The 72,089-nt window shown below is 33.2% G+C and overlaps 4 protein-coding genes across 5 annotated transcripts in view; 2 read left to right on the forward strand and 2 right to left on the reverse strand.

Moving 5' to 3' along the window:
- Window positions 1-400: 400 nt before the first annotated feature.
- LOC109095749 (scavenger receptor cysteine-rich domain-containing group B protein-like) lies at window positions 401-19,204 on the forward strand. The gene is given in 11 exon segments (XM_042757303.1): window positions 401-625; window positions 3,806-3,947; window positions 5,585-5,617; window positions 7,954-7,992; window positions 10,286-10,588; window positions 10,769-10,834; window positions 11,300-11,614; window positions 12,857-12,954; window positions 15,020-15,371; window positions 16,863-16,958; window positions 18,246-19,204. Coding segments are annotated over 10 exon segments (1,734 nt in total). The 5' UTR covers window positions 401-625; window positions 3,806-3,829; the 3' UTR covers window positions 18,560-19,204.
- Window positions 19,205-20,348: 1,144 nt separating this feature from the next.
- LOC122145141 (14-3-3 protein gamma-B) lies at window positions 20,349-38,178 on the forward strand. Its single transcript, XM_042757289.1, has 2 exons — window positions 20,349-20,561; window positions 35,637-38,178. Exons 1-2 carry the CDS (start codon window positions 20,475-20,477, stop codon window positions 36,291-36,293), a joined length of 744 nt encoding a protein of 247 aa, XP_042613223.1. The 5' UTR covers window positions 20,349-20,474; the 3' UTR covers window positions 36,294-38,178.
- Window positions 38,179-43,153: 4,975 nt separating this feature from the next.
- Window positions 43,154-48,557, reverse strand: LOC109079942 (heat shock protein beta-1-like). The gene is made up of 3 exons (XM_042757288.1): window positions 48,094-48,557; window positions 45,466-45,529; window positions 43,154-44,531 (listed from the first exon to the last, which is right to left on the reverse strand). The coding sequence occupies exons 1-3, from the start codon at window positions 48,491-48,493 to the stop codon at window positions 44,366-44,368; spliced, it is 630 nt and encodes a 209-aa protein (XP_042613222.1). The 5' UTR covers window positions 48,494-48,557; the 3' UTR covers window positions 43,154-44,365.
- Window positions 48,558-55,693: 7,136 nt separating this feature from the next.
- LOC109079939 (serine/arginine repetitive matrix protein 3-like) overlaps window positions 55,694-72,089 on the reverse strand; it is a 78,569-nt gene continuing 62,173 nt past the window's right edge. Inside the window, exons 11-15 of one of the 2 annotated variants that reach the window (XM_042757278.1) lie at window positions 70,662-70,663; window positions 63,613-63,879; window positions 61,984-62,226; window positions 60,650-60,772; window positions 55,694-56,252 (exon numbers count right to left, since the gene is read on the reverse strand). In XM_042757278.1, coding sequence (XP_042613212.1) covers window positions 56,045-56,252; window positions 60,650-60,772; window positions 61,984-62,226; window positions 63,613-63,879; window positions 70,662-70,663 — 843 coding nt within the window. In that variant the 3' untranslated portion in view covers window positions 55,694-56,044. The remainder of the gene's footprint in view (window positions 56,253-60,649; window positions 60,773-61,983; window positions 62,227-63,612; window positions 63,880-70,661; window positions 70,664-72,089) is intronic. The other variant, XM_042757277.1, reaches the window with a different exon arrangement.

A 72,089-nucleotide genomic window follows, 5' to 3' on the forward strand; every position in this document is an offset into this window, starting at 1 on the left:
CATGGAAGCTGTCCAATCTTTAGCACAATCAAAGTGATTGAAATGATATTGTGGCTGTAGCCGAACACTATTGATCCAGCAGAGGAGCAGGACGAGTCTGATGGCCAGAACTTTAAAGCCTGAAAATAAAGATTTAAAAGTTGGTTTTATATGCAAAATGTGAAAGCTAAGTGATGACAATGCAAAAGCACACACCTGCATATTCCTGTACAGCGCTTTGGATGAACCGCACCTTCCATGAGTGCAACCTGAAACCATGAGATGCTGGGATAGCTGTGAAGGGCCGGTCTTCTTTCCTCCTCCCTTTTCCTCTTCATTCACATAAACACGGCAGGGACGAGGTGTCAAGGAATTAACATACAATGCTATTGTCTTTTTTTTTTTTTTAACGTAGTACGTACTCGAGCAGCCAGGTACTTATAGACTCACAAGGTTAATGAGATGAAAGACCTCGTATCTCTTCTGCTAGATGCACTACTTTTTTCTCTTTTCCCAGCCAAAGTTTAACTCTGAGAGTTTGAGAATCGTCCTGTGAGCTGCAAGCCATCTGAATTCAAAGCACAGTGGATAGTTGCCTTTTTGTGCCTTTAGTTTTGCCTGTGAAGAAAACTGCTTTTCAACTAAGGTATGTTTATCATTCTCAATTATAAGGCGTAATTAAAAATCATAATAAAAAAAACTTGTATTACAAAAAAAAAAAAAAAAAAGAATTATTGCAATTATATATATTTAAATAGCATATTCTGGAATTATGTATTGTGAAAAATTATGGTGTTGTGAAAAAGAAAATTGTTGAAATGATTGCTTCTTAAAATACAACTTTTCAACATATGCTTTATGCAAAAAATAAAAATATATTTATATATTAAAAAAACGAATAGTTTGGAATTCTGATATTGTGAAAAAAGAAAATCATTGAAATGAACCCTAACCCTTGAAATAAAACAAAAGATGCTTCATGCTAAAATTATTTATAACTTTTATATACACAATTTTTTTTCCATAAAGAATCTTTGTAATAAGATATTACTATATATATATATATATATAATATATATATATATATATATATATATATATATAGATATATTATATATATATCTATTAATACAACTTGTCAATAATAAAATTATATCATATATATATATTATATATATATATATATATATATATTTAAATTATACATATCTTTTAAAAAATGAATCTGGAATTTTGCAATAGTTATTAGTTGTGGTTTATTATTTTCCAAAAGTAGGTTATTTTAAATATTTTTCAAGCTTAAGGTTCACATGTTTCTTTTTAAAGTCTTAACTGAAAAGAAATAACATCAGAAACAAGAAAACAATCAAAGTCAATCTTTTGACGGTGAACTTGGATCAAAATCGAGTTTGAAGGCAAAAGCGAAATGACAGTTCTCTCCCAGTTTATCTTTGTGTATTTTCGCGAGCGGCTGGGATCTGTCAGCGTGAGAAGGAGAGAGAGGGAGGGCAAACACAGGCGACACAAAAGCCAACATTATTCCCTCGTGGATCCATGCTGCATCCAGCCATGAATGGAGCATTGAAAAACATAATATTGGTGACTAGATTAATTTTCAGGCCTTCACAACTGCACCATTTTGCCTGCAGGCTCGCGTTAGAAAGTTCTCAGCGGCTAATCGTGTGCACAATCTGAGCGTCAGAGTTTTAGTTCTTCAAATGCAAGCAGATCAGAAACTGCATGCGAATGGGCAGTGGATTTGTTTCTCGGCCGAAGAGAAGTAGAGGTTTCAATTCAATTTGGCTTGCCTTATATGCTCGTTGCGAGGTTTCTGACTTTTTGAGGCACCTGAAGAAGAGAAAAAACACAAATAAGACCTTTTACAATATTCAGTTTATTTTGTTTTTGTTGTTTTTTTCGTAGTGAGAATTCTCATTTTTTTTTTTGTTTTTGTTTTAGTCGTTTTGTTGTTTGTTTTTTTTTTTTTTATTTTTTTTTATTGTTTTAAATAAATAATATATATTTTTTTTATTTAAGTTTAGTTTGATTAATTTTTTAAATATTTGATTTCAGTTAAAATTTATTAAATTTTTTATGGGTTTAGTTTTAGTAGTTACCTATAGTTTCAGTTTCAGGTAGTGGGTTTAGTTTAAGTTTCAGTTACCTATAATAACCCTGGGCTGAAGCTCATGTTAATCTGATGTTAGTTCTCACCAGTTTTATTTTAGTATCATTTAGATACTGTTACAGTTTTGGTTAATATTTAGAAATAGATTTTATTTTTATTTTTCTGCTAAAAGTTTTAGTAATTTTGCTGTGTATTTTTGTCATTTTTATTAGTTTTTGTTTTTTAGTTTTATTATTTTTGTTTTGTTTTTTTTTGTTTTTTATTTTTTTTTGTTTTTAATGAGAAATGTTGCCTTCGCAAGTAGCTTTTTTTTTAGTTTAGGTAAAGTTTAGTTTTAGTTAACTACAATAACACTGGGCTGAAGCTCATGTTTATCTGATGCTCACTATAGTGTTATTTTAGTATCATTAAGATGCTGTTATCATAGTTTCTGTTAAAATTTTTATTTCTTTGTTTTATACTTTCATGTTTATTTTAGTTTTAATGATTTTGTTGTGTTTTTGTCGTGTTTTTTTTTTTTTTTTTTTTTTTTTAAATGTCTATATATATATTTTTTTTAATTTTAGTTTTTGTTTTAGTTATTTTCATATATTAAGTTAAACTAAAATGGCAAATGCTGTCATGGAAACTAGCTAAAGTAACCCAGGTTCTCACAGACATAAGGCAAACAAGGCTAAACGCTTTCCATTCTGCCATTCTGCCTCCACGATCGACCCCCTTCCCCTCCCGAGAGGCGCCCCAGCGGTATCAGCGGCTGCCTGAGCGTTCAGGACGGTCCCAGTGACAGATTCACAGGAAGCAGCGTTTAGCCGCTGACGATGGCGACCACAGACAGCAGAAATGTCTTTTTGTGCACCCAAGGCCCGGAATGTTCACTATCTGCGCAGCGGAATATCATATTCTCTCCCCAGAGCCGAGATCCTGAGCCCAATCCCACCATTTACACGCATTCCAGCATAAGGTCAGAAGGGATTTGGGAAAAACAAAAAGAGAAAGAGATTATATGAAATGATCCAGGGATATATACAAAAGATATAGAATGTGTTGCGTTTATAAAACTGATAATAATAAACTGATCATTTTGAATCACCATGAATATGAATTAGTAAAGTTTTCATGTTGACTTTGAAGCCTGGTCTTTTTGCTTTCTGTGTACTAATAGAAGCTTGTGCTTTAAATGTGCTTATGTGCATGAATTTGAACGTTCTTGTCCGGATCCAGAAAAATGGCTCAAACTTGGACATGCAAATCAATCCGAAAACATCCAAAAATGACTTTCACATGCAAAAATACACACAATGCATGACTCTACACTAAAATGCATCACTCATTTATACATAATCACATTCTACTTTACCTCTGGAGCATAAAAACCTCTCTGGATAGCATATGACCAGCAGGCACATGGTCACACAAACGATCGGCCTGCTCTCGTATATCAATACGTGTCAGTTCAGAACTGCCTGCAGGCTGAGCATTTGTTGGTGCTGATGTTGTGAGTGCATGTGTGTTTTTACATAACGTACTATGAGAAGAAGCTGTCCAATCACTGACCAGCAGACTCAGTAGTAGCCTAGTTACTGTACAACTATAGTGAGAATAAGCAACAGTAGAAGACAGAAAAAGAACAAATTGCAAGCAGATAACCGGTTCTTGAGAGGATAAAGCACTCACTGAAGGTGTTTGTATGTGCTGCAGGCGTCCAGCTGCATCTATTCTGCCATGAACAGTCAGCATGTGTCAGACGGTGTGCGCAGATGCTGGAAATCTGCTGCCTGGATCCTCACCTGCCTGCTGGCATCGTTCTTCCTGATCGCATTCACCTGCTTCCTTCCAACCGGTGAGTCAGAGCTTTTTAGATATAAGATATACGCTAGCGGTCAAACGTTTGGAGTAATTAAGTCTCTTCTGCTCACTAAGGCTGCATTTATTTGATCAAAAATACGAACTATTATCAGAAATATAACTGTTTTCAATGTGAATATATTTTAAAATGTAATGTATTGCGGTGAAGTTGTAATTTTTAGCATCATTACTCCAGTCTTCGGTGTCACATGATAATTTATACTTTTATACATCAAGGAAACATTAAATAAAAGTGACAATAAAAACATTTATAATGTTACAAAAGATTTCTATTTCAAATAAATGCTGTTCTTTTGAACTTTCTGTTTATCAAAGTGTCCTAAAATATTTATCATAGTTTCCACAAAAATACTGAAGCTATTTTCAACTGAGATAATCAAAAGAACTGTTTTTAATAATTGAGCACCAATAATAATTGATAATAACTGAGCAGTAAATCAGCATATTAGAGTGATTATATTGTGTGATTTCTGATGGGTTGTGTGGAAATTAAGATTTGAATTACTGGGATTTGTTTCATTGTAATAATTTATTTTTTTGCTAATAGTTATTTGAAATGTTAATAATATTTCACAATATTACAGTTGTGACTGTATTTTTGATCAAATAAATGCAGCTGTGATGAGCAGAAGAGACTTCTTTCAAAAGCATTAAAAACAAATCATATTTATTCCAAACCTTTGACTGGTATTGTATAATATACATCGGAGGTTCAAATGAAACACTTGATTTATAATATAATATAATATAATATAATATAATATAATATAATAAATATAATATAATATAATATAATATAATATAATATAATATAATATAATATAATATAATATAATATAATATATGCAGGTTTTATGAACTCATACTGCATTAAGTATGCATTAAGTACTAAACTTTGAAGCATAACTCAGCCACTATCATTAATGGAACCTCACATCAAGTTTCTTGTTACTTTACAAAGTGTTCACAATATGCGATATATATATCCCATAAATCCCTAGAGTAAAGAGTGGACCAAACCACACCGAACAACCTAGAAACAAAATATAAAAATCAAATTACAAATACAGACCATTTAGAGGGCTCAATAGTCAAGGCTCCTTGTGGGAATTGAACCAGCAAGCTTTCAGTTACCGAGCTTAAGTGTTAACCACCACACTATAGAGTATTAAATCACAGTCTTGAAATGTCTGCTTTAAAGGAACAATAATCGAAATCAAAGTCAACAGCCTCCAGGCTTAATAGATCCTGGTGGAACAAAATAACAAGAGTAATTTATCAGGATGTAAAGCCTACAGCGGGAAATACCCTGTTCATCATAAAACTGTGAAAAGAGAGCTGAACTAAAGACTTAACGAGGACATGGACATCTGAGAAGATGTGTGTGTGTGTGTGTGTGTGTGTGTGTGTCAGAACATTATAGGTAGTTCCCTTTACTGTAGACGACTCGACCCAACTCCCAGCAGATCAATGACTTTCAAAGAATCTTACAAATGATCGGCAGTGACGCAAACGCCAACAAAGATGTGAGATCATGTGTGTACAGTATGTGTCATATTTAAGTTATTTGATGATGATGCTTATAACTGTGTTGATCTTTTCTTTGTGCAGAAGATATCAAACTCCAACAAAGATCAGTTTCCAGTAAGTATCATTTTAAACTAAACCTTTGCATTTCCTGCAACCTTTCATTAACAATTTCCTAGAACCCACACAAAACGCCATAGCAACCGCATAACAACATTCTAAAAACTATCATAGCAACCGCATAACAACATTCTAAAAACAATCATAGCAACCGCATAACAACATTCTAAAAACAGTCATAGCCACCGTGAAGCAACATTCTAAATAACTTGCTACATTGTGGCGTCAAGCCATTTGAAAATGTATAATGTAAAAACTTATGTTTTTAATTTTTATAATAAATTTATTTCAATTACAGTTCAGACTTTGTTTATGAGGCTGAATCGTGAGTTATACACTCAGAATTGTGAAATAAAAAGTCGCAATTACATTTTTTATTTTTTATTCCTCAGAAATGGGCTTCCATAGTGAATAATCACGTAAAAAAAAAAAAAAAGGTTTAACAACTTAAAGTTGTACATAAAACAAGACTGTTGACGTATATTTTACAAGAAAGCTTCAGAATGTAATGTTTAAATATGTTACATGCTCTTGTAATTAGTCATGAAATTTACTAGCAATTTCTAACTTAAATTGTTTCTACACCCAGTTTTTTTCCAAATGCATTTTTTAAACAACTACTTAGCTTATGTGTGTATTAACCCACACGTCTGAAGCGCTATAATGAGAGCGACTAACATTTCAGCGACATACACATTAAAGCAGAAGGCTGTGAATTGACCTAAATGGGATGTGATGCTTTCTTTGTCAGGCGCTGAAATCGAGCACCATTGATTCGTAGTTTCATACAAAAGCACTAGCATTAACAGACCCAGTGAAAGTGTGTCTGAGGAGAGAAGGGAAGGTCACCACAATGTTCTCAACAAACACAAACAAAATAATCTAGGCAACATGTCTAGCAAAACATGTCATTAAATGTTAATTTATAAATATATTAAATATATAAGAGTACATACACTTTAATGAAAGCAGCACTGGAGCTGACCATACTTACATTTGATTAGTCACAGAGAAATAGTGCACTCAAATGCAGGTCTTATTCATTTATTTCAATGTATTATCCACTTCATTTCTCAAAAGTTTTGGGTTCGGTAAGATTTTTAAAAATGTTTTCGAAAAAATAACCAAAAATAATAAATAAATAATGCTCACCAAGACTACACTTATTTTATTTTTTTTAATCAAAAATACAGTAGAAAAATATTATCTAACATTATAACAATTTAAAATAACAGTTTAAATAAATAAAAAAAAATCCCAACAATGTAACACTGTCACCTTTGATCAATTTAATGTGTCCTTGCTGATTGAAAGTATTCATTTCTTTCAAATAATAATAATAATAAATCGTACTAATCCCAAATTTTGAATGGTAGTGTATATACAGTATAATAAATTTATCTTAATAAATAAATAAATATCTATATATATAATATTTGTGTGTGTATATGTGTGTTTATTATACATTAAGTTGAAAGTATATAATAGATAATTTTTTTTAAATAATTATAAAATTTTGTGTGTGTGTGTTTGTTAAAATAATAAATATAATTTTGAAAAAAAAGTTATGATTGATGTGTGTGTGTGTATATTATATATTATATGCACACACCACACACACACACACACAACATACATACACAACACATAACATATGATTATGTGTATACAGTATATATATATATATATATATATATATATATATATATATATATATATAGATGTATATATATATATACACCCATATATATATATAGATATATATATATATATATTATATGTATATATATATATATATATATATATATATATAATATATACACAACACACATGGTACACAGTGAAACTACGAAAAACTAAGGAAAACAAAGAAAAACAAGGAAACTAAGAATTTTTTTTATAGATTGTGCACTATTTACATAATATTTCTAAAACATATCTAAAATAAAAGACTCATTAATGTGTCTCAGAGGTCTAGACTGGTAACAAGTAGAATTACTGCTAATTTGCTCACTATATTTGAGATTCGAGATTCACTGTCTGAATTTGCTCAGTCTGATCAGATTCACAGCACACATCTCAATATCTGATCTTGCATTATGAGAGGTGTGTAATATTGTTCCATACACCATACGTCTGTATCACAGCCTGAGCTGAATTCACAGTCTTTCTTTTTCACCAGTCTAAAATTACAGGAAAATAGATGTAGTAGATATAGAGGGCTGCAGCTATGGAGGGCCAAGAACCTCCTTTCAACAAATAATTTGACCACAATCGTTGTTTGCTCTCTCTCTGACTTTCTCTCTGTTTTTTTTTTTCTTTTTTTCTCACAGCCAACAACACAAATGCTCCAGTGACATCATGGTCTCAAGGTGAGCGTTTTAGCAATTCACTTTCTCACCCTTTCTTACATCTTTGTATAAGAACACACCCTTTTGAGAAAAGTTAAGTTTGCCGTCGCCCATTGGCAGGATCACGGCAGGAACGGATCATAACTGGCACTGATGCACAAGAAAAAAGACAGGTCACTTCCTCTTGCTCAGTTTACACAATCCCTTCTCCACCGCTATGCCATGTCCTCGCTCTCTTTTTGGAGTCATATGTCATATTTAGACTTATTATTGTGCGTTAAGTTGAAGGGGATTAGAGACATTCTTACAGGCTTCATTATATCATTATATTTGAGCCGTGCAACTCTGTAGTTCAACTTGTGTTATTCAGAAACCAGCAGTTTTCATATACACTAGACCAGGACCAAAAAGTCATAAAAGAATTTTCTTCAGACATAATTAACTTTTTTTTGAACATGCACCATATATTATACCATATATTGGATATTATACCATGGTAATACAATTTTATGAATGTATAATAGCATTGTCATGATATTATTTGAAATATCATGTAAATATAAATATGATATAAATATACTGGACTGCGATTTATTTTTATTTAAAGTAAATTATTTGATGTAAATTTGATGGACTTGTATTTATTTTTGTTTATGTTTAATTTCTTTATTGTGATTTGGTGGAACTTGTATTTTTCGTGGAGAATAAAATACATGAAAAAATAAAGATTTTGTATTAATCGAATCGCTCAGTTAAGTTGCAAAATAATTTCCTAAAGTCTTTAAAAAAAAGTTTTCCAAAACTTTGTTGTCTTTCCAAAGACACAGCTCAAAAACACATTAGTTATAATAGTTAACTTAAACTAAAACCATTACTCTGGTACTTTTTATGTACCATAAATAAAAATAAAAATTATAATAAAAACTATACAGACATGTTTTTTTTTTTTTAAATAAATAAAAATAACAAAAACACAACAACATTTGTAAAACTTTAAAATTAAAATGCAAACTGAAAATATAAATATAAATAAAATGCATACTAATTTATACTAAAATGTATACTACTAACTAAATATAAATAAAAACTAATTCAAAATATTAATTAAAATTATAATAGTATCTCAATTATACTAAAATTACATGTGCAAAACAACAAATGACTGAATAAATCTATGAAAGATATATATATATATATATAAAAAATGAAAAGATAATAGATATAAAATAAAATTTTAGATAGCTGCCAAGACAACATATTTTCATTTAGTTTAACTGGATGTAAACTAAAATAACTAAAACTAGAACTGAAATAAAAATTAATTAAAAAAATATAGAGACATGTTTAAAAACTACTAAAAATGACAAAACCAAACAAATACATTTCTAAACCTTTAACTAAAATGAAAAAGAAAATGCAAAATGTACAAATAAAAGCTAATTAAAAATATTTATAACTATAATATTATATCAATTATATCAAAACAACACTGAAACATACATGTACCCTGCATGTTCTAATTACCAGGGTTATTATAGTTAATTAAAACTAAAACGATACAAAATACTGAATGAAACTGAAATAAAAGTTTATGATTTTCATTTAGTTTAACTTGAAAACTAAAGTTAAAAAAGCTCAAACAAATTGAAAATGAAAATGGAAAATATTAAAATAAAAGCTAATTACAATTATTAAGAAAAACTATAAATAGGCATGTCGCAATAATCAATATTTCCACTTATCGCTCAATATATGTACATGACCTCAGTCATTTTTGATGCAATATATCGCCCATTATATTTACTTAAAAATGAATGTCACCATGTTTTTTACATTCCACTTGTGCTTGTGTCTTTTGCAGCTTCTCATACATAACGTACATAATTATAAAATGCTTCTAAAAAAAAGTTTCATCTGCAAATATGTCCTTTTTTAAGGATCTTTTTTGTACTGTAAGTACTTTGTGTTTTTCAGCAATAGTGTGCACCTACTTGTTACTTTGCACTTTCTGTTAGAAAATGTTTATTTGTTATCTATTCAAGCTTTTTAAGGTATCTAACATTCTGATACCTAATTTCCATGATCTAAATATTCTTAAAAATTGAAAGTTTGTTGTCATTTGGAAGTGTGTAGGCCTTCTCGCACTATCATTATGATTATATATTCAGAGGCATAAAATGTCTTTAAAATTACAATAATATTGATTATCGCAATTACTTCTAGGGCAATATATCGCACAACAAAAAGTTGTTATCATGACAGGCCTGACTATAATAGTGTCTCAGTAATACTAAAAGTAATTATGGGCCTCCAGTGCGGCTGGTGAACGGCAGGAGCCCGTGCGAGGGCCGTGTGGAGGTGCTCTATAACAGCACGTGGGGGACGGTGTGCGATGACGACTGGGACATGGTGGACTCCAATGTGGTGTGCCGGCAGCTGGACTGCGGTGTGGCCGTGACTGTGGGCAGCAGCTCCAAATTCGGCCAGGGCTCCGGTCCCATCCTGCTGGACAACGTGGACTGTAAAGGAGGAGAGCTGGACCTCGGTCAGTGTAGGAATCAGGGATGGGGTGTCCATAACTGCTACCACTATGAAGACGTGGCCGTCACCTGTAAAGGTACGTGGAGTGACCCGAGGAAAGCCGCTCAATATACTGAAACATTCAGGCCCTTTTTTCCTGCTTCTGCTTTTGTTTTGATAAGTCCGTTAAAACTGATTTCTTTGCATGGGTTCAAGAAATTATTCATATTAAGATTGATTTATGTGAGATCATGAACTGTTCGTTTCTCACATGCAGGCAATAATGCCATTGAACCTCGAGGCCTGGAGCCCACCCCACCATCCCGTCTGATCTCTGCTTTAAGTAAGTTGCAAAGTTTATTCGGCCCTTTTTTAAGCTTTACATGAGTATATATCCACTTGAAGTTCATTTTTGTGTTTTACATAAACATATTATGAAATGTTAGTATCATCAAACTAATTTTATTAAACAAGAGAAAACAGCACAGAATTCATCTGATACTTATGTTGCTTGTACTGTTGATTTCCCTCCAAAACTGCACAGTGTCTCATTATAATTAGTGTTATATTAATAACAATAAGATTTACTTTTTTATATATTCTTTTCATTTTAGTTAAAGTTCTAGTTTTGTTGTTTTTGTCATTTAAGTAAAGGTATTTGGTGTTAAAAAAAATAAAAAAAATTATTACATTTCTATTATATATTATAAATTTCTATATAAAAGGAATGTTAACAATGACTTTTAAAGAGCTGTCCACTCTAATATACAGTTGTTCCTAAAACCTATCTGACCGTCCTGTGCTGTAGGAGACGGAGCGGTGCGTTTGGCGGGGACCGGGGACCGCTGTCAGGGCCGGGTGGAGATCTACTATCAGGGCAGCTGGGGAACGGTGTGTGATGATGATTGGAGCATGGCAGACGCTGCAGTCGTGTGTCAACAAATCGGCTGCGGACAAGCTGTCGGCGCACCTTCAAATTCCTACTTCGGCTACGGCACGGGACGGATTCTGCTGGACAATGTGAATTGTAATGGGCAGGAGGGAAGCCTGGCCACCTGTTACAGCCTCGGCTGGGGAGTTCACAACTGCGGCCACCATGAGGACGCCGGCGTCATCTGCTCTGGTGGGCTTCTTTCTCCTCTCACTCATTTCACAAAGTAAACTATTTCCTGTGAATGTGCAACACTTCTGATTCTTCAGTCACTAGGTTAATAACTACAGGAAAAAAACAGTGCTTATAAATGTAATATTAATGAAAAATAATATGATTTTAAATACCAGTTTGCAATATCAAGCAGCATAACTGACTGTACAGCTAATATGACTGGAAGTGTATGAAGTATAATAAGATGGATCATCACATCGTGTATGAAGTATTATGATGTGGTTATTTACTTAGCGGGGTCCAACAGAAATGCTTTTATTTTGTCATTTTTTTTTTTTTTTTTGTTTTTTTTTTTTTTTTTTTGTATTTTTTTATGTTATTTATATTTTTTTTTTATTTAAGATTTATTTTTTTTTTTTTTTTTTATTTTAGTCCTTTTTTTCCATATATATTGCTATTTTTTTTAACCCCCCTCCCCAATTAATTTTTTTCATTCTTTTTTTTTTGCTGTTTTATTTAGTATTTTTTTTTGATATTTTTTATATTTTTTTTTTTTTTTGCAGATTTATTTTTTCAGTTTTTATATAGATAGATACAATAAAAATATAAGAAAAAAATATATATAAAAAGATGTATACTGTAGAATAAATATATAGTGGAAAATAATGTGCATGAAGTAAACTGTAGTCTTAAATATTAAGATACACAGGAATGTACAAGAGGCAAATGTGCAAACAGGTTGACACTTTCAGTATGTCAATGTGAGGTAGTGAATGATGAATTGCTTACTGATAAAGTGAATATGTAAGTGGAGACATGAAGATGTTAAGAGGGTGGTTTTGAGTTAGGGCCTGATGGCCTGGGGGAAGAAACTCCTCCTAAGTCTCTCAGTTTTTGACATCAGGCGCAATTTTATTTTGCACTTCCCCCATTAATTTTTCAGTTTTTTTTTTGAAGTTTTATTTAACTAGCGAAATGTCTTTCTTTGGCAGGTTTTCCATCATTTTTGCATTTTGCAACATATTTATTTATTTGCTATTTTATTTAGCATTTTTTCCATAATTATATGGTCAGCATAATCGTTTGAATTTTGTTGTTGTTGTTTATGTTTACATACATTTATTAATTTACTGTAAATTTATTAATGATTTATTTAACTGATTTTCAGTGTGATCTCAGACTTTCAGGCCTGACTGTATGTTAATATTCAATAATAGTGTATTCCTTTGATTGCAGATCTAACTCTCTCTCATATTTCAGGTGCCATTTCCACCATGGTCCCGGTTATCAACACAGAGACTAGAGGCAGAGAGTTCATCGTTCCTGAGAGCACAGCAGGTATAAACACTGCCTATACTGTACATAGGGCATGTAACTTCACCTGTTTTTTTTTCATTATTGCACGGTTAAACTGATAGCCAATCCATTGTTATTAACTGCTGTGCCTGGCCATCTGTCACACACTGCCTGCTACTAGGACCGTCCTGAATAATAAGCCCCTTAAAGCACCAGCAGATGGCGTCCTTTCAAAACATCACTGAGCACAAATATTTTGTGTGTTTTCTTCTTTTTTCATTTTTTTTTTCTCTGTTTTTTCTTCTATTATTGAATGGCAGGAAGGCAGTAGGCATTGTGACTTGTAATGGGGAGTTAGATGGAGCCTCAACAACCAAAGGTAGCAAAGACACAAACATCTCATAAAGCATCCAATAACAATCCATCTATCTATCTATCTATCTATCTATCTATCTATCTATCTATCTATCTATCTATCTATCTATCTATCTATCTTCTATCTATCATCTATCTATCGTTCCATGGTTCTATCTATCTATCTATCTATCTATCTAGCTATTTCTATCTATCTATCTATCTATCTATCTATCTATCTATCTATTATCTATCTATCTATCTATCTATCTATCTATCTATCGTTCCATTGTTCTATCTATCTATCTATCTATCTATCTATCTATCTATCTATCTATCTATCTATCTATCTATCTATCTATCGTTCCATTGTTCTATCTATCTATCTATCTATCTATCTATCTATCTATCTATCTATCTATCTATCTATCTATCTATCTATCTATCTATCTATCTATCGTTCCATTGTTCTATCTATCTATCTATCTATCTATCTATCTGTCTATCTATCTAGATAGATAGATAGCTAATCTAAAAATAAATAAACAAATAAATAAATAAATAAATATGTAATTAGATAGATAGATAGATAGATATGAAATGAACGTTTTGATAGACTGATAGATTGATAGATAGATAGATAGATAGATAGATAGATAGATAGATAGATAGATAGAACAATGTTAGAACGATTAATAGAGTAGATAGATAGATATAGATAGATATAGAATAGATAGATAGATAGATGATAGATAGATAGATAGAGATAGATAGATAGATAGATAGATAGATAGATAGAACATGGAACGTAGATAGATAGATAGATAGATAGATAGATAGATAGATAGATAGATAGAATAATAGATAGATAGAACAATGGAACGATAGAATAGATAGATAGATAGATATGTGACATTACAAATGTGACATTACAAAAGAAGATAGATAGATAGATAGATAGATAGATAGATAGATACAGATGGTAGATAGATAGATAGATGATAGATAGATAGAGATAGATAGATAGATAGATAGATAGATAGATAGATAGAATAGATAGATAGAACAATGTTAGGAAGATAGATAGATAGATAGATAGATAGATAGATAGATAGATAGATAGATAGATAGATAGATAGATAGATAGATAGATAGATAGATAGATAGATAGATAGATAGATAGATAGATAGATAGATAGATAGATAGATAGAACAATAGAACATTAGATAATAGATCAGATAGATAGATGATAGATAGATAGATAGATAGAATAGATAGATAGATAGATAGATAGATAGATAGATAGTGATAGAACAATGGAACGTTACGATAGATAGATAGATAGATAGATAGCATAGATAGATAGATAGATAGATAGATAGACAGATAGACATGGAACAGATAGATATAGACAGATAGATAGATAGATAGAGATATATAGATAGATAGATTAGATAGATAGATAGATAGATAGATAGATAGATAGATAGATAGATAGATAGATAGATAGAAATGTTTCTTTAGCAGCAAATCATCATATTAGAATGATTTCTGAAGATCATGTGACACTGAAAGAAATAAATGACATTTTACAATATATTCACACAGAAAACAGCTATTTGAAATTATAATAATTTTTCAAAATGTGTCTGTTTTTACTGTATTTGTGATCAAACAAATGCAGCCTTGGTGAGCAGAAGAGACCGTTTCAAACACATTTTTTTAAATCTTACCGACCTCAAACGTCTGAACAGCAGTGTATGTTTTCTCAGTTATCTCTCTAACCCTCTTCATCCACGGCTCTTTCAGAGAAGCCGAGCATCCGTTTGGTGAATGGCCTGAACAGCTGTCAGGGCCGAGTGGAAGTCCTCTACTTCACCGTCTGGGGAACGGTCTGTGATGATGACTGGGATATGGACAACGCTCAGGTGGTCTGCAGACAGATGGGATGCGGGCCGCCTCTCGCAGCCAAATCTCTGGCTTACTTCGGCTACGGCTCCGGTCCCATACTGCTGGATAACGTGGACTGCAGTGGCAGTGAGCAAAAGCTGTCCGACTGCTTCAATCTGGGCTGGGGTCAGCATAACTGCGGCCATTATGAAGACGCTGGGGTCATCTGTGAATGTAAGAGAAATATGACATACATTACAGTCTTATAGAACGATCACACAGAAATAAATAGTTTTGAAAAGCCATGCATTTTACATTCATAAACAAGTGCATACTTATTCATGTACATGAACTCATTGATATTTAGAGAAACAATTATTCCAAGAATTTAATGTAAATTAGTTCCATTTTATTTTAATTATTTCAATGAAAATAAACTGAAATCCATACATGTACTGTATTGCTGTATTTCACAGAAACATGTTCAGGGCACATTTCACAGCAAAACCTACTTTTAGGCAAAAAATACACATTTAGGTAGTATAGTGTAGTATAACTATTTGTTCATCAGGTTAAATACAGAATAATGTAAAGTGTAAATATAAAGATATTTTGTATATATTTAGGTTGTATGTTGTAGTGTAACTATTTGTTAATAAGTTTATTTAAAGAATAATTGCTAATTTCTTTAAAATAGAAATTTAAAAGGTATTATACATTCAAAAATATATAATATAAAAATATTTTGTATATACTTTGTTAGGTATTATACATTCAAAAATATATATATATATATTAAGCAAAGAATGATTTCTGAAGCATCATGTGACACTAAAGACTGGAGTAATGATGCTGAAAATTCAGCTTTGCATTACAGGAATACATTATATTTTAAAGTATATTCAAATAGAAAACTTATTTTAAATTGTAATAATATTAAAAAATTATTACTGTTTTTTTTTCTGCATTTTTGATCAAATAAATCTAGCCTTGATGAGCAAAAGAAACGTCTTTAAAAAAACATTAACAATCTTTAAAAAATTTAAATATATACAGTTTATATTACAGTATAGAAACATATTATTAATATTAATTGTATATATGTGTTTGTATATGTGTGTGACAGGTTTGATGAGATAGACAATCCTTCATTCATGAAATTCATGCACTCATTCACAACACCACCATTTATTCACTACGAAAGAACACACACACACACACACACACACACACACACACACACACACACACACACACACACACACACACAATCCTCACTGCAACACAATGTTCTGCTGAACTAAGTCACGTCTTCAGGGCAGTTTTCCTCTGGCACGCGTCCTCTTTTACACACACAAACACACACACATTTGATTCAAGATCAGCATTTGCAGCAAATTTAGACGCATCCTCTGTACGCCAGTCAGCCACGACTACATGAAAAACAAAGAGGTCCGTCGGAGCAAATCATCATCAGCACAGACCGCAGGGGAAGCCGTCCTCCGCACTGGCCACGTGCATCCACTAACACATAAATATATGCATGCATGCATCTAATAGATGAGCGTTTAAGAGAAAGACTAAAACATACACAAGATTAAGGAATGAAAGTACAAGTATTAACCCTAAGAGCGCCTCCATAGATCATGAATGAAAACCACAAGTTAGTGTTTATAAAAGAGTATGTCTAAGTAAAGTAAATCTTTTGTGTTTTCTTTCTTTCAGCACCTTCGGAGTATGTGGTAGTCGGAAGAGACTTTGGCATATGGATGACGGAGAAACCTACTACAAGAGCAACTACAACCGCAACACCAGCGGATGGTGAGAACACCGAATCACACTCGAGTCTAAATGTCCAAAAAGACATTACAGAAACATTCTGTGTTTTTGAGTGAACTATCGCTTTAAAATGAGAACTTATTACAACTTTTCAAAAGCCGCAGAAAACCTGTATATAATTAAACATTTGTTATACCTAAAGTAAAAAAAATTAGTATATATATATATATATATATATATATATATATATTATATATATATATATATATATAATATATATACTTATATATATTTTAATGTACAGACTTCCATAGAAATAAAGGATGCTATGAATCTATTATTTATTTCTAACCATATATACATGTGTGTGTATGTATGTATGTATGTATATATATATATACAGTATATATATATATAAATAAATGTTCTCATATTAAGACAAAATATTAATATACATTGCATAATAATACGTAATATTATGTTCATAATAAAATAATTAGTGCTGTCAAACTATTAATCAAGATTAATCTCATCCAAAATAAAAGTTTGTTTACATAATATATGTATGTGTACTGTGTATATAAATTGTGTATATTTAAATACACACACACAGTATATATTTAAAAAATATTTACATGTATATAAATGTATATATTTATATTCTTATCTTTGATATTATATATAAATATATTTAATGTGTAAACATAACATATTTATCTTAAATATATACATGCATGTTTTTGTATTTATATATACACATAATAAATATACACAGTGTACACATATATAATGTAAACAAAAACTTTTATTTGGGATGCGATTAATCTCGATTAATTGTCTGGCAGCACTAAAAATAATATGCATAATATATGTTTCATCATCTGTGTTTACATTTTGTGAAGTAATGAATATGTGATAGATTTGATAGATTTTGCTATTTAATATTACTAGTTATAATGGGTCTATATCTTTTCAAGAAAAAATATCTGTGAATAAGGTCAGAAAAATAATCTTGTTTTCCCTCTGAATTAAGTTTATTATTCTGACCCCACTGGCAGATTTTCTCTCTCTCTTTTTTTAAGTGTAAACTCGCTTAGATATTAGAATGTTTCGATATTTGTACAGGAAAACAAGACAAAAATATTAAGTAAGAAAATGTTTGAAATAATGTGGAAAATAATAACTGAAAAGGCGAGCATGAATGCTACTCATAAATTTATCATCTTTGACCATCTGTTTTCTGCATACTATGATTTAAGACACACTATTTCTAGTCTGTTTAGGCACACAGCTTATCCCTTTCTTTCTCTTTCTTTCTCTCTTCTCAAGGTACCATCAGGCTCGTAGGGGGCCTGAATCGCTGCGAGGGCCGTGTGGAGATATTCCTGAGAGGAGAATGGGGAACCGTGTGTGATGATGCTTGGGATATTGCAGATGCGAAGGTGGTGTGCAGGCAGATGGGCTGCGGGCTGCCTCGAGCCGCCCAGGTGATGGCCTACTTTGGTCCCGGCCGTGACCCAATCCAGATGGACAATCTGAAGTGCACAGGCAGAGAAGCTACTCTCACTCAGTGCTCTCACATAGCATGGAACGCCCACAACTGTGACCATTCAGAGGATGCCAGCGTCACATGTGAACTCTAATGACTCCGCCCACCACAGGCCACGCCCACAGCAAGCCACACCCACCACCCCAGCCCAGTGAATGCAGTAAAAGAGAGGAAGGGTTTCCAGGACTTTTATAAATTTTGTACATAACACCTCACACCAACCCTGATGAAGAAATTTTAAATATGAAATAATTACTGGGTGTGAAACTGATAAATTATACTGATACTGTTATATAAATAACTGTAATAAATATTATGAATGACATTTTAATTATGCACTTTATAAACTATAAGAATGTGTACACATGGCTGAATAAGTATGCTGAACATATTTTAAACTATTGATACACAGCGGAAACCAAAGTTTTAGCCTGTCATTTTGATTGCAAGCACCAAATTTATTATGCCATACAAAAACTGTACTTCTAGTACTTTCCCGATTATAAAAAGATTTGATTCTTCTGGATCTGTTTAGTGAATGCTAAGAGGAAAACAAAATGTTTTTATTTTAAATATTTAAAGATGGTTGTGTTGCATGTCTTAAAAGTTAAGCGTGTATCTGAATATCTTTGCATTTTGTGGAATGAAAAATAGCTTTCATTATTCAGTCGGAAAAAAACATTTGGCTTGTTCAGAAAAAAATATTCTCAGGTCCATTTTGATTGGGAAAAATAATGGCTTTAATGCAAAAAAATTTGTTCATTTTCTTGTCTTTTTTTTTTTGTTTGATGTTAAGATGTTAAAAATTATTTTAAGATATTTCATATACAATATGTAATTAAAATTTTGATATCCTAAATTTAAAAAAAAAACAAGAAAAAAAAGTAAAGAAAAAGAAGACAATTGATACAATGTTTTTGATGTCAATTTTTTTTTTACTGTACAGACTTTACTATGAAACGTCAATGTTTTTGCCACATGTAAATAAAGTATGTTATGAATCTATTATACATTCTTAACACAGGTGGACTAAAGCTGTTTCTTTTTAATTGAAATATCTATACAATTCTCTTCTTTTTTAAATTGCTCTCTTAAAAAAAAAAAAAAAATCACAAGACACTTTAACAGAGCAGACATGTAGGATATCACAATAAATTCACACAAAAACAAAAAAGTCAGGGAATATTTCATGGAAAATCAAGCTTTTTTTTTTTTTTACAATCTTGGATATGTCACCGATTACCATCAACGTTAATTTATGCATTATTATTTTTGCTGACCTTTTTGTTAGTGTACAATCACATGGAGAATAGTAAAAAAAAATAATAATAATAATAATAATTATTATTATTATTAAAATATTTAAATAAAATATATAGCCTATATTATTATTATTATTTTTTTTTTTTACAAAATAAAACAGTAAAAGCCTTGCCAACAAAATCAAAGCCTATTAACAAAGAATGCATGATTTTATGCTTAAATGACACTGGGATGAAATATTGCGGATTTAAATATAATTAAGGTCCTAAGTGTAACTATTTTGTACCTAGTGTAAAATACATTTAGGGGGAAAAAATGAGCCAAATATTAAAATTCCAATTAAAAATACACATTTTGACAAAATGCATGCTGTTTGCATTAAATGATTAAAAAATGAAAATAAAAGTGTTTCTAGGATTGCTGTTGGCCTACTTCTACAAATAGAAACATCAGTCTTGGGATGACTTTTACAAAGAGAACAATCTATGTCGACATCTCTTACATTTTGCAAGTAGTTATTTTAGGGGATGAATCGGCAAGTCTTTTTTTATGATTTTTTACGACACGACGCTGTTGACGCAATCCGGTGAAAGTGTACGGGAGGGGCGTCTTGCATGGGCACGCGCAGACAGCAGAGAGCAGCTGCAGCGGCCAGACGAGCTCGCGCGCGCGTGCGTCCCACTGCATATTCACCAGATACACCTCGATCACCCATACAGAGCTCCTGAATTAACCGCTGTTTAAACATGGTCGACCGCGAGCAGCTGGTTCAGAAAGCCAGACTGGCCGAGCAGGCTGAGAGGTATGACGATATGGCTGCTGCCATGAAATCGGTAAGGGCAACTTTTTCTTTATTATTATGCACATGCAAAATGCATGTACGATTTAGCTATTCGGATAGTTACCAGCACGGTACTGGTTTTATAATTGCGTGATATAAAATAATGCACTGGTCTGGAAATTCCGCTCATTTTCTCGATCGAATCTTTTTAAAGATCAGCCGGTTCTTGTATCGAATCGATGCACGTTCTTCATTTTAAAGGCCCATATAAGATGATCCGTATCGACTGACAGGTGCACAGTCCTGCTAAATGATGACGAAGCTTATTTCGGAATATTGTGTGTCACTGTCCGTCATTCATAAACTGGAGTAAAATGTAGCGTTGAATATGAATCCAGATTTCTCGTGGTGAACGGGAAACTAGCAGCGGATCTTTGGGCGGTGCCTTTCCGAGATCCGTACGAACTGGACAACATGCCCACAGAATGACACTTCATAATTGCACATGCACGTAATTATACCAGTTTTGATTAAAAATCCACTGACATTAATGATGTAGCCTACGCGTCTAAGACGACTCAGAGCCGACTTCTCCGGTGCGGGAATCTGAAACCGTGCCATAATAAAGCGCATTGTGATTTATAAGCATTATTAGGGATAATAACGCTGGTTAATGAGGCAAAACGCTGTTCTCTGTCTCATAACGTGGCAAACCGAACCAGTTACGCCAGGTTCACACTTAACTCCTATGCAGTCCATGTATGCGGTGCAGAAGCGACGCGCAGCGCTGACAGCTGCGTCCATCGATTCACGTTTGAAGACGTCCAAATCAAAGTGATCGCATGTAGGTTTTACGCATGTGGCTTTGCAGTTTCGCTCGCACTAGGCGTGTCGCAACGTGTGCCAAGGTGCAGTGCCCGTAATGCACCATTTCATCCCATCCATCAGCCTCCATCCAATAGGGTCCATTCACCAACCCCTCTCTCTCTCTCTCTCTCTCTCTCTCTCTCTCTCTCTATCAAGGGCGTAGGTTTGCATTGAAAGTTGAGAGGGCCATAATGCAAGGAGGCAGTAGTTTGCATCAGATTTTTAAAACCAGTGTTTTAAAAATCAGATTTCAGCGCTATCTTCTGACTCCTGTCATGAGAGTGTGGCATGTCTCCTTTATCTGACACACCTATTTCATGTGTTGGAGTCTCTAGAAACCTCACTTAAAGTAAAATAATAATCAAAATGAAACGTTTAAAAAATGTGAAAACATCTGCCCTGGTAGTGACTTAATACAGTAGGGAGAACTAGGAGTGACACTAACAAATAAAACAAAATATTTTTATTTTAAATATTTAAAGATGGTTGTGTTAAAACCATGTCTTTAAAATTAAGAGTGTATTTGAATATCTTTGCATTTTGTGGAATGAAAAATAGCTTTCATTATTCAGTTAGAAAAAAATAATTTGGTTTGTTAAGAAAAAAAAAATGTTCTCAGGTCCATTTTGATTGGGCAAAATAATGGCTTTAATGCAAAAAAAAGTTTAATTTTCTTTTTTTTTTTTTTTGAGTAGATGCACAGAATAAAAATGAATGGGATAAAAGGAATATTGCATTTGTAAAGAGGAAACAAAACCATGTCAGTGGTAGGGGTTTTTTTGCGCTAGGAAAGAAATTTGTTCGATGTTATGATGTTAAAAATTATGTTAAGACATTTTATATACAATATGTAATAAAAAATTTGATATCCTAAATTTAAAAAAAAAAATAAGAAAAAAAGGAAAAAAGAAGACAATTGATACAATGTTTTTGATGTCAATTTTTTTACTGTACAGAATTTGCTATGAAACGTCAACGTGTTTTTGTCATGTAAATAAAGTACAAATAAAATGAAGAAATCAGTTATCAATTCAATCATAACATGCAATATCAAAATTTTATCTGCATTTAAAATTTTATATGATGCAATAATTATATTGCATCATATAAAATTCAAGATTTAATTTTTTAGCAACACTCCTAATCTGCATAAATGTAATGTGTGAAAAACCAGACCAGGTTTTAAAAGAACAACCTGTACATTAGTATGTGATAAAAACATTAAAAACTGACTAAAGCAGTGCACATGCCCAAATAATCTGACAGAGGGACTAAATATGCCAGTTTCATACTTCTAAAAAGTTATGAAACAGCATATTAGAGTAATTTCATAGCATTAAGTTGTAGATTGCCTGCATCAATTAAAAATATACGGCTATTGGTTTGTCAAGTTTTGATTTGGTCTAATGAACTCCTTGCAGCCATTTAAATAAAAAGGAAAGTGCATTTCCATTCAGCTACTCACTAAGTCGGGATGCTGTCCATTACTGAAAAATATGCCGTCACAGTCTAATTGACATCAGCTTTGGGTAGATGAGTAGTTACTGAGGGGAAATGTTAAGGTGTTTTGCACAGTGCCTCTGATACACCGGTCTGCCATTAGTGTGGTTCATATAATGGTTTCTACTAAACAATTTTTATTCAGAGACAATGAGCTTGACAAATTGGTTCCACTCCAGTGTATTTCAAATATTATACAATGATTAGCTCCCCCAGATCTCCATCATCTTTCTAAACAGTTTGCTTTTATGTGAGCTATACTAATAAATAATTCTGATTCATTCATTAATGGCATGGACCAACCCACGTCTAGGTTCATGTTGGCTCTCAAGAGTCACTTTCTTCTACCCAAATGCAAATCTAAAATATTTATAAGATCAGGTCCATACTTGATCTCACATGTATGCAGGGCTGACAAAAATCATAACTGTTGATTATTCCCTTGAAATTGTAATTATTAATTATTACCACAATTTACATTGAATGATGTTTATACCATTGTTTAAAGAAACTCTATGCTAAGCAGAAAACACTCTTACTGAAAAAGGTTTTACTGCTTTTCTATAGTATTAAGGCTCAAATGTCAACTATACACTGGATTGGTTTCTTCTTTAAATAAAAAAAAAAAAAAGTAAAAATTTGCATGTTATTATAATGTTATACTAACAATATAATACTCAATACGGAATACTAACACTTTTTTTTCTCAGAATTGCGAGATATATAAAAACTTCCAATTGCAAAGTTACAAAGTCAGAATCACAAGATATACACTCACAATTGAGAGAAATAAAGTTATAAAAGAAATACATATTTCTCTCAATTACGAGTGTATATTACACAATTATGACTTTCTGACTTGCAATTGCAAAAAAACAAAAAACAAAATTCAGTGTCGGAAATGGGCTTTTACATCTCACAATTCTGACTGTTGTCTCAGAATTGTGAGTTTACATCTTTCAATTTTGACTTGTAACATGCAATTGCAACTTTATCATGAAATTCTGACTTTTTAACTCACAATTGCAAGTTCATATCTTGTAGTTCTGAAAAAAAAAAAACTCAGAATTGTGAGATAAAAAGTTGCAACTACCTTTTTTATTGTTTATTCGGTGGCAGAAATGAGCTTCCATACAGTACACATGAGCAGAAGTGACTGACTTTGGTGTCATCCAGTGTGCTTATGCCTGCAGAGGAATTCATGCAATTTACTCGACATCGTCTCTTTTTGAGACACACTGGAGGACGGATGTATTGATTAAATGCTCAGCTGACCGGAAAGCTCAGCTAGCTGGAAGGTCCCTCAGCAGCTCAGGGGTGTGTGTTCAGTCATGTCTTCTCACTATGGGAGGAAACGCTCATCACTGCAGTGATGCTCACTGCCTGTTGGCCCATAAAAGTCTAGAATAAAAAGTCAGATGCCTTGCTAATGATGAGACGGAGATGTAATGCAAAATACACAATTTGTAATGCAAATGATTACTTCCACTGCTGACAGCTACTAGCTCCCAGACTAGTGTTCTGACTCTTGCAAACTGTCCAGTTATATGTCAGGTGTTTTAATTTAGACTTCTAATCATGCATTGAGTTGTATTCTTTGTTGCTGGTTTACACTCAGTTGTTTAATTTTTTATGCTCTGAATTATCCGTCATGAATGCGCAGTGTTCAACCCACATCCACCTCCATCCGCTGTCTTTCATCAGGCATTACCATAGACATTGCTTTAAGACAGTAACTCATGTTTTTTTCATAACAGCATGGTCATAAAGCTTTTATGCATTTTATTTATAGAAGCCTGCAGCAGCTGCAAAAACATTTTTGGATTTTTGGAAAATGTGAAATCATTTGATGTTTATTGTTGGTTTTATATACTAATTTAAGCAAGAATCCCCTTCGTCCGCCTTATAACATCCCCATCATCCCATCCTCCACTCCTTAACTCATCCATCCATTCTCCGTCCTGCTCCACTTTCACCACAGAAATACTTCAGTCTATGGGTACTTCATTTCTGTGCCTTTTTACAGCTACCTTTGATTTGAAGCAATAGTCATTATAGCCATGATTTCATCAAACTGAAGTACTGCAGGATGCAGTGCACTGCACTTTTATGTTCTCAGATTTAATTGCTGACATAAAATAAGTTATTGAAATGTATTTCTGACACACATTTGAACTTTCCACAGACCAAAATACCTGTATGCCTATTGGCTACATAGAACATAGCACAATAACTAAATGATGTTTTCCCAGAATCTACTAAATGTTAACATGAAGTTTACAATGTGTAGATGAGTTATGAGCTGCTTTTAAAGACTGTCAGCTTGTAGAAGAGAATAAAGAGTCTCTTTGTGCTCATGATGACACCATAGCACTAGTCAGGCTTACAATAGTGCCCTGTCAGTCAAATCTGTCTAATACAGCACATGATTCACCTTTTATTATGATCAATTTGAATCACCTTTCTTCTTTTGCCAAGTACAATAAAAGTAGGAGTGGGCAGTGTGACTGATATCTTATTTCACTGTATCAGTAATTGTTTACCATGATAACAGTACATACTGTATACATCACAATATAGTTTTATTTTTTTTCTGGAACAAATTTAGAAGTTAATATTCATACTTACATTTAAGATACAATTTTAGTAATATATTGTCCTTAAATTAAGACAGTATAATAAGACAATATATTATACAATATATTGTCATATTTCGGTCATGACAGCTCTCAGAGAGTTTAGCATGGTAATGTACATGACAATGTGTTTGGTCTTGGCGGAATAGATCTGCTACACTGCGGCAGCAGAGCAAGTACAGAGACTGAGAAAAATACATCCACAGTCATGCTGCTGTGAGCATGTAGGAAATACTGCTGCTACACATAACATGAAATAACCCCCATGTATAACATACATAAAAATACCCTGTAACAGATCGATACAAGTGGAGCTGGGGAAGGTGGAGGGTTTCTGAAGCACGCTGCAACTGCTACAGCAAGCAGTAGCTGAGTTATGAAAAGAAACCAATCAGCTGCACCACGTGAATAAGATCTGATTATATCAGATTGAGTTAGAACCATTTTGGCCTGTGCCATCATGAGTTTCATGACAGAACTTTGTATTTAAATGATTTAAGATACACGATTCAGTGACTCACCAATAAAGAGTGTCACAATTGATTAATTCCAGAATGAATCAGTTGAATGAATGAATCTTTGACTCATAAAGATGGTCACGTCACACAATCTACTGGCACAATTATGTAAACTGTAGAAAGAATCAATGAATTTTACTAATTAATCCTATTTTGATAAATTTATCTTTATATATGGAACTTGATAGATGCAAAACAAAATATCAGATTATTTAGAACAAATGGAGTTCAACTTCATTGCAAAAATTTAATGTTAATATGGCAACTTGTTGGGGAAGCGTTTCCTTTTGCATTTTCACATTTCTTTGTTTCTTCACCAATCTTATGCATAAGTAATGAAAATCACTCATAGCTGCACAAATAAGGCTAACACATCATAAACAATACAGCAAAATCTCTACAGTTGACACATTTCTATTGTTACACATGCCATTGTCAGTACATGCCATCATTCTGAAAAAAAACAAAAACAAAACGATTACCAAGAAATGGCACTAGTCCTCTCCACCATGATATCATCCATAATTTAAATAATATTAATTGCTGAGAGAAACTGCATGGCTCAGGAGCTTTCTCGGTTATTAAGCAATGGAGTGGAAGAGAGTGTTAGGAAAAACACTGAAGTCACTTTAACTAGATTTTGATCGCCATAAACTTTTTTTTTTCTTACTTCCTGCCTCATCTCATGTCCTTCTGTCTTTCTTCACCCTTTTGTGTTTGTCGTAATCTACAGCTAGGGCTAAAAGTCGACAAACATTCGCTGCTGCAATAGCTGGCGGCTTTATTGGAGTCTTATGATGCAACCCAAACTGCAAGTGCCCTGAGATTACTGAGACTACAAAGGGCCTACAGACAGAATTAGCACATTATGAGAGCTGTATCATTGCACTGTTGTGCAATACTGCTCAATGTATCTGTATCTAATTAGGCCAAATAATCAAGTGCTTTACCATGCTTGTGCTAGAATAGGTTGTGTATGATTTATATATCCAAGGCCGCATGCCAACAAAGTACAACGAAATTGACAAAAAAAAAAAAAAAAAAAAAAAAAAAAAAAATATTTGCCTTCCAGTAAAATCATTACACTTATCATTAATCATACAGTTTTGTGTGTTACTGATCCATAAAAGATACTGACTCATGTTTGAAACCTGTGTGAAGTTGCTTTTTTCCATACAACCACAGTGACTTGTAATTGTGGTTGTCCACTGCAAAAAAGAACAAAAAGTACCATGTTTTCCAGCTGTAGACATGCATTTAGTGAAGCTGTCAGATTTGACTTGTACATAATCGTTCCTATTGTTTTCAAGCATCATTAGAGTGGGTAAATGATGACAGAATGTTTATTTTTTGGCTGAATCCTTTAAAGCCGACATGTAATGACATTCACAACTAATTGAATTCCATAATGTGACATATTACTGAGTGAAACAGGATATTTAACAGAAAACAAAATCAGTTTCACCCATTTTTAAGGTTATGAGCTTACTTTAGTGTGATCAAAAGGAAAGGACAGGACAGGAAGGAGAAATGAAAAGGTTAATGGACTCCACCAGGAAGAAAAGACCTAAGTGCAGCCCGTCTTTATTCATCAAACCCCGACTCTGCACATCCAACCACTGATGAACATATGTGCAAACTGTACAGAAATGTGCTTATTTTTGTGCTTATGTCATCAGATGACCTTTATGTAGTAGTACTGCATGTACTATTGACAAGTAAGAAAACATATTTTGATTTATTTGTATTTCAACCAAGGTTTTGTTTTTTTTAGAACCATATTATCAGGATAAATCATTAGGCTTCCAGACATAAGTGATGAAACAAAATTTGATTGATATCATTATAATCAACACTCTTTACACTGAAAGTGCCATTTGAATTATTTTGCATTACAGCGAGAGTGGTCTTCATCAGTTTGTACTGGCTAACTTACATTTATGCATTTAGCAGACACTTTTATCCAAAGCGACTTACAGTGCATTCAGGCTATACATTTTTTTTTACCAGTATGTGTGTTCCCTGGAAATTGAACCCATGACCTTTTGCGTTGCTAACGCAATGCTCTACTACTGAGCCACAGGAACTTCTATTTATTTATTTTTTATTTTTCTATTTATTTTTTTTTTTTTTAAACTTGCTATGTGTTCTGTGCTAGACTAACTGAGACTTGTCACAGCACTTCTTTACTATACTGTTGCTCTCTTATCGTTCTGGTTGCTTTTTGTATTCCTCATTTGTAAGTCGCTTGGATAAAAGCATCTGCTAAATAATTAAATGTAAATGTTAATCCATGTGTGACAACGTAAAACAGCATGACACGTCCACCCACAAGCTCGCACGTGCATCACATACACACATCTACACCGCAATCCCCAAACACACACACACACAATCTCACACATACACACACGCAAGAAGCATGGACATCGTTGCTGTTGCCATGGCAGCAGCAGAGATAGTCGACTGCGTCCAAACAAAGACGACTGCCTTGTTTCTATGAAGACTGAAGATTGCTCTTTACTCAAAGACGACTGCCTTGTTTCTATGATGAAGGAGGTTATGTGGAATAATTGGAAGAGGTGATAAAGGCAGTTTACCAAACCGATAAACCGATACTAAACGTGGCTTTGAACTAGGGCTGTAACGTTAGGCAGTTTGTAAATGGTAACATAACAAAACAACTATTGTACACAACCTAAATTTTGTTTGAGATGATGGATGTTGTTTTTGGGATGATTGATATATGTTTTTGTAAATTGTTCAGAGTCTGATGCAGGCAACCGATTGTGTGTCTGTTTGTTCACGAGCGAAGTCATATTTAACCAAACCGAATACTAAATGTGGCTTTGAACTAGGTCTGTCAAGATTACTTAGCGTGTTTTTGAATTTGTTTTTTCAAGGTTGGAGTGTTATTTATTGTGATTGAATAATCTTTAACGCGTTACAGATAGCTTTTTAAAAGCGTAATTAACACAAAATGTAGCTATTAGAATATGCAAAACCCTTTAACCCAAAATTTGCTTCTCTGCTTGCAATCAGATCATTTTTAGAGCCGCTAAACTTCTGGACTGGGGTGTTTTTCAGTAAAATTTTTAAGCCGCTAAACTTCTGGGAGGTTTTCAGTCCAATGATTATAGAAGGAAAGGCCAGGAAACAAATGATTATATCATGAGATTGCAGAGAGACAGGCTACAACAGTACAGTTACATACATACATACATACATACATACATACATACATACATACATAATACATATAATATAATATAATATAATTATATATGTGTGTTGGTGTGTGTGTTGCGTACATATCCATATAATTAATTAGGCTTACAGTGGCTGTCATGATATACTTTAAAATAAACATTTATTATTTTTAGCCCATAGTGTGATGTCCGGCTTTTATTTAACAGTGGGGGGGTGGGGCGCCAAAGGTCTGTCATATTCTGTGATTGTCTCTGAAGAGCGCGAGCTCTCACACGTCACACTGTGCGAAGTACAGACTGAACAGATTGTCACTTCCCTCCGCTGTATGGCCAGATGAGACGCAAACTACGTTTTCTCAACTGGATAACCAGACTTGATGAAGACTGCAATCAAGATTAAGGGCGACTGCGGTGGCGTACAGGAGTCGTGCAGTAAGCATGCATGAGTCCGTTATAATAATGCGTGTATTAGTGCTCTTGATGCACTGAGCGCACATTGTATTTATGCACAGGCACAGACATGTCTGCACATTTGCGTTGTTTCCACACACACATTCACTATAATGTTTTGATTTGTCATGTGTATGTTGCTTTGTTTAGTTATACTGAATGGATCTGTGTGTACTGTAGTAGATATATTAAGTCAGCAAGCGGTTGGTTTAGGGTTTGGTTGGTTCAGGACCATGTGGTCCTGTTCAGTAAAGTAACTTGACTTCTCTAAAATGTAAAAAAGCTCTTTGCTGTTGCACTATACACACACTATAAAATTCAGATTTCTTTTTTCTTTCATATGTGCTTTTATGGGCTCTTATATCATTTGGTTCTTTGGTGTCCTTTTGGAGTTTCTTAGTGTACTTTTTTGGAAAGACATCTACATTTATTTTGAAAAAAGCTAGCAGAAAAAACAGATTTTTGAGAATCACCCTTCAATCTTTTGGTTTACTTTGCTGGATATAGCAAATGATGACAAAAACATTTGAGGCAAGATAAATGGTCTATGCTATTTCATGAAGTGTGCGATTAATCACAGAAAAAGGGTGTGATTAATTTTATTAAAAAATGTATTGATTGACAGCCCTACTTTGAACATTTGTGTCGCTTACATGATGGATGTAGGAATATACTTATGGTTAGGGTTGGGTATTGAGAACCGGTTATCGATGCCTGTGTGCTGCTTTTTGTTCATGGTACTCAGCTGCAACAAAAGTTTTGCAAAAAAGACAGAATAAATTTGTTTGATATTTATATTTTTTTTTATACCTTATTGGAATCGAAACTGGGAATCATTAAGAATCAGAATCACTCAAATTCAATTGATACTCAACCTAATTATGGTTCTGATTCTGAATTAATTTAATGATTCAGATTATTTTAGTTCTTTTATAGTTCTTTTAAGAAGACCCCAATTGTTAATTAAAATGAATCAGTTGTGGCATTTACTACAAAACTTTTCAAATGCGTTGCTTTTTAGAACGATGTCCATGTTAAAATGCAGTTTTGTACCATTCCGATGAAGTAAAAAAATCTAAAAAACAAAACAAAATGTAAAATGTTTCAGTCAAAAACAACTGAATGGCACCAGAGGGTTAACCCACGTCAGAGAACCGTGAGCATGTGTTGTTAAATTATTGAAATAACTTAATCTCTGGGTATACAAGTTAATATTTTAGGTCAAATTAAATGGGTTCCAAATAATAGCAACATCAAACCTGCTTTGTTGACGAGTGCTCGTGTTATCATCAGCCATTCTCTGTATTAAATCTGAGAATGATACATCGGCATACTATGTGGTTGTGCGCGCATTTTGGTTGACGATGACGCAGTGAATGATACAGCAAAAATGCAGTAAATCATGGAGCTTCTCAAAAGGATGCAAGAAATTGCATCTAAAAGGTAGTAGAAGAGAAAGATCTGTAGGCACTAGCTCATCCGCCCACTGCCAGGCTGTTAAATCAAAGCATCTCTGCAATGATGTGCTGCGATGCTTTCACTCGGCCAAATTTTGGTAAGCAATGCGTAGACTCACTTATCACTATGTCGCTGTAAACAACACACAGTAAATCAGGTTGCAATGTGTTTCTAAACAAAAGCAAACAGATCTTTGATTTTGAAATGCTGCCAGTCTTCTATGAATAGGTTTACTACACCACTTCCAGCCTACACTAGGACATGTGGTACATGTGCTGGTGAAAATGAGCAATGAAGATGCCATGTCCATAAAAAGGCATTTGGCAAATCACCACATTGAAGCCTACTTGAACGGTTCACTCAAATGACTCACAAAAGGACACTGTGAACTACCATTCACAACACATCTATGCTGTTATTCTGTACTTAAACGACACATCCTTAAAATTTTCATCTATTCAAATTTAACGGATATAGAAAAGGCTGAAGTTGACACATTAGTGTATAAAGACTATCATCCCCATGGGTTTTCATTAGTGACCCATGCAAATGAAGAAGGATTATGAGTGACCCTATACTGCTGTATAAACAGCTTTGTCACTAAATGAAGCTGTAAACCGAGTTAGTGTGCTTTTTTGGTTTGCAAGCAATTCTTTAAGCAGACGTCATCAAAATGCATACTGCAGTATGGCAGGTTTTCCTTCCTTTCTTCCTTCCTTTTCATGATGTACAAGACGGTAGAGAAAACAGGATAATTTCATAAAATAAGACTACACTGCACCACAATTTAATGCCATTGAAGACTGTCATTTTAAACTGGAGTGTATTGGACAAATGATTATGGTAATTACCAATGGTTCACAAAAGAATTGTAATTCTAAAGATATTACAAACTGCAAAAATAATGCTTTGACATGTGGCTAGCAATACCAAGGCCATGGGTTCGAGTCCCAGGGAATCTATGAACTGATAAAATGTATCCCTTAAATGCAATGTAAGTGGCTTTGGATAAAAGTGTCTGCCTAGTGCACACTACCAGTCAAAAGTTTGGAATAATTAAGATTTAATGTTTTTTTTTATGATTTAATGTGTTTTTTTTTTTATTTTATCAATTATGATTTTATTTGTTTATTTACAATTTTTGTTTTTATTTTTATTTTTTTGTTAATATAACATTTCTTTGAGTGCTTTGTGTGATAAATATGATATATATCTAGCATTCTGACTACATATATACATGGGTGCTCAGTCATCATATTAATTATCTATATATATATATATACAATCTAGCATTCTGACTTGGTGCTCAGTCATCATTAATTATTATTTGTGCTCAAATATCAACATTGGTTATCAATGTTGAAAACAGTGTTTGATTTTTTGTTTTTTTTGTGTTCATTACAGATGTCTTTACTGTCACTTGATCAATTTAATGCATTGTTGCTGAATAAAGGCATGAATTTATAAAGGCATGAAATAAATATATATTTATCTATTTATTTCTCGATTTTTGTAGATTCTCATTTTTCCAAAACGATACTGATTTCCTAAATCCCAAGAATCGATTAGCCTGGCCCAGTAGTTCTCAATACCAGTCCTCGCTTACCTCTGCTTTGCACATTTTGTATGTATCTCTGATCATAGACTTCTGTTTTATTCAACTGTAAGTGCCCTGCGAAGTGGACATCACCAGATATTCCGCCATGATTCCAGTTCAAAGGGAATGTAGCTCTGAGAACACTGTGTAGGGACCATGTCAACCGGAACACAGTTTATGCATGGAGCTCTCTTCTAACAAGCTGGTTATCTGAATCAGGTGTGTTAAAGGGATCATGAACTGAGAAATCAAAATTCCCTCGATCTTGTGACATATAAGAGCTCATTGTACTAGAAAAACATCCTGTACATTTCAGAACTTAAAACTTTCTTGTTAGTCTAATAAACAGTCTATATTGATGCCAATCTGCCAAAACGACAGGTTGAGGAATGTGCCACTTAATGACATAATAGTGTGGCTAAGCCCCGCCTCCGCAGAAGATCAACACCTGCTTCTACATCACTGACTGTTTAGCCCCGCCCACCGATTCAGGCATTTAGTGTAAATAACGAGAGAGACAAACACAGGCCTATGCAGAAACCAAAAGATAAATATGCTCCGAAGACAACAAGATGCTGTTTAGAGCTTTTGCATCGAACTTCCTTCTGATCCCAACATTAGGAAAGAGTGGATGAAGTTTATTTTTAATGAAGCTCCAGACCATGTCAGTAAGAACTCTGTCCCTTGTTCACTTCATTTTACCACGGATTTGTTTACAAAGAAAGATCAATTCAACACAGGATTTTCAGAAAGATTGAAACTAAAAGACGATGCTGTGCCGACTATATTGGATCCAACAATAATGTTGCAACACACAAGTGTGAGTAACTGTTTTTTATTATGTGGTCACTATTGCTTTGTCTGTTATTACAGATCGTTAGATATGTGCCAAGTATTTATGCATTTTTAACCTAAATCACAGCAGCTTCCATCTAGGAAAAACTGTTCGCCAATCATAGCAGTAGACATTTACTTCCGAGTCTACAATCTGCCACACCTATTCAAACTAAGGGTTCAGATGAGGGGATCAAAACAGGACAGAAAATAGCCTATTACTTCTAAATTATGATTGTATAACATTGTATAACATTACAAGTGGACCTCAGAGAACAGTACAAAATAATAAAAAAGGCAGTTCATGACCCCTTTAAATAAGAGAGAGATGCAAAATATGCAGAGCAGTGGTACGTGTGAGGACTGGAATTGAGAACCACTGGTCACTGGCCTGTTTTCAGTTAAAGGATTAGTTCACTTTGAGAATAAAAATTTCCTGATAATTCAATTACACCTACAGTACTTCATCCAAGATGTTCATGTCTTTCCTTCTCCAGTCACAAAGAAATTAAGGATTTTAAGAAAAACATCCCTGGATTTTTCTCCATATAATGGACTTCAGTGGTGCTCAGTGGGCTGAAGGTCCAAATTGCAGTTTCAGTGCAGCTTCAAAGGGCTCGACACGATCCCAGCTGAGGAATAAGGGTCTTATCTAGCGAAAAAGATCACTCATTTTCTTAAAATAAGAATTTATACTTTTTAACCACAAATGCTTGTCTTGCACTAGCTCAACTTCATGCATGACGTTATCACGTTGGAAAGGTCACAAGTGACGTAGGCAGAAGCACCGACCCAATGTTTACAAAGTGAGTGTGCAAAGAAAGTCAAACACCCTTTACAAAAAAAGGTAAAACAACGATGTCAGATGATTTTGAAGTTGGAGGAGAAAATGAGATGGAGTTTACGCAGTACCCTACCTTTCTGAACCGGAGTATACAGACCTTTTCAATGTGATTACGTCATGCATGAAGTCGAACTAGTGCAAGACAAGCATTTGTGGTTAAAAAAGTGGTTAAAAAGTATATATATATATATATATAATTATATAAATATATATATATATATATATATATATATATTTTTTTTTTTTTTTTTTTTCTTTTAGAAAATAGCCGATTGTTTTGCTAGATAATACTCTTATTCCTCGGTTGGGAATAGAGCCCTTTAAAGCTTCATTGAAACTGTAATTTGACCACGATTGATGTCCATTATATGGAGAAAATCCTGGAATGTTTTCTTCAAAAACCTTAATTTCTTTGTAACTGAAGACAGAATGACATGAACATCTTGGATGACATAGGGGTAAGTAAATTATCAGTGAATTTTTATTCTGGAAGTGAACTAATCCTTTAATGAACAGAACATTTTTAGCGTGCCTCCCATCCAGTAAATCACAATAAGCTTTGTGCTTTTTTACTGAAATGAACAAAGATTTTAAATTCTGCCCATTTTATTACAATATTCAAACACTAAATACCATTTTGGTGCTGTTTAATTTGGAGTGACAGATCACTGTCCCGTTTCCAGCATGAAATAAACATGAATGAACATCCGAAGGTATGTTAAAAGAAAGAGTACAACTTACCGAAATCCGTTTCCTGTCTCATGTAATCACTCAATCTGTTTCAACCGCTCAAAGACGTCAATATAACAGCTTGTAACATTTTAACGTGTCATGTAATTTATCTCATTTAAAATCATATTAAGGTTATTATGTGAGTGTTTGTGTGCTAGAAAAATCTCTAGAGAGAAGCATTTTGCTAAATATATGCACCGTATAAGATATTCATTATAATTTTTACTGTTCTTCAATGTTTAATTTATGTTTGAATAAATCTATCAAGTTTTATGACAGCCACCATTTAAATGTTTATATTTCAAAAAACTAATTGGAGTAGAAATATATTTATGTAATTGTAACTTTATTACTATAAAAACTTCACTGATTGGAAATTGAATCGAATCACAAGCTTCTGGATCAGAATTGAATTGAATCGTGAAATTGTGCCAAAACCCAGCCCTATTAAGTAACCTCTCCACCTCCTCTCTGTCTCTCAGGTAACAGAGCTGAACGAGGCCCTTTCCAACGAGGAGAGGAACCTGCTGTCTGTGGCCTACAAGAACGTGGTGGGCGCACGCCGTTCCTCCTGGCGCGTCATCTCCAGCATCGAGCAGAAGACCTCCGCTGACGGCAATGAGAAGAAAATCGAGATGGTCCGCGCTTACCGTGAGAAAATCGAGAAGGAGCTGGAGGCCGTGTGCCAAGACGTGCTCAACCTCCTCGACAACTTCTTGATCAAGAACTGCAGCGAAACCCAGCATGAGAGCAAAGTCTTCTACCTGAAGATGAAGGGCGACTACTACCGTTACCTGGCGGAGGTGGCCACGGGTGAAAAGAAAGCCACAGTGGTGGAGTCTTCTGAGAAGGCCTACAGCGAGGCCCATGAGATCAGCAAAGAGCACATGCAGCCTACGCACCCCATCCGTCTGGGTCTGGCGCTCAATTACTCCGTCTTCTACTACGAGATCCAGAACGCACCCGAGCAGGCCTGCCATCTGGCCAAGACGGCTTTCGACGACGCTATCGCCGAACTGGACACCCTGAACGAGGACTCCTACAAAGACTCCACGCTCATCATGCAGCTCCTGCGAGACAACTTGACGCTCTGGACGAGTGATCAACAAGACGACGAGGGAGGCGAAGGCAACAATTAAACATTGAAGAAAAGAGAAGATCTTTGAGACCCTTTTCCTCTCAGCCGTAACATAAAACACGCGTGCTCACACAACAAAGAAAAACAAAAAAGTATAAGTTACATGAAAAATTCACAAAAGGGGGCATGATGGAACTGTGTCAGCCATGTTTGCTGATTGCAAAGCAACGCAGTTTTCTTTATTATCCACAAAATTACAATTGAGAGAAATATGCTAGTTATAAAGAACGGTATATCTAAAAAAAAATTAAGTAGAAGCTTAAAAAGAAGAAATTAAACCTCTCTTTCTGGGACGTTGACTCAACACTTTGAGGAAGAAGCTTGTCAGTACATAAGTCGTTTCTAAATGACTGAAGGGTTACGCTGAACCCACCGGTATAGGTACTGATCTTGTAGTGAAATACGAAGTGGAGCTGCTTATATTCATTTACATTGTGAGTAAAGAGTACTTTAAAGTGACAAGAGTGGGCTTAACTGACAAAAAAAAAAAAAAAAAAGGTGAAACCTTGAATGTTCTCGCCTCGCAAAAGTAGGTATTTGCAAACAGGCTACACTGGGCGTAAACGGTCGTGTTTTTGTCTGATATACGTTCATAGGGATTCTGAATGGCATCCACTAATGTCTGAAAGTCGTTTACGTCAAACTGGTTATCTGTGCCATTTATGCTACACATCGTTAGTATCCATCTCACCTCGGAACTACACAAAACTACTGTATTACAGTAATGTTGATTAGGTAAATAACAGTTAAGATTCCCTAGTAAAAATATCACCTTTTCAATCTAAAGCTAAAACCGTTTTCCAATCGTTATTATTATCATTATTATTATTATGGATACCGTTTCAAAATTAATCAAGCCTGACCCACACTATACAAGAAAAATTAGATTTGATTTGAGTTGTTCTAAACATTATCGATAAAAAACAAAAACAAATGACGGTACAGGCAAGAAATAAAATTTACCAAAAGAAAGAACAAACTAAAATGCTCATTGCTTAGCAGAAAAGCAATGCCCAATCACTTGGTTTGATACACTCAATTAATATTACTGGTACCATAGACTATGTTTTGTTATTTAGTTAATTTAGTTTGAGTTTTTGACAGTACACTGGCATAAAATTGCTTTGGTTATTTTTATTTTTATTTTTTTATTCCCATGAAATGCACTTGCCTATTATACTGTTTCTCAGTGTAGGACGATTACAGCTCCAATATTCTTCATTATACAATATTGTGCATGCTAGTGATGTATTTATATACCATAGCTTGACTTTATTAACTTTAAAAACTGTAGATGTTATGTATTCATATGAACAGGAAATGACAAGAATTGAATCTGTTTATTTTCTATTTATTACTTTCTATTGGATTGTTTCAATCTGTTATGATTTTTTTCCTTGCTGAAGTACGCTATACCAAAACAGTGTGTGTTTACCATGAATTAATCTGTTATGGATGTTGCTCTAGTGACATGTGATTCTTGTATTTGGTTTTTAATAAACAAAAAAGGGAGTGAAAAGACAAAAAAAAGAAAAGAACAAAAAGAGAAAACACCACTTCTGGTGTTTTTTTTTTGTCAGGGTAAATTATAATTACATTGTGAAACAATTAACGTAGTTCTTTAAAATCATTTTCTGTGCTTTCTTCTGTCAAATTCTACTGTGAGATATTTGAGATTTGCTGTAATATCAGTGTTTGTTTTTTTTCCTCAGAATCTGTTTCTGTAAGAACATGGAACATTACCTATTCTTATTATTTCTGTTTTTCTTTTTCCTCGTCTATTGGTATCTTAAATGTAAGTCAAGTAGCGGTTGCACAAAATAAACATAATGATAATAATAATGATACTTAAAAAATAAAACATGACTGTGCTCTTCTAACCAACATTTCAGTGCTGTTGTAGTACGTGACTGAGTCATTTCCTGTTGATATCATCAGAGAAAACATGACGGACTATTCTTAGTAAGTGCAAGTCCAATGTCACTAGTAGTCAGATAATAGTGAACAACATTGTTTGAGCTCATGTTTCCCCTCCCATTTGGTGCCATCCCGTGCCATCTCCTAGATGGCTAAAGGCTGTCTCTGCTAATGCTTTGCTTAATGCTAGCATCTGCCACACAGTTAGAGCCAACAGATCTGCTTTATTTTAAAGTTCATTCGGGTGAAGCTGGTATTCTTTAAAGGGATAGTTTACCCAAAAAATACCAATTCTGTCATGAATACTCATCAAGTTCTTCCAAACCTGTATGAATTTCTTTCATCTGCTGAACACAAAATAAGATGTTGAAGAATGTTGGTAATCTTACAGTTTCTGGTCCCCATTGACTTCCATAGAATTTTTTTCATACAATGGGGACCACAAACTGGTTACCAACATTCTTCAAAATATCTTTTGAAAATGATAACAAAATTTTCTTTTTTGATTTAATTATGGCTTTAACCTCATCTTTTACAAAGGTATTGATGAGATGGGTATAGAGCGAGTAAGATAATCACTTTTGTAATGTTAATAGGGTTGCAAAGGGGCTGAAAATTTATGAAATTTTACAGGATTTTTAGGATACTTATGTAAAGTTTCCAGAAATTTTTCACCCCTTTGCAACCACAAATGTTAATATTCATTAAGCGTGCTAATGAAAGCTATGACTATCTAAGAGAGCATTTATACGATGCCTTTTTTAACTAAAAATTGACTTTTTATGCGTTTTGGTCATTCATTTACATGACAATAGCGTTTTGAAGGCCTGAAAATGCAAACTATTGAAAACTAGTTTAAAAGTGCATACTGTATTTTTGGAAACAATACCATTAGCAACTGGTAATCACATAAAAATGTGAATTAGTGAAAACAGTGACGTTACTCGCATGCGTATTTCGAGTTCAGTCTATAGGCATGAGCTACGTATTTTCTTTAAAAAGTGACTTTGCAAACTACAGTGATTTTAGTCATTTTGTCATCTGTATGCAAAACATTTAAAAAAATGCAATGGAAAAACTTTTCCGTTTTGTACTTCTGTACTGATGGGACTACCTACAGTACCTTAAAAAAAGGAATATGGTACACCAGTTCGAATATGCTTATGATACACTAATTAAATGCTTTCTTTTTTAATCTGTGATGTTTACTCAAAGCATTTGCGAGAATGTCACTGAATGGCAAAAATCATCAGTACTTACATAAATACATAGAGGCTTGATACTGCAACAAAATTCCAATGTTTAGACAAATACTAATGAAATGGTGCCCTTGTGCTCCAGGATAGCTGTATACCAAGTATACTATGCCACCAACTCCAGTCCAAAGTCAAGTAAGTAAGATGGAGTCAGTAGGGCAGACATAGGCACGTTGAACTGATTCCTACAGCACAAGCAAATATTGATTCAGTAAGGGATTGATGAGTTTGTGTGAACATTATACCATCAGGCTAAGAGAATGGGAAATCAATGATTACAAACAAAAGACGCAAGACCAGCGAGTCTGACAAAGCCTGTCAGTAGCATGAGGATGCCTGATCACTTTCCTCCAAACCCCATTACTAATCATAATATGATCTGGAAGACCAACCTTTTTGTATAGACCTTGCAATAACAAAACAATTCCTTGCCCACTTTATCCAAGGAAGGTAATTAGTAATTGAAGAATAAAATAATTAGTTAAAAGTTGCAGCTAATGATCAGCTGCTACTGAGTGTCCCTGCTTACTCTTGAAAACAAACTTAATTTTCTTTATGCAATTGTTTGTTGATTTTGTGAGATTCACCCATTAGTTTCTGACAGGAAGTTATTGGAGGGTATGGATAAACACTATTTCAATCAATCCATAATAATTTTTGCCTAAATTCCTAATCATCGTTTTTTGTATGTTACAGAAGTACTAGGGTTATAGAAGTTCAGATCCAAAAACACTGATGATGATAACGATAATGTAAAACAGTGTAAATCACCTTTGAATACAACTGATTCGTTCAAAAACAATGATTCATTCAAAAAAGATGACCGAGTCATTGAATCATTCAACCGATTCACTTCACTCTAATTAACCATTATTTGTATTTAAAACTTTTAAACTTTTTTTAAACTAAATTGCCTATAAGTAGGTCAGGGAAACTACCTTAAAATATTGTACAATAAATATTTTATGTAAAATGTAATTATTATTAATTTTTTTTACTTCTTCATATTTACATATTTTGATTCACATACTCCCTTCGTGAAAGCCTCGAGTAGGCTAAATAACTTTATATGTTCAGCAGGTTTGTGAAACACTGAAACAAACACTTTAATATATCCTCAGATTTTTAAGATAATCATCTCTATTCTAAAATAAATATTCAATAAATAAAAAAAAATCGTTATTCTCAAAATTATTCCTGTCTTAATACTGCTATCATCTGATTAGCCCACAGCAGAAACACGCTTCTGGAAACGCTCGCTAAACGCCAATGAATCCCACCTGACGAGCTCTAATAAAACTTACCATCGAGTTCAGAGCGCTGTATCCCCAAAGAACACATTCAAACCGACCTCAGGGACACAGAATGAATTAATCATACGACCTACATCAAGAATATGGGATTTTGTATTTCTGAGAACTCTCACGCGCTAACGCGACTGTGATTCATAATCGAGACGCGATTTGAAGGACCAATCACAAAGGCGCAGGTGCGAACGCGCCGTCCAATAGGATCACAGTTGCCATGCGGTTGCCGTGGTTTTTCAGAAAAAAAGAGAAGCACGGTATCCAGAGGAACTACGCAATTTTTTGTTTAGTGCAATTGTTTTTGCTGCACTAACCATAGTTTAACCAGGGTATTTGTAGTAAAACTATGATTATATAAATGGTAATCAATACGCCAAAAACATGGTACTACACTTTTGCTATAATAAAACCATTTTTGTAAAGGAAAGCTGCTATGTCAAAAAATAAAAAACAAAAAAGAAGCTCATTGTTATTGCACACAGAAGAATCTATTGCAGAGGGATCCACAATCTCATGGGCAGTGGTTTCTCTTCTGTCTCTTGAACAAGCAAAATCTCAGTTTGTCCTACTGTAGGTGAATAAATGGCATGTCTAATGTGTGAAAGCATTACATTCTTTTAATCATTGTTTAAAAAACAAGACAATCCTAAGCACGTGCTGCAGAATTCCCAAAATGCAACGTTGCATTCATTCTCCTATTTCTGATTAGGTTTGTGATGTAGACTAATTATTAGATAAACAGCTGAACTTCAGAAAAATCCTGAAACATGTTCTGAAGTCAAGCTTAAAGTTATGTGTTTGCCAGCTTACACTACAGAAACATCTTGTACAATGTTGAAATATAAAGTTCCTTATTGCATAGTTTCCATAAAGCATCCCTCAAATGTGCATGTGCTGAAATACTGCCAGTTGTTAATCCATAAGAGTTAGAGTTAATCAGATCTAGCACTCAGTCTTTTTAATTTTATATTTTTTTTGTTCTCCTTTGGCCAATTCACAGTGCTATCTGTGCTGTATTTAATATAATAGATAAATTGCACCCCAATTTGCTTTTATAACATTTTGGCAGTCGTATCAATATTATTGAAGTGAGAGTTAGTGAGTCTTAGGAGAGCTGGCCTACTTAAGTGTTTCAGCTGACAGTGTGCACGCATCTGTGGTTCCTCCAATCAACCCTCGGCTCATATCACTACACAGTGAAGACTGGACTGTTCTCTGGCTCGGAAAAGGACTGCTGGTGAAATAAGGAATGGATGGATGCAAAGATGAAAGAGGCAACAGATGGGAAAGAGGTAAAGCTTTGCAGAAGAACAAATAATGAGCAAATAATGACTTTGGTTTTGGTTTCTTGGACACTTCACTCATCTGGAGTTAGTTGGACAATCAGTTTCATTCAATCTCACTGGTTTATGTCAATGTTGCTATGTCACGCCACTTAAACTAGGAATATTTTCAAATTGCCATTTTTTAATGTTACTATTTCTAGGTATTTATACTATTTACATTAGTAATTTGTCATAGTTGTTTCTGCAGTTATAGCTGGGAGTTGTTTTTGAATATGAGCATTTTGCGAAGAGAACATAAAGCTGGAGTGCTGCTATGAGCATTTTTAATAACACAGCGCGACATCAACGTCTCCCTTCATTATCTTTAAATTCATCTAATGTTTCAGACTATACAGCCTGGACTATACAGCCTGAAACTCAAGATGCACATACTGTACAAGACATAAACTCACCCAAAAAGATTATCAATGTTCATTTTGTACTTTATTCAGCAGAGTACTTGTACTAGATTTCACCTATCCAAACGGGGTAAAACAAATGTTCATTGCTTGTATAACAGCTCTTTTGTATGTTTTTGTTTTTTATTTTTTTTTGTTTATATTTGTAATGTGGGTGTAAATTCGTTGGTTGTATTAAGTGCTTTTTTGTCGGATGCACATACTGTACATTTTTGTGTGTTCATTTGTGGGATAAAATTTATTACATGAATGATTAACAGCACATTGCGAATTCATGATAGTTGACGCCTACCTTTTATGACTACACTATGAAACGCATTATGCATGAAACGTTTTCAAACAATGTCTATTACTTATCAATTAAAGGGGTTTCTACCAGATTCTATCTCATCGCTGCAAGCACCTCTTACAGTTACAGTCAATAACCATATTGCTTTTATGTTTAAATTGATAAAAGATATGATAAAATTGAATCCTGTTTTGTGAGAGAGATGACTTAGCATTTCAATTCTGTCATAAGCAAGTCCAGGCAGAATTTGCATGTTTATCTGATTTTGAAGGGACATTCTTGGCATTCTTCAAAACTGGTAAAATGTGGTAACATGTAATAATAAATAATTGTGCTCAGACAGATAAATGCCAGATAATACAGAAAGGAGATGTTTATTACAATTTCTACCAGGAGGATATTCAGACATACAGTTCATGATGGGAACGCCTTGCAGTCATTTAAAACATTATGTAATGCCTCATAATACAATACAATCTGAAGACAGTCCCTGCTGTTCTACTGGCTGAGACGACTGATGTGAGGAAACCATGTTGTTATGCTTTCTGCAGTTAAACAGTATGGAGATATCTTTTTGATAGGTCAAAATGAAACTTTTTTTTTTTTCTCGATTATCCTTTTTATCCATCAGGAATTGATGTGATGGTGAAAAGTTTCATGCAAGAATGGAGACAGGTTGGTTTTAAAAAGGCTGCAATGTTGTAACCTAAAACAATTGTTAAAAAACTACAGTATTCGACTGCTGGTCAACTTTAACTAATAGCTAACATGGACGAGGTGACATAAGTTTCAGGCAGAGTAACTATTGCATTTTTATTAAATATTATGAAAACAAACATCATTTTACTGTGTGTGGCAGTGGTTAAAAACAGTGCAAAACTGTAGCAAAACCAGCATGTGGTAAAACTGCAGTTCCTGCTCCTGAAGAAATGTCATAGTCATAATTTACCTCAAAATCAAAAGGAAAAAAACTAAACAATTTCTTTGCTTATAGAACATCCATATATTAGGACAGTTTGAATTGTGACATTATTTTCAGTTCTTACATTACCGTGGTGCAAAAACATCACATTCTCAATTAATAAAATCAATCTCTCTAGACAATATTTAAAAAAATACTTATAATTAAATTCAGTAAAACACATTCTACCAGGATCTATATGCAAAATTATATTTTAATATGTATATATATGTATATATATGTTATATGTTTTAATTGCAATTTGGGGTAAAATGTTTCATCTTCATGAAAATAATGTTGCAATGCAAATATAATTTTGCATTTAATCTTTTTGATTTAGGGATGAAATATGAGCATGTTTTCTAGAGATTTGTTGTGATTTACTACAAGTAGAAGAGAGGAGGATGAGAAAGGAGACAAGGATGAAAAGGAGTGATGTAATAAATGAGATGGGAATGCTATATGGCAATGCATCCTCTCCTACCTGTAGTATACAAAGACTAGAAGTTGAAAGACATTAAAACTGAATTTGCTTTTGTGAACAAGCTCAAAGTACCATTGTGATTTGCCTGTGTGTGTGTGTGAGCGTGTCGTAGTGCTCAGGGTTTCTTTGTACTGCTAGCAGTCACTGCGCTGCCTGTGTTAACAGGGATGTTGATTTCAGAGCCCTGGATGGCAGGTTTGGGCAGAGGAGCTTCAATGGTCAGGACGCCCTCAGGAGACAGAGTGGAGGTGATCTTCTCAGAGTCAACACCAGAGGGCAGACTGCAACACAAGACAATCTGATTAGAGTCATGAAATCACAGCTCCAGGCAAAAAAGTCACAAATGGACATCTTTAGACAGGTTTAAATCTATATGTCTCATCTAGAGAATATTTTCTATTATATTTGTCAAGTCAAGTCACCTTTAATTATATAGCGCTTTTAAACAAAAAAGATTGCGTCAAAGCAACTGAACAACATTAATGCAAAATGACAGTCAAAGCAGTTCATTGAATTCAGTGATGTCATCATGCAGCTCAGTTCAGTTTAAATAGTATCTGCAATAATTTGCAATCAAGTCAACGATATCGCTGTAAATTAAGTGGGTTTTTTTTGTCCTATTTATTTCTTTAGGTCTAAAACTACTACACTAAAAAATAATTTAAATCTGCTTAATTAAATGTGTTACTTGCCATTTTGGTGTAATTTTGAAATTTGCTAACAACTTCTGAGTGAAATTTGTTTCTAAACCTAATTTCGTCATTAAAGTATCTGAAATAACTTACACAAATTTTGCAATGAATACAAATGAAAGAAAAAAAAATCAGTATTTCTACTTTATAATTTCTTGTTTAATTCAATGAGTTACTTACCATTTCTTTGTAATTGTGAAACTAAGTAGTAATTTTAAGTATACTTTTTTCATTGAAGTATCTGCCATACACTCACAAAAAAATAATAATAAAAAATGCAATTACAAAGATTTTAAAAATGCATTTCGAAGCTTTTGAAACTTGAGAAATTAACACAAAATTTGACCATAGGTCCACAGGTAGTTTCAGTTCTTTTAAAAACAGATGTGAAATACTACGCAATGTGATGCATGATTCATTGCCAAACCTGTCCCATCCATTTAGTATTCTCAGGACACTGTGACTCTTGATCCTCCCTTTCAAGTGTGCTTCGTGTGCAGATCTTTAGCATCTCAGTACTTACGTGTATTTTCTGGTAAAACATCTGGACACAAAGCCATGTTCATCCTTCCTCTCCTCATGTTTGCCTGCAAGCAAATCACATGGAAAAGAAAAAAACACAAATGAATTATCTTTAAACTCTCTCATATTCTTCAAAACCGCAATGACTGAATTAAAATGAAGCTTTTCTCCAACATTAGATTAAACGATCTAAACTGCTATCCACATATGTGACCCTGGACCACAAAACCAGTCATAAGGGTCAATTTTTCAAACTTGAGATTTATACATCATCTGAAAGCTGAATAAATTAGCTTTCCATTGATGTGTGGTTTGTTAGGATCGGACAATTTGGCTGAGATACAACTATTTGAAAATCTGGAATCTGAGGGTGTAAAAAAATTTAAATATTGAGAAAACCTTTAAAGTTGTCCAAAAGAATTCTTAACAATGCATATTACTAATCAAAAAATAAGTGTTAATATATTAACAGTAAGAAATTTACAAAATATATTAATGGAACATGATCTTTATTTAATATCCTAATGATTTTTGGCATAAAAGAAAATCAATAATTTTGACCCATACAATGTATTTTTGCCTATTGCTACAAATATACCCCAGAGACTTAAGATTGGTTTTGTGCTCCAGGGTCACATATATACTCTTACTGTGTACCAGCAGCTATCTCAGTTGTGTCTATTTTTATTTATAAGAAACCACACTTATTTCTAATAACTCATTATTAACCAGATAGCAATACCCTGCACCGCCCATAACCCCCGAGGATCACGATGACAAGTTTTGCATTATCAATTACCATTCACATTCTTCAGGAAATGTACAAATCTGGTTATACAGTATTTGCAGTTCTGATTAGTGTCACACGTCACAATCATGAGGGTTTAACTCTAATGTGTCATGTTTAAGTTTCCTCCTGTTTGGTGACGTGTATCTGCTCCTCTTGTTGAATGTGTAACACAGCATTGTGTGTTTGACCTCGCTGTCCTTTGACTGTTCCTCAAAGCTCTAAACTCTGGCTGACACCCGGCCGGGTAACCCAGCACCAGCTCTGTTTGTTTAGACAACATCATCATCTAACAGATGGCCACAGTGATGGATGTGATATGAGGGTCGTTAAAAGAGTGGGGTCCAGTGTGTATGACTTCACGAGATCAACATGAAACACTCCTTATTTCACCACCTAATTTACTTCTGAAATCTGATGCATTTCAAAGTGGTATGGAAGTAAAAATGTAAGATAGCAAAAAGAGGATGTTGCATACAAAATGTTTATACTTGAATGGCACAAAGCTGAGAACTTAAGTCTCTGGCCTCTGCATTCTGCACATGCTGCTTAAACTGCAATGTGCTCTGGTTATGTAATATCTCAGGAAAATCAGGAAAACCATGCATTGGTATATCATAATTTGATGAAAAGAAAATGTCAAAAAAAGTCAAAGTTATGATAAAAAGTTAAAATATGGACACAAAAAAGATCATAGTTATTGGATAAAAGTTTAGTCAAGTTATTGGATAAAAAGTTTAAATATTGACACAAAAATTATGAGATACTAAGTCATAATTATGAGATAAATTTTAAATTCTAACAGAGTAAAGATAATGACAAGTCATTATTAATATTAGACAAAAGTTGAAATTATGAGATAAAAGTCATAACTGATTCAAAAAGTCCAAATTATGAGATACTAAGTCATCATTATGAGATAAAGAACAATTACTGTATAACAAAAGTCAAAGGGATACTAACTCATAATTATGTGATAAAAATTATGACGAAATAAAAAAGTCATAATTGATACAAAAAGTCCAAATTATGAGATACTAAGTCACCATTTTGAAAGTTGAAATTCTGACAAAATTATGAGATATTAAATCATAAGATAAAAAACAAAATTATTACATAAAAAGATGAAATTATGACATATACTAAGTCATAATTATGACATAAGTTCATAATTATGAGTTTTATCTCGTAGTTTTGACTTCTTTTGTCATTGATTTTATCATAATTTAGATTTTTTTATATATTTTTTATATTATGTCGTAATTATGATTCTTTATGTAGCAGAAATGGGCTTCCATACCTCCTGGACATTTCCTTCCAAAACAACTAAACAATTCAGCTCTAATTTCCTTCATGAAAGTAAAAGATTAACTTTTACAGTAGTTTTTACACATTACAGTTCCCACAAAAAGCACACGAAATGCCTGAATATGATTCGTTATATAGAGAAGATCTGTTTCTAGGGTTCACTTTTCTGCATCATGTTTGAATTCTGCTGGTGTTTTGGTGATTTTCAGTGGATGTATGAATCAGTTCACTAAGTTCGGATCAGTTCAGTAAAGAATCACATTAACTAGCAACATCTTCCACTAACTAACCACAAACAAACACAACACTGACCGTCTTCAACACTACATCTATTGCTATTGCATTGATGTCAAACCGAAACAAGCTTATTTTTGTGAAATGCATCTTTCTCTACAATAAATAACACTTGCTTTTTTTACTCTTGGATCTAATGCAATGACATTCAGACATTTGAAAGGGTGACTTCAGTGTCCAAATACTTTTTGAGACACTCTCCTAGCGCTAAATTAAGAAATTATGAAGCAAAGTGCTCACCAGTGATCTCCACCACCCCATCTTTGGTCTTCACCGTCAGCTCCTCTGGGGCAAAGTGATTGACATCCAGGCTGATCTTCCAGGCTTCCGGTGTCTGCTTTATCTCAGACATTCCTGAGCTCATCTGTCGGGAAAGAGCCCGGCTGTAGGTCGGGGGATGCATCATGGTCGCAGAGGGCGACATCTGAGCCATTGGGCTCTGCATTAAAGAGGCCATTTCGGGATATCCAAAGGGCCGAATGTATCCGGGCCAGTGTGTGCTCGGAAAAGTGGGCATCTCCTCAGAGAAGGGCGGCATCCCGAAAGTTTGATCGAAGACCCGGCTGCCCTGGTACCAGTCGCGGAAAGGGTCCCAGGATGGGCCGTGCATGAAGCTGAAGGGAATGCGTCTCTCGGCCATGGCTGAAGATTGTTCTTGCTCTGAAAGCTTTCTGGAAAGTGCTGCGTCCTGTTTGGAAATGCTGAGATTTATAAGAACCTTCTCAGCCGACACTCCCCTTTCCACACTAATGCAACGCCCCCCTCCCATCCAGATATTTATAGAAGTGACTAGAATGTCTATTCATGGACGGCCTCACACGAGAATGGAATCCAAGGCAAAGGCCTTCCCAAAGCCAGCACTGTTCCTTTCCTGGATGGTTGAACCTGCCTGACTGTCTCACAAACACATTCTCTTGTCATGACACAGACGCAGAGGAATCCGGAGATCAGTGTAAAACGCACAGAGCGAGTCAGCAGAAACCCACCCCTCTGATAACAGGTGACCAAACACACATGCACTGATTTACAGGAGGAATTCAATGAATCAGCAAACACAGAGAACACAAAACAGAGAAATTAAAATACAGGCAAGCAGGGTAACACTGGAAAAAAAAAAAAAAAAAAATTGGTATAAGATTTATTTTTCACTCAATTTTTACTTTTAACTCAGAAATGTCTAGTACTTTCACAAATAATTACTAAGAAACATAAATTTACACACTGAATTAAATGTGAAATAATAATAATAATAATAATAATAATAATAAATATTTTCTTGTAAAATGTAATATTTTTAAAAATGTTTTAATGTATAATAATTAACAAAATGCAATAACAAAAATAACAAAATGTATTTTATTTCAGCAAAAAAATAAAAAATACAATAGACATAAAAAACATTAAAAAAGTTTTTAAAAAAAATTATTAAAACTTTAATTACGATTCAAATTAAAACACAAAATATAAAACTAAAAACTAACTTAAAATATTAATAAAAGCTGTAATAGTATATAATAAAATAACACTGCAGAAAAACTGGGAAACATATTAAAAATCAAACAAATGTAGAAAAGCAAGAAAAAAATTACTTATTTTTTATCATTTTACTGAAATAAAATAAATGTTAACTAAAATAAAATAAAGCTAGTTGCCAAGGCAACATTTTTCATTTCAATTTAGTTTGATTCATGTAGTGAAATAAATACAACTAAATAAATTAAACCTAAATAAAATGAATAAAAACTATATAGATATATTTTTAAAAACTAATCAAATTGCCAATTACCAAACTAAAATTAAAGTGTGAACAAAAATTCTAATTCAAAATATTAACAAAAACTATAACAGAATATTAATACTGAAATAACAAAGGGAGGTTTTATTGGATTTCTATGATTTCTCTGACAATATCATCACATCTTCATCTATTATATCATATATAGAGTAATGGTGCATGTGTATCAAATGTTTAATTCACTTTGATTTCAGCCCTGCGGCAAGTTCTGCATTAAACTCTGACTGTAAACCTCCTGACTGCATGAACACGCCAGTGTCGCAGTACATGAACCTGCTTTCATTCCTGCATTGTGTACGACAGATCGCAAAAAAATGCATTCCTGGAGGCCAAACATAGAGAGTTAGCAACGCCACGGTCATGGGTTCGATTCCCAGGAAATGCATGAACTAAACTATAAAATGTAAACCTTTAATGCACTGCAAGTCGCTGTGGATGAACGTGTCTGTCAAATACTTTAATGCAAGTACACCGATTGCACAGATGGTTTCAGATTGCAATAAGATACAAGAAACTATGAAAATACACAGTAATGAAGAAGGACTGCAGCTAGATATAACGATATCAAGATTAAATAGTCATATAAGGATAAAAAAGAATGTGAATTTTCAATAAAATGAATTCATTTACACACTTTTATCCAAACTTACACATTGATAAAAGTGGTTTTAGCAGCTTTTGTGGAGTTTGAAATGTTCAGTAAATAAAATTCTGGAAGAAACTAATGGAAGGCATTATAGAAATGACTAGAAATGTCATTTGAGCCACTGGTTTGGTGCCACAGGACTAAAAATACAACTGATCCATTTTCCCAGGTGATCTGCAGGAGTTTGTGAAAGAGCCGGAACCTTCCAGACGCAAATCCAGATCACATGAGCATCTACCGACTACAGCATCAGTAACGCCATCTAGTGCCAAAGACACTGAAGACTTTCAAAAACCAAAGCTAGGACTGCCAGATTACAACTGCAATGTATAAAAATAGTACAAAATGAACACTGTACAACATGCCACGTGCTAGTATTCTACTCGACAGTAAGCACTAGAAACATGTTATTTTAGTATTGGTTATATATTATTATAGCTTTTTATTAATGTTTTGAATTAACTTTTATTTTTATATTTTCAGTCTTCATTTTAAGCTGATGTCTTTTTTTTGTAATTGTGTTATGGGCTGTTGTCATTTTAGTTTTTTTTTAAAGATGTTTTTCTTCTGCTTTAAATACTATTTAGGATACATTTATTTCAGTTTATGTATTTATTTATTTATTTATTTATTTATACACTATGATAATTGTATTGTTTTTTTATTTTATTGTATTTTAATATATTATTATTATTAGTAGTAGTAGTAGTAGTATTAATAAAGTTTTAATTAGCTTTTATTCTTATATTTTCATTTTTTAGCAATTTTGCTATGAGCTGTTGTCATTTTTGTATTTGTTCTTATTTTTTATACTATGAAGTTATACTTTTTATTTATTTATTTATTTATACTTTATTTGTATTAGTAATTTGTAATTTGTATTGAAGTTGTATTATTAATAGTAGTTTTATTTTTTTTTTTTTTTTTTATTTTTTTAATATTTTTATTTTTAATTTTTAATTTTTAGGATTAATTTATTTTTAGTATTTGTATTTTTAGTTATAGTTTATTTACTTAATTATTTATACACTATTATAGGTTTTATTGTTTTGAATTAGATTTTATTTTTATATTTTCAGTTTTCATTTTAATCTGATTTTTAGTCATTTTTTTATGAGCTGTTGTAATTTTTAAAAAAAAGTTTCTTTAATACTATTTTGGATTCATTTGTTTTATTTCATTTTTGTTTTTATTTATTTATACACCATTATTGTTTTGAATTAGCTTGTATCTTGATATTTTCAGATTCATTTTATGCCAATTCTTTAGTAATTCTGTCATGTTTTTTCATTTTTTTTGTTTCTTCAAATTTAGTTTTAGTTTTTTTTTTGTTGTTGTTTTTTCAATCAGAAATTTTAGTGCTTCAACCTAGTTGGCAAGGCAACATTACACATTTCATAAGTTTTTCATCTAATATTTTTATTTTATTTTATGTTTTTTACCTTGTTTTATTTTATTTTAGCTTTTATTTATTTCAACAAAAATGTTTTAATAGTAGTTTTCAATATTAACCCTGACAAGAAACAAACAGAAGCTCAAAATCAAGAACAGCACATGAAGATGATCCATTTGTAGATACTTTTATTATGTGTTTAATTATGACTGGTCACTAGATCTACTGACTTTATACAGTTGGGAAGTTAGAGCCGTATCAACTCATATGATTAACTCAACAGCTGTTTGTAAAATCATATAACACTGAGAAAGGAAGACTGAGGTCGATTCCTGCATCACAAGGTTAAAGTTCACTGCAATCTGGTTCCTTTATTAGCTCTTTCCAGAACTCACAGGAAGATTGAGAAAGAAGAAGAAAACACTGATAAAGACCAGTTCAGTCTCCATTTGAAGGAGCGAATGAGAGAATAAATAGTACAATAAATCATAATAAATATTTGCAAAATGCAAACTCATAAAACAACAATCAGTCATCTGCTCGAAAAAATTATTTCATAACAATTCATCTCAGTTCTGCATTTAAGGTCAACATGAAACTCTTTTTTTTTTCAAATTGTGATGCATTTCAGAGTGCAACAGCTTTTAAAGAAAAAATATTGTAGAAAGAAGGATGGTAGAATGTGTATGGGGTGTGTTTTGTGTGATGACGTTTCTCTGTACGGCAGATGCTTGAGAGATAAAATGTATTTCTGAAGTTGTTTCAGGTACAAAAAAATTGAAGATCTTTGGAATAATGTGCATTGATGAATCACTCAAAATGAGACCAGAAACATCTTTTAAGAAAGTAAATCGAATCGATTCTGATTTCATGTTGACTTTAAAGAACGCAGAAGCTTATCATTGGAAACGATCAAAAATGTGTTTCCAACGTACTTTGCAAACAGAAATATTTGCAACTCCTTATAAAAACAGTTTCAAAATGAATAAATAACAAAACACATATGCAACAAATAATAAATAAATAGCATCACATGAATAAGTCACAGAATAAATAGAATAAATATGCTGAAAAAGACATGTGCGTGTATATTTTTGCAGCCTGGTTCCAGGAAAGTGCACCTACTGTACATAGAGACGAGTTTAAAACAATAGAGTTCAGATCAGAACTGTACATGGTGTCTATATAACACAGAGCTCTATTTATATGCACTAAACACAGCCAAAATAGAAGTGGAATACTGTATATAATAAGAAATATCACATCTCCCAAAGGGACTGGCATTATAGGTGCATCAGATATGGATCTTCCAAAGAGATCGGAGAGTAAAGGACTGACACCCAGAAACGCAGCCTCTCCTCTGCATCATGCCAAGCTTTTCCACATACAAAGCCTTTATATTTAATCCGCTATGTAACTTGGAATATATAGTGCATAGTTTACAGCCAAAACTTGCAGTGTAAATATTCAAATGGAAACATCCTGATATACACTCGTTATAATACAACTTTAAAAAAACATGAGTTTTTTTAATTACTAAATGGGGAAATCTCACAAAAACTGTCAGTCATTTAAAAAAAAAAGCATAATAAAGATTTATTATTATAATGATTATTATTATTATTATACACGTTTAAACCACCCAATTCTCAGTAGGCTAATATATATTAAAAATCTCACAAAAACTGGCAGTCATTTTTTTATCCCAAAAGAAAAAAAAAAAAAAATTGCATAATAAAAATAATTTGAAGCATGTTTTTTTTATTATTATAGTACTATATTAATAATTATACATTATCAGTAGCTTATATAATTTATTTTGAAATTTAATTCAACTGTCAGTAGCTTATAATATTTATATATATTTTAATATTATTTTAAATAAAAACATTTGTACAAATATATATATATATATATATTATATATTTATATATATATATTAATATAACTTATTATATTGGTACCTTATATTGGTTTATATTGTTATTATATATAACAAGAAATATAACCCAATATAAAATGTAAGATATATATATATATATATATATATATATATATATATATATATATTACTTAATTGTTATGAAAATACAGTCACAACTGTTTGTGATAATTTATTTGTTCAACATCTAATTGCTTTTTTCTAAATGACCTGTACATTTCTTTATGAGATTCACCCAAATCATAAGCTACTGTAAAATCGAATTGTTTGTTCTTGCTTCCGTTCATCATGTTGAGTCTGAATTGTCACTGGAGGAATAAAGTCTCTTGATTTGGAGATGGTTTTAGTCTCCGTCACATTAGTCTCTCATTGTTAACCCAGCTTTTTGGTTATTTTTGCAGCGTGGAAGAATTTCAGGAAAAAGTGCTCATCTCGTCTTTGTTCTTCAGGCCTTTTAGTCTTTAAATAGAGACATGATCAATGTGTAACTTTAAATGCATTTTCATATAAAGATGCTGGCAATATCAGAATCTCTGTGCATCAGTGTGTGTGTGTGTGTGTGTGTGTGTGTGTGTCAGCGTCTTACAGTGTTTGACGTTTAGTCAGCAACTCTTGGTGAGTAAAACAAAAGCGGCTGATTTTAATCTGTACACACTGCCTGTGTTTTACTGTGTAACATCAAATATATTGTTTGCCATTATTTCCCAACTGACTTCCTGAAATGCTTTTGTTCACACTGCACTCAAATCCACTCTTCAGGACCGTCTGCGTGTCATTTCTCATCAGATGTGTTTGATCAGACAGTGTAGTTAAGATCAGGTGTATCTATAGTAATAACATTACTATTATTATTTTAAATGTCACTGTGGAAAGAAAGGTCAAAAACATCTGAATTTATGCATTTATGCTGTTTAAACTATAGAAAATGGAATGAGTGGATTTGAGTCAGATACACCCAAAAATTAATAATGATTTTCATTTTCTGACTGAACAAATCCTATGCTAAAGGTGAAGTGTGTGATTTCTGCATCACCAAATACAATAAGCAACCAATGTAATAATAATAACAATAACAATAATTGTAACAGAAAGTCCCGCAAAAAAAATATGTTTGCTTAAAGGAAAATTACATAAAAAAAAACAAATCAGTTAATTAAAAAAAAATCTGCCCTTGAATTTTCCCTTGAATATAGTATTATAAATATTAAATATATTATTAAATATGAACAAGTTTGAGTCAGATACAAAAAAATAAAAAATAAATAAACAAATAAACAGCAAAAATTATTTTCTTCATCAGTATTTTTGTCTTAATTTCCAGTATAAATATGTAAACATTTTTAAATTAATTTGATCAAATTTTTGCTAATCAAAATTTTCATTAAATTTAAATGACACAAGATATTAAGACTTTTTTGTTTTTTGTTTGTTTGTTTTTGTGTGTGTGTGTGTGTTTGTGTTTGTTTGTTTTTTGTTTGTTTGTTTTTTTTTTTTTTTTTTTTTTTTTTTTTAAAATGAAGTGTGGTCAGAAAAAAAAAATTTTCCACCTTAAATTAGGTTTATTTTTCTGGCCCCGCTGGCGGATATTTTGTCTGGTTTTAAGCATAAACTTACTTCATTTAGTTAATTTTGTCATAAAAAAATATTGCATTTTGTTCAATTTACCCTCTCAATTAATTGTATTTTGATTTAATAATAAATATATATGTGACCCTGGACCACAAAACCAATCATAAGGGTCAATATTTTGAAATTGAGATTTATACATCAACTGAAAGCTGAATAAATAATCTCTCCATTGATGTGTGGTTTGTTAGGAGGACAATATTTGGCCGAGATTCAACTATTTGAAAATCTGAAATCTGAGTGTGCAAAAAAAATCTAAATATTAAGAAAATCGCCTTTAAAGTTGTTCAAATGAAGTTCTTAGCAATGCATATTTCTAATCAAAAATTAAGTTTTAATATATTTACAGTGGGAAATTTAAAAAATATCTTCATGGAACATGATCTTTACTTAATATCCTAATGATTTTTGGCATAAAAGAAAAATCTATCATTTTGACCCATACAATGTATTTTTGGCTATTGCTACAAATATACCCCAGAGACTTAAGATTGGTTTTGTGCTCCAGGGTCCATTTATCTGTACTGGAGAACAAAAAATTAATAAAAAATACTGAGTAAGAAAATCATTTGTATCCAGTGCAATTACCCACTTCACCACTGACATGATTTTTGTTCAGTTTGTTCATCCTGCCACATAACCAGCCGGAAACCCTGACACCTGCTGCACTAAACCTGCACGTTATATAGTGGTTTTCTTCAGCACAGATCCTGCAGTAGAAAGGGGCCGTGGGCATCCTGTACGGTTGAGACGTTTCTTTCATCTCCCCCTCCGTACCGTCACTGGGTCTCAGAATCCGGGGCTGTCGTAGCTGCTTTGGCTGTAGTAACTGTGCGCAGGACTCGGGCTCCTGGAGCGACTCCGGCTGCGACTGCGACTGTAGCTGCTGCAGCTGTAGAAACTGCGGCTGCGGTTGCGACTGGAGCTGCTGTAGCCGCTGCCCGAGCTGGAAGAGGACGGGCTCGGCCGGTAGTATGGGATGGGACGCTTTCGTGCGCTGCGGAAAAGATGGAAGAAGGAGATCATATAATACAGACACATAATAGCATAAAAAACATCAGCACTTTAATACCACTTTGACCACTCAATAGCATGAAATATATACTGTGCCATCATTCTGCATAAAAATGACCATAGTTTGCAATGTAATATGTCATAATATGGAACAAAACTAGATTTTGGAGTGTTGCTAAAGGTAGAAACTATGGTCACTTTAGTGCATTTACATTGTTTTTACATGGCAGCTAGTTTCTTGCTGGTCCAGTGCAGTCTACTAGCTTGACCGAGGTCAGGTTCACCCTCACCAGCTGGCTGTCCAGATTATCATTCATCTTTTAGATGCTACAGACCCCCAAATATGACCATCTTAAAATTTAAAAGGTATCTATAGTTAGTCTATCTATTTTTATATATATACTTATATATTACATTATTACAGTTACATTATGATGTTGTGTTTCTACTCATTACTGTACTGTACTGTTAAATTTATTATTTATTCATTCACTTATTTTTTAATCAATTTATTGTGTTAATTTTAATCTGATTTCATTATTTATTTATTTTTACATTTTGTACACTTTTTAAACAATGTTATATTTATTTTAATTGTATTATTTATGTTCATTTTGTAAACTTAGAATTATTATTTATTGACTCATTTATTTACATATTTTAATCAAATTTTCAATTTAATTTTTTTTATTTTAATTTCTAATTTATTTATTTCTAATTTGTCTTTTTTATTTAAATTTCATTTTTTTTATATTTATTTTCACATTTTGTACACTGTTTTTGAGTATAATTATTTATTTATTTATTAACTTCTTTATTTACCTTTTAATCTAATTTTAATTTATTTTAATATGATTTTTATTTATTTTTACATTTTATTTTCATTATATATTTATTCTTATATTTTGTTTTTGAGACGATTTTTTACAATTATTTATGTATTTAGTTATTTTATAAAATTTTTTAATCTGATTTATTAATTCTTATTTTTATTATTTATTTATTTATCTACATTTTTCACACTATTTTTTCCCAAAACTTTTCCCAGACCTCAGTATGAAAAGCCCAGCTTATGACCACATTGGACCAGCTAAAAAATCATACAAAACTAGCCGGTTTCAGCTTTAACATATTCCAACAAAACAATGTAATCTCAGTCTGCATTTTAATAAACGTATCATTATGTTGTGGTCAAAGTGGTGGAAGCGCCAGCGTCCTGCAGCCATGATTAGTTTCTGTAAGAAAAAATGTCTGGAAAAGGTTCAGCTTTGGTTAGTGAGTGTTAAGATCATCATCATCATGTAAACAGACTGTAAATACACACATGGGCTTTGTCTCCAGTGAGAAACATCAGACCATGTTAGACACACATTCGGCTGTTAGCTGGATCTGTGTGTCTGTGAGGTTAGCAGAGACGCTCTATCTATGCCATACACTACAGTAGTGAGCAGTATTTTAAGGCTTCATAGACTGTTTTAGGTTGTTAACAAGAACACTTTTACGTCATTATGTTTCAATAATCTTCTGTCAAAGATGCTTCATAGAAGTAGGTTTATTTTGATGTGTTGACTAACATACTAAAACTTTATTCATTTTTAATATCTTATTTTTTATAATATTATAAATATATTTATGTAAAATATTTATATTTGAAATAATCTATTTAAAAAACCTAATTGAAATTACAAAAACAAAACAAAATTACTGAAACTTTAAAATTAAAATTAAAACAGAAAATCTAAAAATAAAATCAAATTCAAAATATTAACAAAACCGAATCGTATATAAACAATATTTAAATATTATATTATAACATAATAAATATTTTTTTTTATAATATTAAAGTTGATTTTATAATTTTATAAATATTTTTTTTAATATTAAAGTTATAATATATATTTTTTTTTATCTTGTCAGTACATTCAGCAGTACACTTTTTTTAAACTTTTATTTAATCTGATTTTTATTTTTTAATCTTATTTTATAATACATATTTCTTCTATAATATTGCAGTTACTTTTTATCACTTTTATATAAGACAATAGAAGTAATTATGAAATTACATATAAAGATTTACTCAAGTCCTACTTAAGTATGCATTAAATATAAATTATAATATATTTTCATTCAATTGTTAATAACATGCAATTAAATGTCCAAAAAATTACATTCAGTTCACACTCTAGTTCTTTTCACACTTAAGTATATTCTTTTAAAGTATGTTATTTCGTATAATGAAGTGGCCGGAATTAATTTCTACAAGCTCAGGAAAAAAATAAGACTGTCAAAACAAAAAATTTTGTATATAACTATTCCGAAAAATACAATAACACTGAAACATTAATAAAATAGCTCAATCTAACAATGAAATACATAGTTAGATTGAAATCATAGCAATATGTTAACATCAAAATCTACAAGTCAGTTGTGAATTAATTGTCATGTATGCTTCATTTGAATAACGCTGTTTGTCGATGCTTTTCAGAATGTAGTGAAGTATATAGTTTTGTCGACACTGAACTATGTAAGCCATATTGAATGGATGTTTTCACTGAGCTCATCACAGTGCATTCTGGCTCTTAGCATCTCTGTGTCAGTGAACTGTGTGGGATTGTTAGTGTTAATCTGTGAAGAGGCCTGCAAGAACTCCTTTAGTGGTGAGAACGACGAAAGCAGAGAGAATGAGAGTGAGACAGACTCTAAAGAGACACAGATATAGTTGTACTCTTGGGGTGCTGAGAGCTGCTTCAGGAGGAAACCAGGGGGGTCCTGATGCATGGCCACGGTTACCGCGGTAACCATGCTGGCAGATCAGCATCATTCTGGTGTGAGGTCATCAAGGAAACCTTCATATAAGAAAGAGTGAGTTCAAATCCTGACCAATCAGAGCTCAGCGGAGAAGACAAACTGTTTACATGAGTACAATAAAATCTGTTTATAATGCTTTTGAACGTTCATTCCGGTACACAGTCCACTTTAGAAACCTGAAAATTGTAATTTAAGGAAAATGAGGACTAGTCAAGAGAACCTCAATGTGGACCTCAATGTAGATCAAAGCCAGATGTATTTTTTTGTAGTATAGTGCTAAAATTAGTTGCTATAATTGACAACACATGAGTGCAGAAATCCTGCATTACACTAACTGGCCTGTAGGTGTCAGTGTTTCTTTAATTTGTATTAACAATGCCAGTGTCGTCATTAACTAAAATTAAAACCATTTAACCGTTTTGGGAATTGAAATAAAGCTGAAATAAAATAAAATCAATTGATTTGGTCAAAACCTTAAAATGAAAAAACTCTAAGAGCAATGTTGCACTGGCACCTAAGGTAAAAGTAAGTAATGCGTTTAAGTACATAGATGACTAAAATAATAATAATAAAAAAACCCTAATATTTAATTTATTTTTTAAATAAACAAAATTACTAAAACTAAAATGAAAATATAAAAATAAATAAAATAAATTCAAAATTTTAATAAATACTATAATAGTATATAAATAATATCCATGCATTTATTTGCTATGGATTCCACACACACTAAAGAGAAAATGTTCTTATTTCTTAACCTCAGTTTGAGTTGTAATGGATTATAAGGTTTATGCCTATAAAAATAAATAATATCCGGCGCATATATATCTGACTAAAACTAAAACCATTTAAAAAAATGTTACTTGAAATAAAATAAACATTAACTTATATAAAATATTTTTAAAAATTTACTTATTTTATTTCATTTTGTTGTCAAGGCATTTTTCATTTTCATTTAGTTTAACTTCACTGTAAAAAAAATTCAGATCTCTCCAACTGAAATTTTTCTATTGACTGATCACATCTAAATTTTTCAATTGTCCAAACAGAATAAGTGTGAATTTAATTTTATAAATTCAATTAGGCCAATTGAAAAATTTAGATGTGATCAGTCAATAGAAAAATTTGAGTTGGAGAGGTCTGAATTTTTTTTCAGTGCTGATGTAGTAAAATAACTACACCTAAATAAACTACAACAAATTAATAAAACTTAGAAACATAAAAACTGAAATTACAAAAACAAAACAAAATTACTGAAACTTTAAAATTAAAATTAAAACAGAAAATCTAAAAATAAAATCAAAGGGAATATAACAAAAACAGTTCAAAATATTAGCAAAAACGAATCGTATATCAAAAATATTAAAATAGGAGACAGGGAAATAAAAATCCATTTCATAAAACTTTTGATTTGCTGTTGATGGTGTAGTTATGACATCTACAGTTGAAGAAGGAGAAATTTGCTGTTAGATGGTGTAGTTATGATGTTTACCAGCAGAAGCAACCTGCAGTCAGACATGACAATTACTGCAGCTAAAACAGAAGGGAGGAAACCTACAGACATGCATTTACCTGGTGATCCTGCGGGCTTCCATAAAGCTGGGCGAGTCTCTCCGCCTCTTGCGGATCGGAGAATAGCTGCGCGAGCGGCGGCGAGCTCGTTCTGCATCCGAGTGATGAGGACTGTCTCTCTCCCTGCAGACAGACGGACACAAAGCATGCTGGGATTGAGTAGATCTGGCCTCGACAGCGTGAGAACGGCACGTGTGTGTCTGTGTCATGCTGTCCTTCAGATGACTGGATTTATTTGATGAAGACTGCAGGAAGATCGCTTGAGGTGCATCTGACTTTCATTTCATTTAGGGACTGTATTGTTGTAATTTTAAGCATTAAATGTATTGAGGTTTATGAGTGTATTTAGTATTTTTGTCTTGTTTTCCAATGAAAGATATCTAAAAATACTTAAATCAAAATGCATTTACTTTACAAGCAAATTATTTAAGATATCAAGTCTTGTTTTCTGAAAAATCTATCAAAATTAAGTGAGTTTATGCAGAAAGTAAAAATATTGGCTATTGGGGTCAGGTCAGACAAAAATTTTTTCTTCTTCAACATTTTTGTTTTAAACATTTTTGGTTTTCTAAAAAATCTAATCAAAATTAAAAAATCTAACAAAAAAAAATATAAATCAATTATAAACTTATTAAAACAAGATCTGCCCTAATTTTTGAGACAAAAAAAAAAAAAAAAAAAAAAAAATCAATATTTGTTGTTTTCCACAATATTGCCAATTAAACAATATCTGCCAATGAGGTCAGAAAAAAAAATCTTGTTTTCCACTTGAATTAAGTTTCTGACCTCACTGACACATATTTCTTCTTATAAGCAAAAATTATTATTTTTAATTTTGTTGTTTATTTTTAAAAAGAAAAAAATATTAATATTAGATTGAGTTAAATTTAAATTTAAGTGAAAGGGGGATTATTTTTTATTTTTTTATTTGATCTTTTTTTTTTTTTTTTCTTGTTTTACATAAAATCTCACTTAATTTTGATCATTTCTGTGTTCTGAGAAATATACGTGAAGTGCGTTTATCTGCCAATGAGGTCAGAAAAAAAAGTTAATTCAAAGGGAAAACTTTTTCTGACCTCTTTCTTGTTTTAAGCAAAATTCACTTAATTTTTTTTATTTTTATTTTAAGTTTTTTTATATATATCTTATCATTTTGCTTGTAAAGCAAATGTGTCTTGACTAAAGAATGTTAAGATTTTTGTACTGGAAAACAATGCAAAAATAGTGAGTGCAGTGAATTGTGTTTTTGTTAAAGTATGTTAATTTTTTTTCATTATTGATGAGATTGATTTTTTATTGAGTAGTAAAACCTTTGTCCTGTATGATGTGTGTACCTGGAGTTGTTCTGTCGGGCGTGTGGTGATTTGTTCTTGCTGGATCCGTGTTCTCTAGAATGAGCTCGTGAAGATGATCCGCCGCTGCTCCAGGAGCTGCTGCGCTGCCGGGCCGTCCCGTGACTCTTGCCCTTCTTCTTCTTGGACGTGTGTTTGTGCCGACCCGGTGACACAGAGGAGCTCCGGTGGCGATTCTGTCCGCGTCCGCGGTGGTGCCGCTTAGACGAATGACACGCTTTCCTTCTGTGTGAGAATGTACAGCTTGATATGCTTGATTTTCATCACTCACGAGGCTTTAAAGAGATCTCAGTTTTTGGTTTATTTAGGGATTTACTGTAGATGTTTCTCCTAAACTTACCCAAACTGACATATAGCAAGTGTAAAGAGCTATAAAATTAACGTTGAGCAGTTCAGATCATTTGACAAAAAATATTTGAGTCCGTGTTGAGACTTTTGATTGAAGACTTTGTTTGTTAAATACTTTGGCAAATCTTTGCACAGCTACATTCAAGCAAAAGCGGAGTGTGACCCTGTTTTTCAAATAACAATTTGATTAAAAATCACATTTAATAAGCAATTTTCCATTATGATCTGGGCCACTTTCTAATATGGAAATAAATGGGATGTGTTTCTGATTTCTGTAACTTCAGTGTGAACGGAATATTACTTACTCGACAGTTGTCATAACTGCATGCTTAATGTACCACTGAAGTCATAAAATAATAATGAATTGTATTATATGCAGTATTACACAGAAATGTGCAAAAAAATTCGTTAAAATACATATTTGTGTTATATACACTTCTGGTCATAAGATTGGAATAATATTTAAAATAAATAAATAAATATTTTTTTTTATAAAGAGCTCTCTTCTGCTCACTAAGGCTCTATTTATTTAATCAAAAATACAGCAAAAATTTAAAAATATTATTACAAGTTACAATAACTGTTTTCTATTTGAATATATTTAAAATTGTAATTTATTCCTGTGATTATAGCTTTATTTTCAGCATCATTACTCCAGTCTTCAGTGTCACATGATCCTTCAGAAATCATTCTACAGTAATATGCTGATTTGCTGTAAAGTTAATATAAATTATTATTGGTGATTTAATTTTGAAAACATTAAATATTTAATATTTTTGTGGAAACTGACATATTTAAGGATTCTTTGATGAATAGAAAAAAAAAATAACAGCATTTATTTGAAATAGAAATATAAACTTTACCGTCACTTTTGATCAGTTTAATCCATCCTTTTGAATAAAAGTGTTAATTTCTTTAAAAAAAAAAAATACTCTACCCTAAACTTTAGAATGATGATCTACAGTATATCGGTATCTCAATCTCAAATCATCATATTAGAATGATTTCTGAAGATCATGTGACACTGAAGACTGGAGTAATGATGCTGAAAATACAGCTTTGATCGCAGATATAAATTACACTTTAAAATATTTTCTAATAGAAGACAGTTATTTAAAATTTTAATATTATTTCACATTTTTTTACTGTATTTTAGATCAAATAAAGCCTTGGTGAGCAGAAGAGACTTCTTTCAAAAACTTCATATAACTTCTGACCGTTAGTGTAAACATCTGTATAAACTATAAATGTTAATGTTCTTACTTCTTCTGATTCTTGGTTTTTGTGTGTGGCTCAGTGTCACTGCTGTGCGCCGGTGAGTGCGACGTCTTCTCTCGAACCCTTGGCCTCCCGCCGCGTCTCCTCAACGACTCTGAGAGCGGTTTGCTGTCGTCTGCGCTGCCGTCCTCTCCCATCTGCGCCGCTGGTCCTCCGGGGCTCTTGGGATGGTCGGCGTGGTGTTTAGCACATCTTAGATGAGGCGACACATGCGTCTGCGCGCTCGAGGGAGACGGAGCCAGAGATCGTAGTCTGTAGATGAATTATAACCAACAAACCAAAGGAAAAAAAAGAAATAAATGTGAAAAAAAAAAAAAAAACAGAAAGAGAACAGTGAAATTAGAATCTTTTTCCTCCTGGGTGGAAGAGCGTTATCGTGTACTTGGCAAAAAAATATCTAAAAGAAAGTGCTAGGATTGTTCTCTGGCTTATAGACAGTCCTCTATTGTACAGCGCATGCAATACTCGGCATGCAAAACCATAATGATTTGAAAAGAATAGTCCCGAAAGAAAATCGAAACAAAGAAAGTGAGAGAGGGAAAATATGCGTAACTCTGAAAGAAAAAAAGTTTAGAGAGAATATAAAGAGCGACAGAGACTGGAGAATATACAGTAGAAGAGAAAGAGGACTTTTTCAATTTCAGAAAGAGCTACAAACAAAAAAAGGTGAAAAATAAAACTAGAAAATAAAAAAAAGACAACTTGACGGAACATCACAGAAATGGAAGGAACGAAATAAAGAGTCACAAGAATAGATTCAATCGAATTAGAAAACAATTGGTCCTCTACTCAATAGAACTTGCTTGTAGATTTGTTTTGTCCTGCAGACAGTTGCTGAGAAGTGAACAGCGACCCATTTCCTGTTTAAAAAGCTTTTTTAAAAGGTTATTCTGTTTTTCAACTCCCTTTTGGTTAACATCCACTTACCAATAAAGTGGTATTCCCTCCTTTAGTAGGTAAGGTATGAAGAGAAGGGAAAAGTGGGGCAACATAAGTGCATCATTAGATTCACAAAATGCAAGAGAAAAAGACACAACACCCTTCCCTGGATAGTGAGTATGAAACAATGCATGAAAATCAAACCAAAGAGAGAAAAAGACACACAAAACAAATCAAATTCAAACGGATCTTACAGTGTGTGGGCTGGACCCCCAACAGTTTGCATTTTAACAGCGACTCACTCTTCAGTGTGGTTTTAATGTAGTGTGGTATGAACGGATGCTCTGGTTTCACCAGTTTCTGAGTGAAAACCTTTAAGTGAACGTGTATCATGGGTTATCCATCAGTTGAATTAAAGAACCCATGAAATGGCTCAACAAGCTGTTGTTTTCTGCGTCATGCATTTCTTGTTAAAACAGAAAGTTGCAGTAGCACATACAGTACTGAGGATACTTTAATAGTCATAATGCACCCCATAACCAAAGATAACGAACAATAAATCATATTTGGCCTGTTTTTTTAGACAATTAATTTTTTTTTTTATTTTTTTTTTGAGAATATAAGTGCATTTTATGCCAACATGTTATTTTCTTCAATGCAAAAACAAAAATACTATTTTGCATAATAAATTTTTAATTAGGAAAATAAGTATACTGTACCTCAAACCTCCTTTACTGTAATGCAAAATAGACAGATAAATAAAAAAATATATATTATATATGCATAATGGTAGGAATAAATTATTTTAATTTTAGTAATATAATATATTTTATTATTATACAATTTATATTTACAGTTCACTAATAATGTCACTATATATATACGTGCACACACACACACACACATAAATATGATATAAAAATACATAATATAATAATATGTAATATATATACATATATTTATATATATATCTATATATATATAAAACGATATATATATATATATATATATGTATATATGTGTGTGTGTGTGTGTGTGTGTGTGTGTTTGTGTGTGTGTGTGTGTGTGTGTGTGTGTGTGTGTGTAATATATACCCCTCCTTGGATCACCACCTTAACGTGGTGGAGGGCTTTGAGTGCCTCAGTGTCCCTGGGAGCTGTGTTGTCTGGAGCTAAGGCTCCTGGTAGAGTCTCCCTAGGCAAGCTGGTACCAGGTCAGATGGTACACAGGAGTCAGGATAGTGAGACCCTGACCGGAAAAGGGACACCGGGGGTTTGCAGGCGAGTGCCTGTTGGCCAGGTTCATGGAGTCATCTCCTTGTGAACACCAAGTTCGGACATAAGGTGGCTCATAAGTGTACTTGGTATCAGACCACCTCAGGCCAAAAGCCTTTGATCAACTTCGTAGTTGCATCATTGAACCTGTGGCTGTATGTCCGGGACACTCGGGTAAAGAGTGGAGCACAGCTGTTAACTGAGCACCACCTGGTGGTGAGTTGGATAAGATGGTGGGGGAGGCTTCCGGAGAAACCTGGGAAACCCAAACAAATAGTGAGGGTTAACTGGGAATGTCTCACGGAGGATCCTGTCTGGAACACTTTCAACTCCCCCTTCGGAGAAGCTTTTCCTAACTCCCGACATGACCACCAAATGGACCCTGTTCAAAGCCTCCATTGTGGAAGCGGCTGGTGTGAGCTGTGAGCCTGTTGCAGAAGCAAACCAAGATCACGCTGGTGGAGAGGAAGGCCATCAGGCAGAAGAAGGAGGCCTTTTGGGTCTGGTTGATTGTGGGTCTCCCAATTCTACTGACGTTTATTGGCAGACTAGAAGGACCGCAGCCACAGTGGTCAGGAAAGCAAAAACTGTGGCAAGGCGCCCGGGGTGGACGAGATTCGCCCCAAGAAGCTGAAGGCCCTGGATGAAGTTGGGCTGTCTTGGTTGTTCAACATCGTGTGGGAATCTGGGACAGTGCCTGGCAATTTTAAAAATGGGACCAGAGGGTGTGTTCCAATTATAGAGGAATCACACTTCTCAGCCTGCCTGGGAAAGCCTATGGGAGAGTACCAGTAAAGAGTACAAGCGGCTGAATTGAGTTGTCTCCTGAGGGGGTCTGGGCTAACCCTGCGGGACAGGGAAGAGCCGCTGCTCCTTTGCGTTGATAGGAGCCAGTTGAGGTAGTTCAGATGCCTTCTGGTGATCTGGGAAGAGACCCCAGGGCGACCCAGGACAAGCTGTAGGGATTATATCTCTCAGCTGGACTGGGAATGCCTTGGGATCCCACAGGATGAGCTGGAGGAAGTGACCAGGGAAAAGGATGTTTGGGTGTCCTTAAGCCTAGTTCACACTACATGACTTAAAACATCGGCAGATCACTGTGCTGTCCATACTACATGACTTTGAGGAGAGGCATTGGCTGTGCATCCGTGAGGCTCTTTAATGCGCCATTGAGTACTTCACATTTATAGATTGCCGAACACTGATCACCCGCTGATTTTCCCCCGATCACAGCCTGACCTGTTAACTTGCAAATCGTGTTATCTAGGCATTACTCAGCCTGTTGCCACTGCAACCCGGTCCCGGATAAGTAGTGGAAAATGGAGAGATGAATGGATGGATGGATGGATGTAATATAAAATAAATTGTTGAAAATACATTGCATATATATATATATATATATATATATATATATATATATATATATATATATATATATATATATATATATATATATATTATATATATTAGTGCTGTCAAATGATTAATTGCAGCCAAAATAAAAGTTTTTGTTCAAAAAATATATGTGTGTGTACTGTGTATATTTATTATGTATATTTTAGAAAAATATGTAATGTTAATATATTAAATATATTTAGATATAATATAAATTATATGAATATAAATATATACATGTAAACACATGAAACTATTTTCAAAATATATACTGTATGTGTGTACTTTTATATATATATACATAATAAATATACACCGTACATACACATATATTACGTAAACAAAAACTTTTAAATTTGGATGCCATTAATCGCAATTAATTGTTTGACAGCAATTATATATTTATATATAAAAACATATTTATTTGTTCATTTCATTTTCTTTTTGATTTTGGGGTGTAATATGATCTGATCAAAATTTCACATTCAATTTAATATGTTACCTGCTAGTTGTGAAATTCACTAGCAATATCCGAGTTAAAATTGTTTCTACACCAAATTGTTTTCAGTGTATGGATCAGCTCAAATTCACTTTAATTTGGATGTCATGTGGTTTTTAAAAAAGTTTTAAAAAAGACTTTGCAGCTGAGACCAATTTATGGAATTAATTGCCATTATCTATCAGAACAGCGACTACAGTGTTAGGGTTTTTTAAAAACCTATTAGTACTCTTGTGCTTTCAGTGTCTTGTGAATGTTTTTTCATTTTAATTTGGGTGATGGACCTACAAAATTCTGTACAGCACATCTTTAGCAGCAGAATTGAAAATTAAGGCTAAAATATTATACGGAGCAAAGCAATGTCAATGTGTTAAACTACTCATCCATCTATTTCTTTTTATTACCATCGGAAGGCAAGAATTTCTGATCGACCTCAAACATTAACTTAACGAAACAAACAAAAAAAACAACTAATAATATAAAAAACAAAAACAAAAAAAAAAACAGCTGAACGTAAACCCCAGATACTTCAGAAACAGCCCTTGTGTATACCACAAATAAAAAGGAGGGAAAGTGACCAAATAATATGACATGTACCATTTCACCAAAGACAAAAGGAATGCAGCACAGACAGGAAATGCTTTATACCGAAAAAAATAAAAATAAAAATAAAACGCAGACAAGAGATGGACCTGTGGGGAGGGTAGTGTACTGAAGACTGAAGCATGGAAGCAAAGGTAGATTTCAGACTGAAACAAAAAAGAATGAAAATAGAGCAAACAGTTCTAAAAGGAAAACAATGAAAAACAACCCGCCAACCTTTGGTTTTCCTCAGATAAACAAAGAGAAAAAGAGAGAGAGACACTGATGTCAAGCTAGGGTGCTTGTCACATTCTCCACGTGCGTAGGCAGAGCGTTACCTACCTTCCGCTTCAATCAGTGACACGTATGCAATATCAACAAAACAAAGGAAGAAAAAGGAAAAACAAAAGAGAAAGGAAAATTCTCCGCAGCGAAATGGGAAAAAGACAATGAATTCTTTTAGTATCCAGGCTAAGATAATTGATCCACAGACTAAAGGAGACAATTCCAACAAAACGAAGCAAAACAAAACAAAAAAAGAGTGGACATACAAAAGGAAAAATCAAAAACGACAAAGAACCCAAACAAAATGAATCAGAAATAAGAAACTCCCAAAGCAATCTACATGAATTGCTGTCTTTTTCGCTTGGACACGTGCAGCCACATTCTATCGTACGTTAAGGAGCGTTAGGGTGCGACAAAATCTCAACAAATCCAATCTGCTAGAAGGAACGTAAATATCGATGGCCATGCATGCGCGATATGGTTTAAAGGGAAAAGAGAAAGCATGTCGGGACAACGGACAGCACAGATGAACGGGTGAAGGGAGAGGGGTGTTGGGTGGAGGGTGGTCACTTCTAGGATGGACGACTAACATCTCAAAGGGACCCCAGTCACGTTCGTTAAGCCGTATCGTTATCGATCGGTCTGCGCAATGAGAATTTAGTGCTCGTTTGTTGGCAGTTGCTAAATCTAAAAGTAGTTTATTGTCAAAAGTCTTTCACAAAGGATGCAAAGATGCCACATTCATTTAGGAGGAGAATCCAAATGGCTTGGGTCCCTTTTAGTGTAACAACTTTACTATATGACCCTAGTTAGTGTAGTTTGCTGTCGGCTAATGTTTACAGAGCGTCCGTTTGTCCCTGTCAAACATCTAGACGTACATTAGACCACTCAAATGTTGACAGGAAGGAAACAAACACCTAGTTACTCTATAAGAATGTATATTTATCTATATATCAAGTGCTAGTGAAAAGTGAGCATTGGAAACCAATGTCAGTGAAAACCGTCTGAAATCACCAGTGGCACTGAACCAGCTCTTGTCAGTGGAGGTTTGTCAGCCGTTACCCAAGAGAGAATTCATGAATCTATAGCCTGTTGTGATCACAGATACAGATGCTGCATTAACAGGCACACTTTCTTTTCTTTTTTTGTATTTGGTATGTTGACTTTGGAGGGGGAATGTTGCAGGATTATTGAATATTGGTATTTAAAAGCATCATCAAATTAGCAACTGCTCTAATGACCACAATTCATCAGCATTTGTACCATATTGGAAAGGTCGATATGAATAAACGCGCACATTTTCACAAAATCTAAATAATAAGTTATAAATCGCCATACAATTCTGCTTACTGTTTTTATTGCTAAAACACTCTTGTAAATTATACAGTTATCATCATTGAGCTCTGACTGCTTGAAGTTACATAAATAAATAAAATTAACAAATATATTGTTTTTGGATATAATAACAAATCTAGCCACAGAAAAAACATTATATCTAAAAACGTATTTCAGAGCAAGTTAAATTGAAGACTTATGTGACATTTAAGACCAAACCTGTGATTGAAATACATGTTATGTTACATACATGTATGTAATATTTAATGTGTTTAATGTTAAAAAGAAAACAAAATATTATCAATATTTAAATCAGTGTTCTCTCAGCTTTTACATACTCAAATCTGCATGTTGCTTATTTGTTTATGCCTCCGCTATCTGCATGTTGGTTATTGAGTTGGCAGAACCATTCAGTAACAAAAACACAGTGTTGCTCGGAGAATGCGCAATATTTCTGTTCTGTTCTTTGTTTGGAACTATTTTCTTTGGTGAAATAGAACAAAACAGTCAATATTGTTCTAAAATACTTAACTAAAATCAATTCAGTTAAAATTCCTAATCTGAAACACACTCCATAAACTGAAGAATACAATAAACTTTTTATAAAGGACAATATTATATTTCAATCCATTGACTTTTCCAAGATGGCAGTGCTAATGATGAATCCTGATCCGCCAAATGCAGCCTCCACATATTTCTTATCTGTGATTGTAACATTGAGACTCATTCATCCTCTCAGCAGAACCAGGAATGTCAGCTGATTGGCTAAAAGCGTCTGATGACACCTCTCTTGATTAACAGTTCTTCACCTTACATTAAAGAAATGATCAATAATAAGGGCCGATCTGATTGCAGGTCACAGATCACCGGCTCTTTGAACACCTGGAAAAGGGTGGCTACAGTAAAACTGAGCAGAAAATGAGAGTTTCAACTGTATTGACAAGAAAAACTAGTAGACATACCCATTTAATCTACTCGGTCCAGTTCCAAATCATATGAGTGCTTTTTACACAAACAAGACAGAAAAGTTTGGGCATTTATTTGTGGGAAGAGATCATGTGAATTCATAGTGGTCAAGAAATCAACAAAACAGAGGGATGGATTGAGCAAATGAAAGGAAAGAGAGAGAGAGAGCATGAGAATTTCTGAAAAACTGCATGCAAACCATCCTAGATATAGTAAGTGTGACCAGATATCTGAACAAGAGTCTCTCCGAACGCAGGTCAAAGATTAGATAAATAACAATTCTTGTGTGTGTATTAGACACTATGTGACTGTATGAATACATATAAAATATGTGACTCTGGAGCACAAAACCAGCCTTAAGTGTCAATTTTTCAAAATTGAGATTTATACATCATCCAAAACCTGAATAAATAAGCTTTCCATTGATGTATGGTTTGTTAGAAGGACAATATTTAGCCGAGATACAACTATTTGAAAATCTGGAATCTGAGGGTGTAAAAAAAATCTAAATATTGAGAAAATCATCCTTAAATGTGTCCAATTGAAGTTCTTAGCAATGCATATTACTAATCAAAAATTACGTTTTGATATATTTACAGTGGGAAATTTACAAAATATCTTCATGGAACATGATCTTTACTTAATATCCTAATAATTTTTGCCATAAAAGAAAAATCGATAATTTTGACCCATACAATGTATTTTTGGCTGTTGCTACAAATATACCCCAGAGACTTAAGACTGCTTTAGTGCTCCAGGGTAACATATGTCATATGTCGTCATTCTTTTCGGCATAAATTCAATTAATGTTGCACTATTTCTATATAAAAGATGATCGCTGCAATTCATTCCTCCTCACTGTCTTTTTAATATACTGCTCTCACATTTTGTGGTATACAATAAAATGTACAAGATAAGCAAAACCTACAAAACAAAAAGAGTTTTTATATGATTTATATCTGAAGCTCAGACTGATTTTTAAAAAAATGGCAGTAACTCTTCACAATAAGGCCTCATTCGTTAACATTAGTCAATGCATTAGTTGCATGAACTAACAATGAACATTTATTAATCTTTTGTTAATGTTAGTTATAGAAATACAATTATTTATTGTTTGTTCATGTTAGTTCACAGTGCCTTAAAGGAATAGTTCACCCATAAATGAAAATATACTCACCCTCAGGCCATCCAAGGTGTAGATGAGTTTGTTTCTTCATCAGATTTGGAGAAATGTAACATTACATCAC

Source organism: Cyprinus carpio, chromosome A5 (assembly GCF_018340385.1).
Source record: "Cyprinus carpio isolate SPL01 chromosome A5, ASM1834038v1, whole genome shotgun sequence".
Classification (NCBI taxonomy): domain Eukaryota; kingdom Metazoa; phylum Chordata; class Actinopteri; order Cypriniformes; family Cyprinidae; genus Cyprinus; species Cyprinus carpio.

What these genes read in the sequence shown, in the direction of transcription:
- LOC122145141 (XM_042757289.1), top strand. Translation starts at nt 20,475, where the DNA reads ATGGTCGACCGCGAGCAGCTGGTTCAGAAAGCCAGACTGGCCGAGCAG. An exon ending in TGGCTGCTGCCATGAAATCG is followed by an intron (nt 20,562 to 35,636) that starts GTAAGGGCAACT and finishes TCTGTCTCTCAG; the next exon opens with GTAACAGAGCTGAACGAGGC.
- LOC109079942 (XM_042757288.1), bottom strand. Translation starts at nt 48,493, where the DNA reads ATGGCCGAGAGACGCATTCCCTTCAGCTTCATGCACGGCCCATCCTGG. An exon ending in TGGGGTGGTGGAGATCACTG is followed by an intron (nt 45,530 to 48,093) that starts GTGAGCACTTTG and finishes ATTTGCTTGCAG; the next exon opens with GCAAACATGAGGAGAGGAAG. An exon ending in TGTTTTACCAGAAAATACAC is followed by an intron (nt 44,532 to 45,465) that starts GTAAGTACTGAG and finishes CTTGTGTTGCAG; the next exon opens with TCTGCCCTCTGGTGTTGACT.